Below are 72089 nucleotides of genomic sequence, written 5' to 3'. Positions count from 1 at the left end.
CGTCTCTTGCCTCAAAAATGGAATTTTGAAAACGATACATATATTACTTTAAAGCAATACACGAGTTCATTTTATATTTCGGTTGCTAAGACAATAAATGCTTCGTGACATGGGATCCGAAGAGAGGTTTTTCACAAAGACTTCACTGTAACAAGATGAAATCTAAAACAAAACTGCCCACAAAGACTAAAGGTATAGATAGATGAAAATTAATATATTTCGCGTGGGTAAGTTATACTCGGTGAATGATGTTTGCACCAAAACAAAATGAAAACTACTTTAGTTTTTATCAACGTCAACAAAATAAATCTCTATAATGTTATATTTTATCATTCATTGTCAAATAAACGAACTTTGGCAAATCTAGCCTGTTTTGAGAATTGTTAAATTAGATTGCACTGAGTATAACTTCCTGTTTTGATTAAGTTATTCTAGATCCTATCATTGAAAATATATTGTGCCTTTTCCAATTATTCTGTATATCGTCAATAAAAATCTTGTTATCTCACTTATGACAATATCATCTCTAAACCAATTTTAGACACACAAAACAAAATCAGTATAGTTTTTGCTATTTAGCAGTATCTTATGTGCGTGTAATGAAGCTGTCTCAGAAGCCTGGGAATATTTCACAACTAGTTTTATATATGCAAAGTTCCACTAATCCATTAACAGTTTCAATGACAGCATGAAAGTCATCCCAACACTGATTGATGTACATAAGTGTCAGAATTACTTCTGAGGGGGTAACGATAATTTGTTCTCACCAGAACGATACAGTGTTGAATGTAAATGACACTTCACAAGGCTTTCGTTATGTTTACTATTTTGTAAATTAGTTTGTTTATTAATATTGCACAGTTAGAATGAGAGCCATTTCTAGTTTTGTATTTCAAGAACAGCGTTCGCCGCCAAATATGATTCATTTACGGTATAACTTTAGCCATTAAGAACCTGGGAAAGAGCTTTTTTTTATTAACTTAGAGATTAGGTCCTTAACGAGATACCATTAGATATTATCCTTAAGGATATTGCATTAACATGATCCGTATTTTTGACTGTGAGAGCGTTATAACTGTCAGAGTCAATTCTCTCAAGAGTAGAATCATAGGCAGCGAGGAACAACGACTGGTCACCTTTCTTCTGGTTAAGGACCAAGCACTGAAGTGGTTAGGGTGCCTCTACTGTATATCCAAGATTTCCGTTCCTCAATTTAAAACCGTGGGTACACTATAACAGGTGACAATGAAATTCCACTATTTCTTCCAACAAGTGTAGCTCTGGAGTTATTGACTGTGTGTGCTTATTGACAATGTTTGCTGTAGCTCTGGAGTTATTGGATGTGTATGCTGTTTCCTAATCGCTTTCATTCTAGTTTATCTAACTCAAATTACATACGGCTTACTATTTAAACAAATAAACCCTTCTGTCAACAGTTCTACATTAAGTATAGCTATTTCTGAATGTACGGGTCTCAGACCTGGTATTTAGCTAGTAGTTGTAATAAATATAGGACAGGTTTAAAGTATCAATATCAAAATTATATTTTTAAGATTTTTTAATAACCATTAAAAATTGTGATGACTAAAGACCAAAATTTCACTATCTGCAGTGGTTTTTTATTGATGGCATGATTTCAGTCAAATTACCTTCTACCTTTAATAAATGGCAGCCATCATTTTGTTATTGTTGTCTCTAACTTTTTCTATTTATATATAGTTATGTGCACATTTATCAGGTCCTTTACTTTTGAGTGAAATAAAACCACTGTAGTTTAAAATATTGGATAAAGGGTCAAAATAGGCTAATACTTGATTGACTCACTTTATCTACAACTTAAATAGGTGCACCTTTAATCAGTTTAAAATTTTAGTTTGTTTGCGGTACAAAGTGTATAGAGATGTGTGTTTGAGGGAGCAAATGTTTCCTGTTTTCCGCTTCGTTGTAGCATTTGTATTTGGTTTATTTTTCTGTTTTTTAATTGCGCGCAAAACTATGTGAGGACTGTAATATTTCCAGACAAGCTTGATAAATATATTTTTTAAAATATAGAGGTTGCTAATGTTATGTAGGTATTTTATACGGATGAATTTGGGGAGCCTTAGCGCTAATCTGATTCAGGAGGATTGTTTCTTCAAATTGTATTTTATAGGACAGTGTAACGAGGCAGTGGTTAAGAGCTTCTTCGTTTTAATTGTTTATAAGAAAATATGTGAAAATGGAAAACTCTTATTGAATAAGGCCTGGCATGGCCAAGTGGGTTAAGGCGTTCGACTCATAATCTGAGGGTCGAGGGTTCAAATCTCCCGTCGCACCAAATATGCTCGCCCTTTCAGCTGTGGGGGCGTTATAATGCTCGGTCAATCCCATTATTTGTTGGTAAATGAGTAACCCAAACTTTGGCGGTAGGTAGTAATGACTAACTGCCTTCCCTCTAGTCTTACACTGCTAAATTAGAGACGGCTAGTGCAGATAGCCCTTGAGTAGCTTTGCGCGAAATTCCAAACAAACCAAACGTTTCACCTGAACAATTTTCTTTACCCTTAATTAAAGAAATATTTATGCATTTAGCACAAAGATATTGTAAGAAAGACAAAAACACCAACTTTTTAGAATGAACTAGGATGAAAACTAATTTTAGAAGATTCAATAAATATAATTCTTCTTTTAATTTAAATTGCTATAAATTTCAAATGTAAGTTTTAATGCATATTTAAAGTTTTTAATATTTCGTGATGTTGTTTAATAATTCGGATTTTATGATGCATTTTTATCAAACCTGTGAATCTATTGTTATATGGTTTTGATTGGGAGAGGTTCTATGAACTTGGTACATCAATCTTCTATGATAAGAAGTGTAGAGGATAAAATGACGTCATCATCATCTCGTTGGTATGTTTTATAGGTTTTAATTATTTTACTTTTTCAGCCTTACTCCTTCCAATTTATCGTTTGAAAGTGCAGTTGAATGCGTTCCTGGTTAAGAGATCTTTAGTTTTACTAGTCTGTTACATTTATAGGCATATACAGACTCTACTCACAAACTGTATATTTAAAATGTTTGTGAAAATTATAAGTAATAGCTTATTTAATTTGATTTTAGAAAAAAATTAACTACAAAACCCACACTAGTACACTATCAGTAGATAATGTAAAAACTTTTCATAAATTATGGCATTATGTACAAATATACAAATTCATATAAGATTTTAAATTGGCATACTCATTTATAAAATGGACATATAGTTTTATTTAAAATAGACATAATATAATTAGTCATGAAGTAGCTTTTTATCAGAAGCTGGTATTCCACAATGAACTGTATTTGATCCTCTGTTTTACAGTTTATACACTAATCATATATCATGTTTTTAAACAAATAAAGGATTTATTAATATTGCACAATATGCAGATGATATTACCTTTAGGGCTACAAATCATTTTGTAAAAGTAATAATTAAAAACTTACAATTAGCAATTACTGACTTGGGATTATGGTTAAATTATAGAGGATACACATTTATAAAAAAAAAATAATATATTAAAACAAAATATTGCAGACATTAAGGAAGCCAAGTTAAAATATATGACACAAATATTGAATTAGTAGAGAGTGCAAAATATTTAGAAGTTATTTCTGATAGAAAGTTAACATAGCAGAACTATGTTAATATTTTGGGTGTTGTAATAGTCAGAGAATAATTAGGATTTATCAAATATTTATGAGACTACTTTTATAATGTGATGCTAATTTTTCGCCAGATATAAATTTGTCTGACCTAAAACTTTTACAAACATCGCAAAATACTGTATTACATATAGCCACAAATTGCCCAATAAATACAGCTGTAAATTTTTATACCAACTGTTTTCCATTCCATCTTCATATAAAATATTAAAATACCTCACTCAAAGATACTCTGAGAAAAAAAATAGTTTTTATTTATTAAAATAAATAAAAAACAAAACTACATTCAGAAGATACAATAAATATAATTCTCCTTTTAGTCTGTATTGTTGTGATTAAGGAAGCTTAAATGTTTTAAAGGATGTTTTCAAATTTCAGTTTTAGAAATCCATATAACTGCAAAACACAAAATATGAATCCGCAAATTTGCATGTATCTCTGCATGGACCCAAGACATCTTCATGTCCATCTAGTGTATACACATCAACATGGACAAAGTGCTGGTAAAAAACTCAAAAACGCTCATAAAAGCAGCCAAGAACATAATGCAAACCTGAAAATATGTCACCCATGAACCCGGTGAACCGCTACAGCAAAGTTCTATACGTAGTAGGTGAGGTAATGATAATAAATGCCCACAAAGACATTAAAACCCAAAATTTGTATGTACTCCGCATGAACAAAATAAACATCCGTACCAGTTTTGGAGAAGATCCATCTAAAACCCTGCGAAATAATTACATGGACATACAACAGACACTATTATTATGTTTATATACTATATTGATTGACATTTAAGTTGTACAGTAATAAAATAATTGTAAAATTTAATATCGACATGTATATATCTTAATTTGTAAACATTTTAAATATAATTTATTTAATTAATTTATAAATGGTAAATATGTCTCTATCGTTTAAATATAAATACATATACATTTAAAAAAGAAAGAAAGCAAACATTTATGTCAGTCTGTCTGATGTATAAAATTCGATAAAATTTATGTTTCTGGAGGAGGAAGTTCTGTGAACGTTAAACACCGATCCTCGAGGAAAAGAGAAGATAAATCTATCATCCTCGTAATCTATTAAATTAATTTCGTTATACTCCGTTATTGCTTTATACGTCCTGTGTTTGATGTCTTCAATTTGTTATTGTACTTTAGGCTTTATACTTTTATGTATATTTGTTGTTTGTATTTATTTGAAACCTTTTTTGCTTAACTAAAATTCCAGTTTTAATTTTTATGTTAATGTTTCCACTTTGTGTTAAATTTTGTTTTATTTATCTGGCATGTATCCTTCAGTTTATTGTTTAATTTTCTGTTTTACTTGTCTTCTCTATTTCTTGAATTTAATGAAGCTTAATTGTGTTAGTGTTGATGAACGTTAAATGACCTGCAACATAATTTGTTATGAAAAAAAATCGTCCCCCACATTGGTTAGAATTTGAGATTGAAGGTTGGAATTGGTTTGTTTGTTTCGAATTTCGCATAAAGCTACACGAGAGCTATTTGCGCTAGCCGTCCCTAATTTAGCAGTGTAAGACCAGAGGGAAGGCAGCTAGTCATCACCACCCACCGCCAACTTTTAGGCTACTTTTTTACCAACGAATAGTGGGATTGAGCGTCACGTTATTACGCCCCCAAGGCTTAAAGTACGAGCATGTTTGGTGCGACGGGGGGGAAAGATGAAGGTCTAGAATGTTTTGAAATTGAATAATTTCTCTTCGCTTCGTCCACCGCTGGGTCCGCGGTTAGGCTTCGGATTTACAACGCTAAAATCAGGGGTTCGATTCCCTTCAGGACACAGCAGATACCCTAATGTTTTGGCTTTGCTATAAAAAAACACATACACACACTCTTTCCCCTCCTCCTCTTTTGTGAAAGATTTAGGTAGAGTGCAGGGGAAAATTTATATCGAATAATCCAAATTGAAAAACGTTCGGAGACTGATAGATACAATATTTAATAACTGGATATTAAGGTAGAGTGCAGGGGAAAATTTATATCGAATAATCCAAATTGAAAAACGTTCGGAGACTGATAGATACAATATTTAATAACTGGATATTAAGGTAGAGTGCCCTGGAAAAAATCCAAATTGACTAGTCAGGCGCCGAATATTATTTTCCGCTAGTGCCCGAACTGAAACCTAAGCTCGAAATAAATGTAGTTGGTAACTGTACACTGTTATTTGTTTAGAATGTCTAAGCGTTTCTGGTTATCGTGTAGTGTTTTTGAAATAACCTTTCCATTGCATATTACTTATATGTTGATAACTAGCATGTAATAGTAACGAATAAAAAACAACCTATAACCCGAGCGCTTTCAGGGGCAAAGGTCCATCTTTCGAAAGTGCTCGGGTTATAGGGTTTTTATTCATTTCTATCAAGACCACTTCAACCTACATGCTTCTCTAACATCATAGTGTGTAATAGTGGTAATAATAGTATTGTATTTATTGTTCTGCTGTTATAGAGAGAAAATTACTGTGTTATTGTTATACAGCTAATAATAGTGAGATAAAATATTGTTGTGTTTGAATTACTTTCACTTCTTTGTTAACCACTTTTAAATACTTTAGAGAAGATTAAAGCTATACATTAGGTTATGCGATAAAATACATATTTGTCAAGTTATCGAAGTAGTCTAGAGCCAAAATTTGAACGTAATTCTATTTTTCAACTTTTATTTCTTGAAATTTATTTTCACTGTGAAAATGGCCTTTTGGTTAGGACGTGTCAATCGCAACAAAGGGATCATTGAATCGAAACCCAACACTGAAAATGTTCGCCCTTTCAACCATAGGAGCGTTATGATGTGAAAGCCAATTGTTGGTAAAGGGTGCTTAAAAGTTGGAGGTGGGTGGTGTTAATTAGTTCCATTTATTTCAGATTATCACTTCAAAATTAGAGACGGTTAGCGCAGATAGTCCTCTGGTAGCTTTGTTTGAAATTCTATAACAAACCCTGTACAAATCGTAATTAAAGCTGAAAATATTCTTAGAACAAACATCTCCTAAATTTCGTGTGTGTACTTGGATATACAATGCTTTTAATAGGAAAATATTTTGAATCACTCATCTAAGTGTCACCTCACTTAGCGTTTGATTTATATTAATTTATTGAAATTTTAGGAGTCATACGGCCCAAAATGCATTTATTCAGATATAATAGCTCAACTACTGCAAGGGATCCGTGAAACATTGTAAGTGTAGTGAGTGTTTGTATAACAAGTCAGCAAATTCTTGGCATAGGATTTATAGATACCCGCCACCCTGAAACAGAGTCGTTTAAAACTATGTTTATATATATGCTTATTTTCCTTTTTCTTGTCAGAAATACCAAAATATTTAGTAATATAAACCTATTTCTATTTACAAGCAAATATATGTGTATGTTTGTCTAGGTGTGTGTATATATATATATATTTATATACACACACACATTATTTATATATGTATATGCGCACACGCCTGGATGTTTGACACGTTTTCTGCTCACCGACCACCGTCTGCCATGTTTCTTTTCGCCGTCCCTCCCCTCTTTGCCTCGACTGCACATTTCTCACAGTGGATGTGTAAAAAGAACAACATCCAAACTCATAGTAACCAAACAACTCCAATCTTCCATGACAAACTTGGACTGAACCTCACGAGAGGAAGGGAGGAAACATGAAAACATTCTCGAAAACCCCAATCAGCATAGAACGCTTCTAGCGCCCCCTCCTTTAAACTGAATACCTGTCGCGGTTGTTGTTTTTATTTCTTCGTATAGTAAGCCTAAAGTGAAGACGTAGTGTAGGATCACCTATCCTAGAGCCAAGCGCATAAAATTTATTATGAAAATAAAAATATCGATTAAATATTGAGCTTAAATCATTTCTGAATTAAGTTATTTTCTGTTATGTAACCCACGTTTTCCTAAAACAAAACACACCTCGTTTATCAAAAGATACTCTAAATTATTTGTTTGTATTTGAATTTTGCACAAAGCTCCTCGAGGGCTATCTGTGTTAGCCGTCCCTAATTTAGCAGTGTAAGACTAGAGGGAAGGCAGCTAGTCATCACCACCCACCGCCAACTCTCGGGCTACTCTTTTACCAAAGATTAGTAGGACTAACCGTTAAATTATAAGGCCCGCACGGCTGAAAGGGCGAGCATGTTTGACGCGATGGGAATGCGAACCCGCGACCCTCAGATTACGAGTCGCACGCCTTAACACGCTTGGTCATGCCAGGCCACTCTAAATTAAGAGATTTGTATAAATATAATAGTACTATATGTTTTCTGTCCTTGTAGCTACTTCGTAGAGTGTGAATGGACCTTTTCCAAAATTGGTATACAGGTTCATTGGATCCATGAGGAAACGTACACGAATTTTCGGTTTCTCGTTTTGTGTTTTGCATTTTTTGTGGGTGTTTTTCCGTTTTTATAATTACATATAAGAAAACTGTTTCTTTCTTTTGAATTTCGCGCAAAGGTACACGAGGGATATCTGCGCTAGCCGTCCCTAATTTTGCAGTGTAAGACGAGAAGGAAGGGAACTAGTCATCACCACCAACCGCCAACTCTTGGGCTACTCTTTCACCGACAAACAGTGGGATTGACCATCACGTTATAACGCCCCCACGGCTGGAAGTGCGAGCATGTTTAGTACGACGGGGATTCGAACCCGCATCTCATAAGAAATAACTGAAACCGGGTTAGGTAAAAAGTATACAACTTGCCGTTAATTGCGTTATAACACTTTAATAAAATCCTTATTCATGACAAGTGCATGTTTTAGTGAAAACATTTAAAAATCATTTGAAAAGTATCGTTAATGTGAAGAAATTTCCAGATTTTACTACGTCATGCGGTAAACTGTTGTTGCTCAGTGGTCACAAGAGTGTGTTTGAGTATTCATTTGTATGTGTGATGTACAACATCATTAAACGTGATTTCGTGCATATCATGGTCATATTTTCTTATTAAGCTTTCTTTATGTTCAATTGAATAAATATTTACTTCCAAAATAATCCACTGTTTCTACGTGTGCTTCTACGTCATTCATGATTCTGTTGTTTTTTTCTTAACTGAAATTACACGTTTGTCAAACATAAAAAAAAACGATTGTTAGAGTAAGAAATAAGTTACAACATTGTTAGATACTGTGTTGCGACAACAATACAGTTAGAACTTAAGCACAGTCAAGAGACATACTAATTAAACGCTGGGAATAAGATCACTGAATGTACTAGAAACAAAGCTACAATGCAACAATAACATGTTCAAAACTAATTGTTGTACTAAGATCTTCCTCACGTACAAGTAGAACCACGAAGCGTAAGGAATGTGGTATATTGACGAAACTGCCTTTGCAATAAGAAATATTTTGGTGGCACACGTAGAAAACAATACCGTTGTAACATAAGACTTTCGAATCTTGAAAAATCATACATTGGCAATCATGCTTTGGAGTTTCGTAAAGACATACTATATGCTATAAAACAACACTCACCCTGTGCTGTCAGAACCGGATAATTACTAGAAACAATTTTAGGACTTCGTAATATGATGCAAGATGGGGGAAAATAATCACAGACATAAAGAGATATTGAGCTAATACAAACAATAATTCTCTATTTTTATAAAGCGTTATTCAGTTGAGTAAACTCAATTTGTAACTATTTTACAGCCACTGTGATATTTTATTAAATATTTTTTACGTCACAGGGGATTGCACTACCTTTCATTTAATTATTGTTTAACGCATTTTCGTAGTTAAACAATATTAATTAAACGCAAATAAACACGCGATCTATATCTCCAGAATGTACATGTTGTTAGCTTAATACTTCGTTATTACAACTTCTTCAGAAGCTGTAATGGCGAAAGATTGAGCTAATTAAGTTACATTCTGGAGATCTAGGTCGTGGTTTTACTTACGTTTGTTAATATGCCTCGTATTAAACTCCAGTTTGCGTTAAATAAAGTTAAGAGTAATAATATCCAGTAAGCTTATCAGTCATATTTTTATTTTCATTAACCAATTTTGTTTAAAATATTTATTCGGCTTAACAGCCGAAAGCTTACTTGAATGATAAAGCCACGATATTTTTGTCTGAACGGTTTTAGAGTAACGTACTGCACAGGTTACGAGTCAGAAAGAATATGAATTAGAGAGCACGATTTACCGTGTGGTTTAGGTCACTTCCGTTAAACATCATGTTTGGAAAGCTGCCTTCAGGCTTTTATGTCTTTATTCGATATATCACGGTAATGAGTTGTGCAAGTCTATTTTGTGTGTTAGATATGGTATTAGGAAGTATAAAGACAACAGTGCAATAACAGGAAGTTAACGTTTCGCGACTGTTGGAGAGTGTCAACTGAAACGTGGCTTAGTCTATGTAACCCTTCTGAGCACTTTCGTATTATTCCTTCCTAAGACAAATATCTTCGAGACGAACGCTTCAAGTTACACCTCGGTGGAATACATGTATAACTGTTAAAGGGCGTCGTAGGGGCGAGATGCAGAAGAAAGAAGAAAGTGCAACATAATGGCTTAATAGTCGCGACTAGAACTTTCTCACTGCAAGGAACCATAATCGAGATCCTAACACCCAACTGATCGAATAGAATTTCACAGCAAGGAGTTTCGTGACTACGTAAGCTTCTTGATTCAATTTGTCATTTAGAACTTCCACAAACAATAGCAAATGTTTCTTTGGTCAAAACACTGGAGAAACCTCCTCCCTTACAACCTGATGATTGGTCAGCGAGGAAACGCCTGCCGCGAGCCCACGTTATTACAAGAAGACGCGGACACAAAATCATCTTGTTTGGTCGGAGTCTCTTAATCTTTATCACAAAACTGAAGTGATCTGGTATTTTTCGGTGTTCATTATTCCATTCCAAGCCTATTAGACCAAGATGATGGCATTCTCTTCAAGATTCACTATGATTATTTTCACTGCCTTGCTTACTACAAGTTTCCTTTTTGAGTTAGCACTTTCGTATCCAACCGACCAAGAACTTGACGTTGACACAACAGTATTGAAAGTAAGTTAGGATACAAAATATGATTCGTATTGTCAAACTTAACAGCCTTTTCGATAGGATAGAGTCGTTCATTCTTTTGTAATTGTTTTAAAGAAATAGATACTGATTTAGTTATTTTTTCTCAAACTACAAATATATTGATGTAAAAAAACACCAGAGAGTTTTGTAACACTTCTAGTCTTACACAGAAAAATATCTCATTTTTGTAATGTGTATTTTTTTCGTTTTGTATAATTTTTTTAAAACAACGATAATACAAGTATTTGCGATTTGATCATGATATAAGTGAAAACAAAACGTTCGTAATTTTTCACAGAAAATTATTATTTACGAATATAGCTACATGTCTGTGTTTATGAATGTGCAATTTTGTGATTATGCTTTTCGTATTAATAAACAAATATGTTTTCCTAAAAGACGTCATCTTTTTAAAAGTCTTTTTGTTGTTGTGGAGTTTAATACGTGAGTGATGTGTGCAAGATGAATGTATAATGAAGTTCATGTGTATTTAAATTATATAAGTGAAATTATCACCACACGGCAATGTGTAAATTATGTTTACACATAATATGGTTTGCTTAATAAGAAAAGTTGATCCTATCTGTAAGTTACTAGATTAAAAATAACCTAAATTAATACAATTTCATGTTTCGAGAGACAAAAACTGATTTAGATACATAATTAAAAGTAAAGTATATTATCTGGAGGAAACTAGAAGAAAATCAGATTAAAGCAAGCTAAACAGCCAAACCAAACTAGAATTTTGTCTTAAAATATTATTTTGAGTTGTTTTTTTTAATCAACTAAAGTAGCAGATATCGGTGTGCCTTTAAAAGCTTTTTTCCTAATGTCATGTCTGTTATTATTCATCTAATTAACTAAATGACACACAGCACATGGTCTATAGTACTGTTCGTGGATCGTGATAATGTTGGTTTTATTGAACAGTGAGAGAACAGATATAGTAATTGTTAGGTTATATAATAATAAATAAATGGCAATAAAATACTGTTAAATTATTTTCATTTCCCGAGAATGATACGTATAATCCAGGTTATTTTAAGAATGATACCCATAATCCAGGTTATTTTAAGAACGATACCCATCATCCAGGTTATTTTAAGAATGATACCCATAATCCAGGTTATTTTAAGAATGATAGCCATCATCCAGGTTATTTTAAGTTATTCTCAGTTTCTAACACTTAAATAATTTTATTATCTGCAGTGTTATTATCAAATTTTAACATAAAATAAACATGCATATATAAATACCTTTAAAATTCTTAGAGTTCAAATCTGTTATACAAATAGTTCCATTGAATACTTAAATTATTTCGAATGTTAAGTAATGAAAAAGTAGGTGCGCGAACCGTGAAGAAGCAAAACGTGAAATATTCTTTTTATGCAAGTAATGTATAAAGACAAACTCCAAAAATGTGTTCCATATTTCTTATACTATAACAATTACATTTAATTTGAATGCAACTAATAGCCCTTTATTTTTATATTGAGGAAGCTGGCTCTTCGCGTTTCGCTTATATTTCGTATATCTCATTCATTCGTAACAGTGCATGAAAGTACCTACAGAATTGGGTTTAAGATAGATTCGCATTCGTAAGGACTCTTTAGGGTACGCATTTAAAAATACAAATTGCCTTTCAGAATGTATTGTGACATAGAGGAGAGTAGTGTAATAAGCGATTCAAAAATAAGAAACATGCAACAAATGTTTTTTCGCGCAAAGCTATACAAAACCTATCTGCGCATAGCATCCACAGGAGACCCACCACGAAATTTTCTCTTAGGCTTCTTTTATATGACCTAATAATGACATTTCACTGTCTCTCTTGTAGTGAACGTATGACATCAAGTTATGTAGCGCAATTTTGTGGCAAATAGACGCGAATTGTTAGCTATCGGATTTACATTTCTTACGATTTATTATTCAACAGTACTTTTTACGTGTTTACAAGTTGTACGTAGTCATATTGGATAGAGTTTTAGATATATGTGATTACGTATATAATAACTAAAGATAAAATTGACAAAAATTTGAAGGGAGATGGTTGTGTTTTTTCGAATTTTTCCTTTCAGTTTTACATTAAAAGTTATTTCTACAAGAAAACAGACTTTTATTAACAGCTTCAGAACATATATCCTACACCAGTCAGTAACGATCCTATTATATTTATCTCCAGTTTATATCAAATGAATGTGTTCGAGTTCCAGAAGTAACTTATTCTGAAGAGAATTCTTCAAACTGAACTCAAACTGATAATTGTCTGATTCATTAATTTTAGTCATTAACAATCAAATAGTTTTAATTAACCAATAGAAAACAAAAAAGACGTGTAAATAAAAAACGATGTAAATTCTATTATTAGGATTTGTCTTTTAAGCTTAACTGAATGTTTGTGTTCTAATTATTTTTTAATGATAATATAAGACTGTTGGACGTTCTGAAACGTTTGTTTGAATTTCGTGCAAAGCTACTCAAGGGCTATCTGCGCTAGCCGACCCTAATTTAGCAGTGTAAGACTAGAGGGAAGGCAGCTCGTCATCACCACCCACCGCCAACTAACGAATAGTGGGAATGAACGTAACATTACAACGCCCCCACGGGTAAAAGGGCGAGCATGTATGGAGTTATGGGGATTTGAACCCGCGATCCTCGGATTACGAGTCGAACGCCTTAACTCACCTGGCCATGCGGGGAGATGTTCTGAAACGTAAGTTGAAATAAAGAAAAGTACTTCGAGCACATAACTAATTAATTATGAAAATGACAATGGTATATAATTACATAGCAGAAAGCCAACTTGTTGTAACACTCATGGGAGAAATTATTTTAAGTCATTTCCGGAAATTCCTATAAAAAAAAACCTTAAACAACTGGAGAAAGCCAAGTAGCAATTTGAGCATGTCTTGTGACCAACTGAGGTCGCTTTCGTCGTGCTGTGATGAAAGTGTATTGTCCTGTCACACACAGGGTGCGCTGCTACTGGTAGCCTGAAAAACAGCTGGGTGTCTATGGCGAGGGCGGTTAATAAATGCAAATACCAAGAACGAACGTTGAACTTGATGATTTTTGCACAAACATCTAACTCTTAATGTGCAACTGACAGCGGGTTGTCGTTATGCGTCAACACTGTTCTTCGTCTGTAAAGTTGTCGATTGACGAAGGAATAACCTGTACTCTGAGCATATGAACACGATTTTGCATTTAACGACTTTTATACATTTACTCAGTAAATTAAAATTCTTTTAACCACTGTTAAAACTACTGGTTCCTTTCGCCTTTAAGGGGATTGTGTGACTTTTTCTGTATTACATAACTATTTTTGTCGAGCTGCATTAGTCCCATACAGTAGAAATCAGTGATTTAATATTACAATAATGAGATTTTATACTTTGTGCCACAATTTTATAACTTCATCAGAATCGAATAAAGTTTCATAGATTTATCATAATCAAATAAATATTATTATGAATTCCTCTAATCTTCTGGTTTACATTAGCACAGCACATGTATTTCCTAATAGGCCAGGTGGATATGGCACTCGACTCGTAATCCAAGGGTCGCGGGTTCGAATTTGCACAAAACATGCTCACCCTTTCGGCCCGTGGAGGCGTGATAATGTGACGGTCAATCCCACTATTCTTTGGCAAAAGAGTAGCCCAAGAGTTGGCGGTGGGTGGTGATGATTTGTTGCCTTCCCTCTAGTCTTACACTGCTAAATTAGGGAAAGCTAGCGCAGATAGCTCTCGAGTAGCTTTGCACGAAATTGAAAAACCAAATATAAAAGGTGATACTCTTTAAATGTGAACTTTCGTTAATAAATAAAATCCAATTTTTATTTCAAAATATCAACAAAGAAACGACCATGCAGTATTTAAGTATTATGCTTAAATGATTTTTCTATACTTTGCACATACTTTTTTTCTAGGGATGCAAGTTCCGAGTGCCTTACAAATCGATCACTAAACTAAAACAACACAACGTCCCACCTCAAGATATTTCTTGATAAAAGAATAGTAAATGGATTATTTGCGCAAAGCTGCACAAATGAGACATAGCTAGCTCTAAATTTGGACTGATAGACTAGAGCGGAGATATTTGGTCAACAGCACTGCCAGGTCTTGGCATGACCAGGTGGTCAAGGCACTCGACTCGTAATCCAAGGGTCGCGGGTTCGAATCCCCATCACACCAAACATGCTCGCCCTTTCAGCTGTAAGTGCGTTACAAAATGATGGTCAATCCAACTATTCGTTAGTAAAAAAGTAGCCCAAGATTTGGCGGTGGGTGACGATGACTAGCTACCTTCCCTCTAGACTTACACTGCTAAATTAGGGACGGCTAGCGCAGATAGCCCTCGTGTAGCTTTGCGCGAAATTCAAAACAAACCAAACCAAAACAGCACTCATTGCTAACGTTTGGAATATCTTATCTAATGAAATATTGAAAATCAGTCGTAAGTTTCATAACGTACCTCGGGCTAAAGTGCAGAGTGCGGTATTGCGATAACGAGCTGCGAACCATAAACGCTCATTTTCATATAAGCTAAGCCTTAACTATTAATATACACCATCAATTTCAATGAAAATAATTTCTATGATATTTGGACGAAAAAAATAAAATCAAAGTTCTCTCCTTTTGGACCAGTAACGATAATAAACTAATCAACTACACAATTCAAAGAGACACGTGTGTACGTGCGTGGGAGGCTCTTTTAAACTTCATTAAACACCATCAGAAATAAAATTAAAAGTAATAAGTTACGGGCAGCGTAAAACATACGTGTAAAGAAGTGATAGGTATAGATAACATAATGACTCGCAAGGTTATTTGTGGAATGAAGCTGTCATCATTCAGAGGTCCATCTCAGACAGCAGAGTTTTTGTGTGTGAATTTCTTCACACTGTATATAGACAATTACAGTGGCGGTATTATCGCTCTGTTGAATTTTAATACTTGCTCCTGACAACTAGGTTTTGTTTATTTATTTGTTTTAAATTTCGCGCCAAACTACGCAAGCTCCTTCTGCGTTAGCCGTCCCTAATTCAGTAGTGTAAGACTAGAGGGAAGGCAGCTAGTCATCACCACCCACCGCCAACTGTTGGGCTACTCTTTTACCAACAAATAGTGGGATTAACCGTCACATTATAACACCACCACGGTGAAAGGGCAAGCATGTTTAGTACGATGGGGATTTGAACCAGCGACCCTCAGATTAGGAGTCGAGCGCTTTAACCACCTGACTACGTTCGAGATCTGATGTTCTTGCCAGATAAGAAGATAATTTGGTCATTTTTGGTCAGCTAATTTGGATTAAATTGTCTCTTAGACTAAAGTTGTTTGAAGGGTTTCTCGTGCCGTATAACACATTTAACTTCGTTGTCATCAGATTCGTTCAGAACTTTATTTACGTAACTTGATACGTGAGTAGTCTAAACAGGTCACTTAGGCCCGGCATGGCCAGGTGGGTTAAGACGTTCGACTCGTAATCCGAGGGTCGCGGGTTCGAATCCCCGTTGCACCAATCATGCTCGCCCTTTCAGCCGTGAGAGCGTTATAATGTGACAGTCAATCCCATTATTCGTTGGTAAAAGAGTAACCCAAGAGTTGGCGGTGGGTGGTGATGACTAGCTGCCTTTCCTCTAGTCTTATACTGCTAAATTAGGGACGTCTAGCGCAGATAGCTTTCCAGTAGCTTTGCGCGAAATTCAAAAAAACAAACAAACAAACTCTCCTAGTAATAACAAAATTCGTTTACATAAGGTGTTCACTTATAGTATAGCGTATTTACTATATGAAATACAATATACCAAAACGACTATCTTCCTTTAAATTCACCTATGTGCTTTGAAAATTTAAACATTATTCATCTTTGATTATCTGTTGTTGTTTGTATTTTATTTAACAAACTGTCTTATTAGGCAGTGAATTTGTAACGCTTTTGATAAAGCGTTAAAGTTCAATTCGTAACTCTGATCTGTGAGGTGAGAATAGACTCTGTAATAATATTTACCAATACCTATTTACTCGTCTCCTATTGTTACTTAATTGGCGCGTATGGAGAAATTTGTTCAATTATTTGAAACAAAATATCTCATTTCTTTCTATACGTCTACGAATTAAGAAAATAAATATGAACATTGCTTTAATAATAAATTAAAGTGGTTTTTAATTTTAGTTTGATCATATATGTAATTTTGTTCTTTTGTATTAACACGTTTCCAATGCATAACCCCCCTCCAGATGGCTCAGCGATAAGTTTGAATATTGAAACACTGGGTTTGATCCTTGTAGTAGATAGTCCGTTGTGAAGATTTGCGCTGAAACTTATTAATTTTAAAATATAATGAGTGAGAACAAAAACAATATGCAATAATATTTCAACCACACTATACCTGCCCATGCTACGACACCTTTTGTCCTACACCAGCGCCATTCTAGCCTACATGAAAACGACAGCACAGTAATGCTTTAGGCCAGTGGTCAGCAACCGCGTACCGCACAGGGACCAGAAACCACGTCTGTGAGCGGATGGAGCGCCACATTAAGTTACAAACTTGAATTATTTTTTTACAGCCACCACGGGCTGGGTGGATGTGATATTTCCTTTGGGGACTGAGAGCTGGATGATTTCGGCTGGTGGGTCGTACGCTGTCGACCCCTGCTTCAGGCGCTATTTATGTCATTATTTGTGTGAACAAAAACTGCTGTGGTAAAAGTTACTTCAAGTAAACGAAATGTAATTATAATATGTTTTGCTTAAGTAACTAAAGTATAACACGTGATTATTTGTAACCAATCAGATCATTCTGTATTTCTTGTTCGGCCTTCCTGAAAGAGCTTATCTAGATTAATATGTTTTAGACAGTAATTTAGCAATTTAGAAAAAATAAAAATGTTGCATTCAACTGAACGAGCCAACTCGTTTCGAACTACAAAACTGTCAGACTCTTACATAGTTTATGGTGAATTATATTATTAAGCAAAATTGATTATTATTCCACAGCTGTCCGTGTTGAACTTTTAAGACTTTTTTTCCATAGAAACGTTATAAAAAAGCAAAAGGTGCTAAATTACTAAATATTAAAATCACCGCCTTACTTTACTAGCGTAGAAAACATTTTCACAAAATTCAACAAAAAAAATTCCAATGTTTTTAATCCTTATACACTTTATACGAAAAGCAACACACCCTGCCGAATTTAATTTGCATTTAGATAACCATTTAAAAATGGATTGTCGGTCTATTTTGCATGCCATAATGCATTTTTCTTTGTCCAAGCGAGCTTGCTGTGAAATTTATAATTAGATTGAAATGGTTCCTCGTGCTTGTTTCACGCTCTGAGCTCACACTAAACGAATGATTAAATATCCATAAAAGTAATCCTTGTATGTTTCAGAATTTATTACTAGTGATTTAAGATCACTTTTGATAGGATTTTTGTGGTATGCAATATCGGGATTGCTCCTTTTCACCCTGTAATTCACTCTATCTAAATAAGAGATTTTCCAGTACTTTGTAATCTATCCAAATTTGTAAAGAGCCACAGAGAAGAATGTCAAACACATAATATAATCACTGCTTAGAAAATAACGATTTCCACACTGGTGAATAAAACTGGAAAAAAAAAGTGCTGTAGTGATGCAAATAAACAGTTTAATTTAAATGTTAGTAAAACAGTATAAACTGGAGAAGGTGTTGCTGCTATCAGTAGCACAAATAAACATTTAATGGATATAATTTAAGCAGCATGAACTGTAAATGCAATGTTCCTATCACAATTAATGGAAAGAAACATTTGATAACTGTTCTAGTGAAAACGATAGTCATATTAACATCAGCGTGTCGTATGTTTTCCTTTTAAAAATACAATAGGGTTGTAAGTGGCAGATCGTTCGCCATTGATTGGAATAATACAGTTTTATTTCTAAGACAATTTTAATCAAAGCATTTACCAAAAACAAACACAGATAGTATATACGTACGTAAAAGGTCTAAACAACGCTAAACCTTTCATTTTGGATGATATATTTTAAAATATCTGTCTGTTTTTCTTGGAGCAAATCCACATTAGGTTTTCTGCTGAATCAATCGAGGGAAATCGAACCCTCTGATTTTAGTGTTGTAAATCCGTAGACTTACCGTTGTACCAGCAGGGGACGTAAAATATCTCTCAAGATATTTCTTAAGTATTTAAATAGTAAAAATTTAAATACAAAACAACGTTAAACACGAAGAGAAATTTATATTCTATGATACTGTGGTTCGAAATAATTATAAATAGTTAATAAGGTGTCCTCTGTCTTCCGTTGGCTCAGTGGTAAGTCTGACAACTTATAGTATTGAAAACCGGAGTTCATGGGCAAGACAGCAGTTGACTCTTTTGTAGTTTTTGTGTTTAATAACAAAAATTAATAAATATAATTGTCTATAATAAATCTACTTTTATAAATAAATGTCCACATTTTAAAAGTTTTTCAGACCACTCCCAATAGACTCAGTTTTTTAGAATTACGACGTTAAAAATCGGTTTCGATACCAGTAGATAGAGCGTTTATGGCTCAATCAAATCTTCTTATAAATACAGATTATTTGTTTCACAATAGCACACTAGTAAATTTTAAGGCTTATAACACTAAAAACTGGGTTCTGATACCAGTGATGAATGCACATAGATAGTCCATTGTGTAGTTTTGCTTTAACTATAAAAAACTTTTTTCAGACTTGAAAAAAAAAAGTTAGAGGTTAGAATATAAAGGAATTTTCCGAATCTTATAAAACGTTTTTTTTTTATCAGAAATAAATACAATACATCAAATCGTTTATTTTTAGGTATTAAACTTCGGATATTTTAGATTAAAACGCAAGTGTTACGTCTGTAAACTCAAATCTACTATAGAACATTCAAATAGAATATTGATAATATCAGTATGTTGTTTAATAGTATAAATTCAACGTATTATAATGCAGATTTGTTAAACAACAATTTAAAGTCCACCAGTGCGGTATATCTATCTACTTACAACGCTAAATCTGACGTTCGATTCTTCGCGATGGACACAAGAGATAGTTTAATGTGTCTTTTCTTTAAAATAAATGAACAAATAAGATAATATTATATTTATTTCTGTATGTTATAATATTCATGTATTCATATGAAAACATGAGACTGTTGTGTGAAAATATAATTAAAATATACACCAAATGTACATGGATTGTAACGAATGTTTCCCTTGTACCTCGATTAAAATAATAATCTTTTGTCAACATTGTCGGTTTTATTAGATTTAAAGTTTTTATTCTTCTGCAGTTTTTAAACAAAATATAATTTGTTCGTTTATTGTTGAGAAGTACAAACTTACACAGCGGGCTATTTAATATTTGCCCAACGACGGTATCGAAGGAGGAAGAATAATTACGTTTTTATTTCAATTTCATTACAGTATTTTTAAAAACACGTTTAACTCGAAAGCTGAATATGGCATAGAGGTTAGCATATCCAAACCGTAAATCCGAGGGTTCATGGTTCACGTTATAAATATGCTCTACAGTCTGGGACCTTCGGTACGATATATTCGCTGTATGAATGAGAATTATATCCCGCTATTAATCGAATTAAAGTTTTGTTTGTTTATTCTTGAATTATGCACAAAACTACAAGAGGTCTATCTACGCTGGCCGAATCTCGATTTAGCAGTATAAGACCAGATGGAAGGCAGTTAGTCATCACAACCCACTGCCAACTCTTGGACTACTCTTTTACTAACGGATAGTGGGATTGACCATACGTTATAATGTCCCCACGGCTGAAATGGTGAGCATGTTTGGTGTCATGGGTAATCGAACCCACAACCTTCAGATTGCGAGTCGAGTGCCCTAACCATCCGTCCATGCCAGGCCCTCGAACAAGAGTAACAGAAGTATTGGAAATAGGTGTTAATAACTAGCTGCCCCCCCAGTTCAAAATTACTTTAGCGCAAAAATTCTAAAACTATTTCTCAATAATTTCGATTCAATATCGTGTTATTCACATAAAATATTGTTGTTTAAATAATTACTATACTCTTCAAAAAAAGAAACGCAAAGGCAAAATATGAGACAAATTGTTAACAAGTTTATTCCGGGTAGTTCTGTATGACATGTGTGAAACTTTGCATATTCACTGCTGAACATCCAAAGTCTGCAAAGGCGAAGTCCACGCTCACTAGGTGAAGTTTAACGTCACTCAACGTCAATAACGAGTATGCTCCCCGTGAGCATCAATAACTGCTTGGTATCTCCTGCCCATGGAAGCGATGAGATGACGAATCACATCCTGTGGAATGGCTGTCCACTCAGCCTGCAAAGCTGCTGGAAGCCGAGGTAGAGTCTGCGGTTGAGGTTGTCGCCGTCGCAGACGTCGGTCCAACTCGTCCCAAAGATGTTTGATGGGGTTTAAATCTGGTGATCTGGAGGGCAATGGAAGAACGATGATGTTGTGGTGTCTCAAGAAGACAGTGGTGAGTTGGGCTGTGTGAGGACGGGCGTTGTCATGTTGAAAACCGTCGTTGACGTTAACCATGATGGGTTGCACATGGAGCCAAAGAATCTCGTCGACGTATCGTTGAGCCGTAAGATTCCCTCGAATGTGTAAAAGGTCTGTTCTGGCATTGTGGGCGATGGCAGCCCACATCATGACGCTGCCACCACCAAATCTGTCAACATCCTGCACACAGTTTGCTGCAAAACGTTCACCTCGGCGACGGTAAACGCGGGTTCTTCCATCCTGCCTACGAAGCATAAAACGTGATTCATCGCTGAACCAAACATGCCTCCATCGTCGATGAGGCCATACCCGATGTGCCCGAGTCCACTGCAGCCGTGCTTGACGATGTTGCTGGGTGAGGATGACGCCTCTGACTGGACGTCGAGGTCGGATTCCTGCATCTCGTAGACGGTTGCGTACGGTCTGATCGGAAATCCTACGCAGCCCTGGTATGGTTGAGGCAGTAGACGTTGCAGTGGTGGTTCTATCCCGAAGGTGACGTAACCGGATGTTGCTATCTTGTGCGGGCGTGGTCACACGAGGTCTGCCAGATCGTGGACGGTCACAAGTTGATTCATGTTGTTGGTGACGATTCCATAGTCCTTGTGATGGTGCTTGGGTGGACATTCACAGCTCTGGCAACATCTGATCGAGATTCGCTTGCTTCCAAGCGACCAATGGCGTTGTTGCGTTGTGCTTCAGACAGTCTTGGCGTAACTGTATTGCGTGTCGGTGGCTTAACGCTGAGCTATGGAAACCGAAAACCCGTCACTTTTATAAGGATTTTGCACATGTTGCACTTGCAGAACATGCAGATCTCTCAAACAAATTTATTGGACACGCATGCGTTTTGGCGAAAAATCCGATGTTTTCCTCCGTTTTCAAAGTGTACAACTTTTATTGTCATTTTGGTCTGACAATCAGTGCCTTAACACGTGTAACATCACATACTCTGAGCTTGTAACGTTATTATACATATTTCTCTTTAAAATAACAAAAATATCCCTTTTGCGTTTCTTGTTTTGAAGAGTATACATTCCAAAATATTGCTTATCAAACAATAAGAGGTATTGTTCGATTCGTTAATTGCATACATGTATTTAGTTTCTGTCGTCAATGTACCGTACGGCTATTAGATTTATATAAGCTTTCACAAAACAGCAACATCAGAAGCCTAGACAAGTTATCATATGAAGAAAATAATCGAATAACGTAAATTGTTTTTGTGTCTGTTTCCACCATTGCAAGTTCTTTTATATGATAGATCTTGCCTTAAGATTCTTAATCTCATCTTATAACTTTATCCTTTCGTAAAGTTCAATCACTTGTTATCTTTTTCTTTTCTTTTTTTTCTGCTGGATCGGTGCTTTTACAGCATCAGAAAGCTAATATTCCTGTCTCTACTGGCTTGGCTACTTCTAAACGACCTTTTAGTTGGTAAAATGTCACACTCAACAAAATCACTTTGTTAAATCCATCAGGGTATCAACAATTTCGCTTGAAAAAAATGTTTTTCTTCTCGCACGTTTTTTTTTAAATTTACAATTCTCTTTATGTCTTGTTAATATTTACTCCTTGGAATATTTAACTTTAACGGTTCCTTATTCAACACATGAGCTACAGTGCCTGATAAATCAACCCTACACCGCAACTTTAACCACGAAGCGAAATTGACTCTCATGACTATATAATATCACAGCAGAAAGTTTGCACTATACGTTACAAGTTAATCATAACAATGAAATAATTTTTGAAACACTGGCGTCGTACTTTGTTTGTCTTATGAACAGATTTACATGGAGAATATTCGTTTCTGTTTTTAAGATTCAGATCTAACGTTCACACACTTAAAAACTGATATAGCAACGCAATATACATAATCCTCGATAATGTCATGGATAAAGATGTCGTTGTTGTGAAAAACCAATGTTATTTTTTATTTTTAGTGATTGATTTTGTGGAATATTTCCTATGATTGGGGGTCAGTAGGGTTTCTTTTGAAATTTGCGCAAAGCTACACGAGGGCTACCGAATTTAGCAGTGTAAGACTAGAGGGAAGGCAGATAGTCATCACCACCCACCGCCGACTATTGAGCTACTCTTTTACAAACGAATAGTGGGATTGACCGTCACATTATAACGGCCCCACAGCTGAAAGGGCGAGCATGTTTGGTGTGACAGGAACATGAACCCGCGACCCTCGGATTACGAGTCCAGTGCCGTAACCACATGGCCATGCCGGGCCCGAATTATGAATTCAGTTGTAAACTATTTTAGAAAAAAATTGATGTATTAACCCCAAACTGCTCTAGGGTTGCAACTTGTTAACCCTAAAAAACGATAATTTAACTCACTGTAGTTTAAAAATTAAATTCAGTTTCCTACAAGTTGTTGGAGTAAATAATCTAACTAATGTGTATTGTTTGTTCCTGTTTGAAATTCACAAACAACAGAAGGAATTGGAAATCTAATCATATGTAAACACTCACTGATATTTAGAAAATTAAACAAAGAAAAATTTTTTCTTCTCACAGAAAGTTATGCCTTCTAGATATACTATGGTTCTTAATCTCTTGTGTAACCTTTGCCCCAATCTGGAAGTGAACACGAACTTATTAGAAGTAATCCAACATCTATAATTTCAGATTACTGAACACATTTCTTTTGCCCCTTTTTATTCTAGAAAAAAGCCACATGTTATTATCTTCTATATCCAGCACTGGAACTCAAACCCCGGATAGTAGCGTAGTAAATCAGTAGACATACTGATGTCCCCAGATGTCCCTCGGGAGATGTTTGTGCTAATAGAAACTCTATATTTTTGAAATTATAATGCATTTATTTATTTTTTAATACCAAAGGACTCGCTTCCCAAGCGATCAACTATGTTACTGAACAAACTGATGAACGCCCTCCAAAACGCCCTGCAAGAAGACGATATAGTCAGTCATCAGATGGAGCTTCAGAGACGTGGGGATGGACGTAAATTTTGGAGGTGTTACTTTAACGCTGTCTCTTGTTTCCGGCGAAAGTAATTTCTCATTGTTTAATGTAAGTACCTTACAGATTAGTTTAATATGTATATATATACATAATTATCACTTTTCGCTGTCACTACCTGGATAGATGAATATGTTTGAAGTTGGTTCTATATTGAAGCTGCTATAGATTTGTTATATAATACAATTTACACCTTAACCTTTTTTTTACCTGTAAGTCTCACACCATAAACAAAAGCTAAGATTGTTAATTTTTCATTGAGAGTTAAGTACTTCATATTAAGACGAAGATAAACGTGCACATAACCGAGTCAACTAAAAATTATTACCAACATAAATCACAGTGGAATGACTTGTATCAGAACTGTATGTTGATATTGTTTGGAATTTTACAGATAATGGAAAACTACAGATAAGTAATTGTTCTGGGGAATGTGTAACAGCTCTTTTGGACGTAAAATATTCATAAGCTTAGACCATAAGGATGTTTTAAGATCAGTAGCTTAGGATTTCTTAAGTACATTTTAAAACTATAAAATATGAAACATCATGGGTGACAGGACCATCTAGAAAGAGAATTGCAACAAGTCGTACTCCAGCCATAATAAGCAATATGTGGCATTTTGTAACAGATAAGAATTCAAAAACGCACAGGTCAATGACGAAAGCTGTCTACGTGTCACAGACAAAAATACGTAAGGTAATCAAGAAGGTTACACATTCGGAAAAGCGACAAGTTACGTGTAGACAAGCAGCTTCCGCCACATGTCCCATCAATTACATATATATCTCAAGCAACTGGAGAATGAAGCATATATTTATACTATTTTACATGAAGAAATACCGATAAAGTCATAAATGTAACCCCTGTGAACTTCTATGCGATCAAATCATTGAAACAGGCTCTATGAAATCGTTATTCTCGCACACTAAATGGATTATGGAAAGTAGGCAGGGAAAGGTTATTTCTTACAGACATTACAGTCTTACGACAGGACCTTCTGCATTGGAAACTATGTTCCGGAGAGTAATTGTCAAAATGTACAGTTGTCAGATATAGTATGAATGGCCGTGGAAACATGGACTGTAATGACTTGGTAAATCTCCAAAACCGTTTTAATAATAACCCACTAAACCACTTTACACCTAAAACTGAAAGTTAAAATCCCAAAGCAAATTTAACAACGTTTACTACTTTTCCCACTCTCATTCAGTTTTGTATTTTTATTTATATCAAATAATGTTGAAGAAAAGAAAGTTAAATTTTTAAACATATTTTATGACTTAATATTTTTCCTTAGTTTTTCTTCCATTTGTCACATATAATTGTACTGTTTAGAATAGTAATAATTTATCCGCAAGATATGGCAATAAGTGCTGTTCACTAGTCGCCAAATTAGTACGGTTAGCTCTGTCTGTTTGTTGAATTTCGCGCAAAGCTACAAGAGTAATATCTGCGCTAGTCGTCCTTAATTTAGCAGCGTAAGACTAGATGAAAGGCAGCTACTCATTACCACCCACCGCCAACTCTTGGGCTACTATTTTACCAACAAATAGTGGGATTCATCGACCATTATAACGCCCACACGGCTGAAAGGGTGAACATGTTTAGAGTTACGGGTAATCAAACCCACGACCCACAGAATTACAAGTCGATCGCCCTAACCACCTAGTGATAGAAAGAGGTCGACGAAACCTGACCCTCCCGGGTATACAAATCCAAATACCCAAATAACCATAAGAGAGAGAGACCACCTAGTTAGCGCTGACAACGTTTCAGTAGCCTTGCGCAAAATTCAACAGAAAACTTAAAATAAATCAGTAAATTTAATACATTTATTCTCGTTAACACCTTACTTTATACATCACGCACCCCAGAGGTAAGTCTGCGGACTTACAACGCTAACAACCGGGTTTCGATACCTGTGGTGGGCAGAGCACAGATAGCCCATTGTGTAGCTTTGTGTTTAATTCAAAACAACAACAACAATTATACATCATAAAAATTCTGTCACATATTATTACCTAATGAATCGTCATGGCTCTAGGCAAACAGAAAAAAAAAAAATGTCTTCTATTATAAAATAACATAAAACTCATCTCTATTCATGTTCCCTGTTGGTTAAGTAGTAAGTTAATAGGCTTACAAAACCAAAATTCAATGTTCAGTTTCCCGCGGTACGCACGACAGATACTTCAATATAGCTTTAAATATGTAAACAGAGAAAACTATAACATTCCATTGCTACCAAACATTTTAATTAATCAAAAATTGCTATTTTGTTCTACTCAATAATTACTTAAACGTAATTTTTCATGAAAAATCTAATTTTATTCTTCATTATTTGCTTAGAAATAATAGCTTGATTTAACAAGAAATTTGGTGTAGCGTATTCAATGTTGTATTTACACGTAGCGTTCAATTTCTTAATTTATTTTCATTTATAAACCGATTCATTTGTTTAAAATATTATATACCATTTAAAAAATGTACAGTGAATAAAACACGAACTAATTTCCTCATGAAAATAAAAGATCATTCATATATTTTTATTTAAACAGAGTATCAAGAGAAATAAATATCGTTTCTTATAACTGTAGAAGTTTAAGTATCTTGTATAAAAATATTATAATTTATTTTGTAGGTTTATGATAAAATAAAAAAAAGAATTCAAGAAGTGAGGTCTACCACAAATATGTTAACCATTATAAAGAGAGTTAAGTTTTCCAATCACAATAGGCTAGTTATCTAAACTCAGGCATTCACTTATTAGATAAAATATTAACTATTAAATGTCTTATTTTCTCTATTTCTAGATAAATCTACCATTGAAGAGGATAAAAAATGTAGTCAGTTCGACGTGTACGTGAAGTCTTCTCTGTGATAAATCTTATCTTCGCCTGTTAAAGAAACAATAATAAAACTGTAATAATCAATATCAAATAGCCAATTTTCGTTTTCTTCCTTAACAGGATTTTGTTTACACCTAAGATTCTGCTTCTTTCCTGTTTATTTCCAGCAATTCAATGTTTGTGAGTTAATAGTAGATTTCAGCTTGTTTCACTCTTTGTTTCTATGCCCGTTTCAGTGATTTCTGGATTTTTAGAAGTTGCTAATACCATAAAATGGCAAAGTTCCAAAATTAAATGGAGTTTGATTCGTTTTCTTGGATTTTCACGCTCACACACTAGCTTTTTAAAATCAAACTATTATATTCTTTTTAGATTCTGGATTGTTTTTTGTTATTTAAATTTATACCTACGTAAATACGTAAATGCTGCAATCCAAACTTTTTTAAAAAAGTAAACATTATCCTGAAACCTGAATATAAGTGTTGATAGCATTCTCATTAAAAAATATATCTGCTTGAGGTTTATAATCAGTTTTTTAATTGATTAATAATCTATTAGTTTTTTGTCAAATCAATTGAATGTGTTTTTAAAAGATAACTTATATATTCAATAGAACTATAATTTGATGTGGTTTTCATTTAGAACCTTACACAGGGTGTCACAAAGTTTGTTTGTTTTGAATTTTGAACAAAGCTACACGAGTGTTATCTGCGCTAGCCGTCCCTAATTTAACAATGTGAGACTAGAGGGAAAGCAACTAGTCATCAACATCCACCTCCAACTCTTGGGCTACTCTTTTATCAATGATTAGTGGGATTGGCCGTAACATTATATGCTTAGAAATAATTGCATGATTTAATAAGGAGAGATCAAGCATTTTTGGTGTGACGGGTATTCGAACCCGTGACCCTCAAATGGTGAGTCCGCCGACGAGCTAGTCATGCCATGCCGGTGTCTCAAATATTTGATACTTTAAATGCTTATAGCCGTAGGAGCGTTATAATGTGACGTTGGTAAAAGAGTGGCCCAAGAGTTGGCATTGAGCGATGATGACTAGCTGCCTTCCTTCTAGTCTTACACTGCTAAATTAGGGATGGCTAGTGTAGATAGAACTCGAGTAGCTTTGTGCGACATTCCAAACAAACTAAACCATAGGATAACGTGGTGGGCCTGACATGTCAGCCTGATGCATAGAGTTTGACTACGGCTATCTGCGAAGCCGTAGGTTTAATGTTAAAATGTTGTTACTGAACATGTTCAGCCTTTTAGCTGGGAGAACGTTATAAAGTGACTCTAAGCCCACTTTTCGATAGTAATATGTTTGGCTGTAGTTGAACACAAAGCTACACAAATGATTTTCTGTGCTCTGACCACTTAGGTATCCACTAGTAGCCGATGAAGGATACTCGTACAGCAGGTTTGTTAAATGATGGACAGCCAAAGCGTTGCATCTCCGTTTTCCATGGAAGTGGATAACAGAAACCATTTCGGCCCGAAGCAACCTTTTCACTTGAAAGTGAAATCTGTGCTTACGAAAGAGAGCCATCTAACCCAAAAACTTATCATAATAAACCTAAAACTGGTAACAATGCGAGATTTAAGAATTTAAGATTACCAAACTTTCGTAAGTTTCCAACTGCACTACGATATTCACTGCTGTTCTCTCGAGAAAGATATCTGAGACTAGATTTACAGCCATCCCTTTTGATTACATGCTTGCTAAGCGCCAACGTAGCTCGAATGGAATAATTTGACTGCTTAAAATTTGCCTAGCAAAACCAACGTCGAAAAAGTAGAGGATTTGTTGGAAGTTTATCTTCATCTCGCCACTTTCACAGAACTTGTTACAAAAAACTTTTAGGCCTTATAAGTAAGTTATAAAATATGCTATCATATTGAGTTCGAATTAATGTTGGGGGAAGTGCTTTAAGAGACAGCACAGGGTCTTTTAAAGTTTGAGTAACCTTCATTCACTTATCCCTATTCAATCAGAATACTACACACACCATGGTTAAAAAAAGAATAGGTTTGCTTCAACGTTGTCTTCAAGATGCTACTATGAACTACGATTCATTTTAATAATCAAACTTGCAAAATATAAACCTCAGTGACGTACAAAATCTGTTCTTCATTGTACAGCAAAAAAAATACAGAATCAGAAACTACATTTAATTATATTAACGGAAACGTAAATCAAAAATGTTATTCTAAATGTATACTGAATATGGATCCACTGTCATACAAAAACTTAGAAATGAAAACTTCTGGGCTTGTGAAATCGATTATCTCAGTCAAGCTGCTTATACGTGCATAATGTTGGATCATGATAATGATATCTGGCTATATCTGATGACTGCTTTGGCACAAGTGGATAAAAATATTTTATTAGACGTGTTTCAAGATAGAGCTAAAAAGAAGGTCTCTAAAATAATGAATTATAAAAGCAAATACTATAAACTGAATGAAGTAATATGACAAATATAAATCTTAGTAATGTATCATTTGACGTGAAGACTTATTCTTTAGATGTGACTATAAATCCCACTATTTGTTAGTAAAAGAGTAGCCCAAGAGTTAGCGAGAGATGATGATAACTAGCTGTCTTTCCTCTAGTCTTACACTGCTATATTAGGAACGGTTAGCGCAGATAGCCATCGTATAGCTTTGCGTGAAAATTCAAACAAACAATCATTTTTGGTTTTATCTTTCATGTAGTAATTGAGCAAGTGACCCGGCATGGCCAAACGCGTAAGGCGCGCGACTCGTAATCCGAGGGTCGCGGGTTCGCGCCCGCGTCGCGCTAAACATGCTCGCACTCCCAGCCGTGGGGGCGTTATAATGTTTCGGTCAATCCCACTTTTCGTTGGTAAAAGAGTAGCCCAAGAGTTGGCGGTGGGTGGTGATGACTAACTGCCTTCCCTCTAGTCTTACACTGCTAAATTAGGGACGGCTAGCACAGAGAGCCCTCGAGTAGCTTTGTGCGAAATTCCAAAACAAACAATTTGAGCAAGTTTTAAATCAGTCTGTCAGATAACTTACAGATGTTTATGTATGTATGTATGTAAAACGGTGGTGTGTTGTACGGGGGACCGTATAGTATTTTGTGAATATAAATTTTTATATTTTCTGTAAATGTTCTATCTGTATGTCAGAAAAGTTTATCTATACCATGTAGGAGTATTGTATGACTGGTGTTGTGTATATAATGAGGGTAGTGTTTAGGGAAGTTACTTGATTATTACCTATCGGATACCTTTAGTATGTTTAATCAAGGTTAGTTTTGAATCGATAGTTAATCCTAAAAATTTTGTAGAAATGGAGACTTCATTGAGTGCCCCCTCTAGATATAATTGGATTTTTGTTTAGTGTGAATAATACTACTTGTGTTTTATGAGTCTTTATTTTGATCCTCCATTTGTTATAGAATCGTCCTATTTTGTTTAATTAGGATTGTATATTATACGATGCTGTTATACGGTTTTAAGGCACACTTCTAAATGGCCACATTGTCCACAAACTATGAGCAGTGTGTGAAATGTGAGTCATTTAGTGGCATCCTGTATAACTGATGAACAAGGTAATGTTAAGTATTCTTCTTTGTGAGGTTTCTGCCTCCCAGAAAGTGCCTTTCACATTTACTCTGCAGCTCCTAATCCTTCAAAATGTTTGATAATCAGCGAATAGTTTCAGTTAAGCCCTCGTTTTGGATAATTTATATCTGATATCCTTGAACCAAGTTTTGTCAAATGCTCTCTCTAAGTCAAGAAACATCCGACAGTGTAGTTTTTTTTTTATTAAAGCTGTTTATGAATTCCTCTGTTAACGTACAGTTTTTATTAAAGCTGTTTATTATTTCCTGCGACCAGCAGTTTGTCCGTATTTTCTAAAGTCGTTTTGATCTGGTAATTGTGAAGTTAATTCTAGGTAAATGAGTAATCTATTGTTTAGTATTTTTTATAACAATCATCCTATACAGCTGCTTAGACAGATAACTATGTAGTTTCCGGGTTATTTGCTGGTTTATCATCCTTCGAGAACACACGAAAAATTAATTAGCTTGTTTCCAAATAGTAGGGACTATTTGTTATATAGCTTGACTTGATATATAGCTTAAATAGTGCTTCCAGGTGCTTGTGCAACCTCGGGGTCCCTTTTTTATTAGCATTTTTATATTCTGTCCTGTTCTGGTGCTTTACTTTTGAGTGTTTTATGTTGTTCATATCGCTTCTGTAATTGTTATTAAGTTGGTTAATTGTATCCTTATATTGTGGTATGCGCCTGCGTTTGCGTTTTTGACTTTACTGTGAGTTGTGTTTGAGTTGAGGTTGGATGTGTTTACTCGTTTTGTAAGTAATTATGTACTATGTTAAGAAAGTGGTTACTCATGTTTGGTTCGTCTGTTTCTTTTTATCTTTTTGTGGCTGTTCGTTAAAAGCACTTGCTTCTTATTCATTTATGTATGCAATTTTATTATTTTGTTGGAGTGTTGGATATGACTAAGTGTTTGTTTTGTTATTCCAGTTACCTTTTTTTATGTGTTCAAAACTCTTTAGGATCTGTTTTGGTGTTTATTTGTGAACGGTAGTTGTCCCAATTTTGTGATTTTACTTGTTTCATTTTGTTTCTGATTTTGTTTCTTCTTCTTAGTTTTGTTTCGGTGATATTTTGCTATTTTATATTCACTTCTTTGTTTTAGTTTTGTGAGTTCTTGTTATAATGTATTCTCATCATAGCTTTTGTTTGGTAAACTCTTGTTATCACGTCTTCTCGTCATAGTTTTTGTTTTGTAATCTCTTGTTATCGTGTACTCTGATCGTAGTTTTTGTTTCATAATACCTTGTTATCGTGCACTCTGATCGTAGTTTTTGTTTCATAATACCTTGTTATCGTGCACTCTGATCGTAGTTTTTGTTTCATAATACCTTGTTATCGCGTATTATCGTTTTAGTTTCTGTTTTATAGTATCTTGTTATCATGTATTTTCGTCTCAGTTTCTGTTTCGTAATATCTTGTTATCACATATTATCGTCTTAGTTTCTGTTCCATGGTATCTTGTTATCTTATCATGTGTTTTCGTCTTAGTTTCTGTTTCATGGTATCTTGCTATCCCGTATTATCGTCTTAGTCTTCTCTACGTTCTTTTATTTTGTCTGTTAGTAGCCTGTGTGGTTCCACGTTCTGGTAATGGTCGTAGTTTTTAATTTTTGAAATAAAGTTTTCTGCTATGTTTATGAGGTTCTCCAAAACTGTTGAGTGGTAGCAGTTTATTTCTTGTTTGGTTTTTGCTCCTTGGAGAGGTTGATTTTGAAGAAATCCATTTAATTCATCCCGATACTTTAGCCAAATAGCTTTGTTATAATTGAATATTTCTGAGAATTTTGGTTTGTTTGGATTTGGTACCGTAAATGATCGCGGTCTTTGCTTTCATCCGCATTAAATGATATAAAAGATGGAAGAACAGTAGATAGAAGACGTTCTCATTTAGATCTATTGACTAAGATAATGTAAATTTATTTCCTTGAGAAAGATAGCTTAGTTAATATTTTAATTTTGTCATCACATGTTTGTAATTTTTCTTGAGGGAGAGTAGAAACAGATCGTTCTGCAGTTTCATACTGGTAAATATACTTTGTACAATGTTATCCAAAGTTATTGCTAGTTGTAACAATATGTGAACAGTATGAATATTTTTTTGTTCACAACCAGGAAAAAACAAGAAACACACAGATTATCTACATCTCCTTTACGTTAGGCTTATAAGATAGTATCTATTTATACTTAATACTACAATAATGAAACATTATTACCTAATTGTTCGTTGGATAAATACTGTTAAGCAAGCGTAGTGTCGCAATGATCTTCGGAAAGTTTTACCAAATATTTCATTATACAGTGATTTGTTTGGTTTGGCTTGGTTTGAATTTCGCGCAAAGCTACACGAGGGCTATCTGCGTTAGCTGTCCCTAATTTAGTAGTGTAAGACTAGAGGGAAGACAGTTTGTCATCATCACCCACCGCCAACTTTTGGGCTATTGTTTTACCAGCGAATAGTGGGATTGACCATCACATTATAATGCCTCCAATGCTGAAAGGGCGATCATGTTTGGTGTGACGGAGATTATAACCCTCAACCCTCAGATTACCACCTTAACCACCTGGCCATAACAAAGCATTGCTATTGGTTCCTCTACTGGGTTTTACACTTGTTCTTTTTTTTTTTTTCTGTCACCACTAACAGTACAAGATTGACAACCATCTATTAAACTTCAACTTTGACCTCTACTGTAGTCATATTGATGATGCTTTCCACCATATTGATCATACTCAACAATACCTTGACTTGACCATCTTAATTCACAAAACCTTCTATACACTTCATTCATGAAATTCACACAAATAACTGTATTTTCTTTCTTTACATTCTTAACACCTTTTCAACTTCTATCTCTCGTAAAAACATATTTTATCCTCTTTCAGCTCAGTTTGACAGTTTTACACCCGTCTCTTTCAAACACAATCTTATTATCTGTCTATTACATAGGACCTACAAACTTACCTCATTCTATCTAGCCTTTCAAAACAAAAGTACTTCCGTTCAATACGTCCTCTTCTCAAATGGCTGTCGTATGCATTGTTTAGAGAAAATAACTTTTTTTCCTAATTGTTTTTCAAACCACCTAAAGCACCCACTGTAATCAAACTTCCCTTATACACCTCCTTGCCATATCTCGAAGATAAAGCTCATTTATCACAAAACAGTTTTAAAAAATGTGTAACACTAGCTATCCATAAATTGACCTGAAAGTTATTATGAAACCGAATTTCAAACTCAATTTTTTTTTCCGCGACAAAGATCGTTTGCCAACTTCGCATTGTCCGCATTTCATCTTCACGAGAGGAGAGTGCAAGACCTCCTACACTGGTGAAACGAAACATCACATTTAGAAAAATTAGAAGAATAGTCACAAACTCGGCTACCTATCAGCGAAGTACCTGAACAAGACACTTGATTGACATCACCAAACATGATAGTGAACTTCTTATAAAAGAAATATCAAACAAAAAACTCTCCATCCATAAATAATACCTAGTCTTCATTAGATTTAAACTTCTTAATTTAAAGTCCCGGCATGGCCAGGTGGGTTAAGGCGTTCGACTCGTAATTTGAGGGTCGTGGGTTCGAATACCCTGTCGCACAAACCATGCTCGTTCTTTCAGCCGTGGGGGCGTTATAATGTTACAGTCAATCTCACTATTCGCTGGTAAAAGAGTAGCCCCAGAGTTGGTGGTGGGTGGTGGTGACTAGCTTCTTTCCCTCTAGTCTTACACTGTTAAATTAGGCACGGCTAGCGCAGATAGCCCTCGTGTAGCTTTGCGCGAAATTCAAAACAAACAAACCTAAAGTTATTAGTTTAAATTTCACGGTGTAATGTAATCACATTTTAATTTTATTGGTTTAATGGTTTAATGTAACTTGAAATTCGAATTTATTGATTTCACTGTTTGAATTTATCGTTTTCATTTTCACATTGTAATGTAATCAGACATCTGAAGTTTCTGTCGCCAACCACACCGCATGAGAAAATCACGTGTTAAAACTTATCGTTTACAGGTTTAATCGGTAATTATTGTAAACAGACTTTCGAATTTATTGGTTATAGTTTTACGGAGCAACAAAGCTACAATATCTGAATTTACTGTGTAATGTAACTAGATATCTGAATTTACTGTGCAATGTACCCAGATATCTGAATTTACTGTGTAATGTAACCAGATATCTGAATTTACTGTGTAATGTAACCAGATATCTGAATTTACTGTGTAATGTAACCAGATATCTGAATTTACTGTGTAATGTAACCAGATATCTGAATTTACTCTTCACAATATGTTATGACATTACTTAACACTTAATGGAAATTAGTTTTAAGAAATATGTTTATGATACTTATAAACACTGAGAAAAATTAATAATAATAATAAGTGAAGAACTGGATTACAAAACTACTCAACATTAAATTCCATTTATTTTAATTACCTTTCATGATAGAGAAATTATGTCTTTAAAATAATACGATGAGGGACTAAACATTTGTATTTGTCAGAAAGAAAAAATACATAAAATTACAAACCTCGAGTTAAACATTGACAGCTACTTCTTTAATACTAAAGTTAATTTTGTAACTTATATAATTTTTGTTTGTCTGCAAAATTCACTCTGTTTCACAAAGGTATGCTTCATTTAGACTTCAAACATTAATGTACCATTTAAAAATTTTAATCCACTTTTCAGATGAAATTTCCACGAACCAATATTACGTTCCTGTTCATTTTTCACTTGGGTTTCAAATTAATTTACTGTGAAGTTATAGAAGTATCCAACAGGTGCCGCAACATGTATAGTCAACTTTACAAAACAAACATATTTCTATGTTTTTTTTCACTTTTCTTTCTGTTACGTTTTACAATTTATCCAGGGTGACCTTCAAATTTATTATGTAACATATTATACTTTCGAGTAGCTGGAAACTGAGTTGAGTGATAATTTAAATTTAGAAGTTAAACAAATGTCCATATATATAAATATATGTGAAATTTATTACACTTGCCAACAAAATTGATACACACAGTTTCCTTTTCTAATACAAATATATTTTAATACACAAACGATAGCACAATTTACAGTAATGGTTAGTACAAAAAAATTGAGCTATGTACAAACGTTTTATAAACTTACAAACAATATTTGGTCTTCTACCAGGAGCTTTTTTGATATCTTATCGAGGGTTCACGATGAGCGAATGAATTTTGCGGTGATGTAGGTACAATTAACTTAACAAGGAGCTAGCTAACTCTGTGTTCTTATTTCTTCACGAGCTACGTGCCGAGTTATTACACCGCTGAAGTTTTGTAATATTTTCTAAAAAATACTAATGATGTCCTATGTGAAGCCACTGAAATTGAACGGTTTGTAATGTTCTGGTTAAATATATGAAGCTTCCGATTAATAAGCGTTATATCAATCACTGTTATAGCTTCCAAGGTTTATAACAAACCAATAAATTATATAATATGTATTGTTGTGTTTTTAGCGTGTCTCGTTTGTTACTTTTATAGGCAAGAAGATAGTTTCTAGAAATTTTAGCTTGCACAACTATACAGACGATAGAACAACGTTTACACGTACGCATATATTATTGATTCTCACACTAGAAAATCTTCTAGAACTTTAGTGTATAGGCGGAATTTCGCAACAACGATTTAACAGTATGTGTTACGTACATTTCTAAATATACATTTAACTTAAACAAACATCAATATTAATATAGATATATGATAGTAAATCTGTCATACCTCCATTCTTAGAGGTTTAATATTAACATTACACAAGTTTAACTAAGTTATTATATATACACATTGACAAAAAACATTAAATATGATACATCAAATAATTAAAGACCTTCAGTAATCATGACAGTATACATTACACAATCAACACAAATAACCTCATGATCATAAAATTACATTGCACATGAAAGTGCACCAGCACAAAGTTCAACGTTATACTTTTGTAATAAAAGAACTTGTCCTTTTCCTCTTTATTTTGTTTAAAAACATTTACGAGTTATGGTCAGTGTAAATGACAATAGGTTGTTGCGATGCAGTTACATAAGCATTGAAATGGTCTAAACGTAACACTAGAGCCAATATTTCTTTTTTCCCAGTAGAATAATTCTTTAAGTAACAGTTATACTTTCTAAACAAATAACAAACAGGATATCTTTCAATCTTTTGTCGCTTGATAGTAATATAGTGACACCAGCACCACAATTGCTGGCATCAACAGCTAACGCAAACGGATTATTAAAGTCAGGTACCATCACTACAAGGAAAATGCGCCGTAAACATTTGACCTTTTCAAAAGCAGATTGAGATGTTTCAGACCATTTGAAATTTTGATTTTTCTTCATTAGGTCTGTTAATGATGCAGTTATATCAGTAAAATTTCTACAAAACTTTCTGCAGTAATCACCAATTTGCAAAAAATCTCGTCAAGCTTTCCTTGTTGGTACGAGTTGGATAATTCACAATACAATCAACTTTGGCTTTAGTCTCAGAATTACTCAGTTTGATGTTGCATTCATCTCAAATACTTTCAAATTTAAAAGTATCTGAGTCAAAATGATTGTTATCAGTATCAGAAGAATGCTTAATCGCTAAAATAGTTTAGGATAAATTTTGGATGTGATAGAGTTTCAACATATATACTCGAAACAGCTGGAAAGCCTTTCAAACATCACGTGTTTTACAACATGGTCTGTATTATTAACTTTCTGAACAATCTCATAGCTTTGAGTGTATTTCTCATAGTGGACAACAATAATATCACGTCATCAGTATAGAACTTATAGTCTTCAGTCTTATGGTGATAAACATTTTTCATTCTAGTTTGCGATGGCTTCAAATTTTCAAGCCAATTCACAAGCACTTAAGAGTCTGGGATTCTTCTCAACAACATCATTGTTAGATGAAACAGTGATCGGCTCGACAACCATTTTGGGTTTGGTAACAACTTTTCTCCAGCCATATAGTTTCCCAACAATAATGGTATACCCTTAATTGGCAGAGCAGGTCTTACTTTAACTACAGCTGGTCCCTCAACTAGGTTAGATGTCAAATAAATTCTATGAAGAAGAATGTTAATAAAACCATCCTCAATACCCTGAATAATGACAGACTCACTAGTGTTAGAGCTCAAATGCAAAGGCAATATTACCTCTAACAACAATGATTGAGTCGCCCCGGTGTCACGTGGAATGCAAGTGGGTATGGTATTGGCCGTGTCATTTGTCAAAAACACAGAACCAACAGATACAAAGGATCTATATTTCTAAATCGGTTTTTCTTTGTCAATGGCCAAATCAACAAAATTAGGTTATCTGGTGAAACTAAGTCCATATGTGGACACGAACGCACTAGGTGTTGCCTTTTTTCTTTCTTCTTTTGCTGACCCCAACAATCGGACATAACATGACCAGTTTTTGTGCGTAAATAGCAGACAAGCCTTGATGACTTTGATGAAGTTTTATCCCGCCAGCCAGAATATTTCGAACTAGAGAAGCTGGAATTTTTCGAAGAATTCTCAACTTTAGTAAACTGGACATATACAGTTTTTTTACGAGATAGTAGAAATTTCTTTTTTATGAAAAGTGGTCTTATGTTTTAGAGTGTAATCACCAAAGTGTTTAACCTTTATTTTCATCAAAGTAAATTTTGAGGTCATCACATGCATAATATTTAAATTTGTAAATTTGACATAATTGTCTTAGTTTGTCGAAACTGTTGCCAATATACATGGAACTACACCATCGATCAAAATAAACCTCTTTTTCATGGGCAAATTCCATATAAGTTTGATTATCTTGCTGGCGATAAGCCTCCGGTTCTAACTCGTATGCTTTGAGAATAACTGCTTTAACTTTATCATAATTCGTACAATCGTTTAGTGAGAGAACGGCATAAGTTTCTTATTCTTTACAAGTTAAGACATTTTACAAGAATAATAATTACCATCTTTAGTGGATCATTCAATGGTTTGGGTAACCTTGTCAAAATGACGGAAATATTTATTAACTTCATTTTTATTAAATACTTTAACATATTTATTAAGTTCAAGGCTGTCATTTTGTTTTGGTTGATAAGAATTTATTCTAACTTCCATTTCTTTAGGCTTCATTTCTTTTTTGGCTTCATTATGAGCTTTTTCACCCTTAAATACTTCATTTCCTCCTTTAGCTTTTATATGAACTTGTGCTTTCTATGTTTTGGCTTTAAAAAGAGTTCGTTCAAACTCGATTTGTTTAAGTTTTACCTGGATCTCTAGTATATTTTTATCACTAAACTCCAATTGCCTGGTGGGGACACTAAAATATTCCTGTATTGCTTCCTCAAACAACATATCATCATTGACTGATGTATCGGTTTTAGTTCGTTTTTTCTCATTGATTTTTTTAACTTCTAGTTCTAAAACTTTGGCAATTTCAAGCAGTATCTTGTATCTTTCTAGTTGTTCGAAGGAGGGTGATTAAAAAAACCCTGATAATCAGGCATAATTAAATCTTGTTAGCACTGATAAATATAAATTGAATTATGATTTAAGGTTTAAATTAGATGAGCCTTGTCTCTTATTCAGGTCTCGAGCATAAGCCCCTGTTACGTATTATCATTTCAAATACCTGAAATTGAGTTAAATGATTAATTAAATTTAGAAGTTAAATAAATTTCGATGTAAATCCAATTTATAATATCTTCCGATAAGATTGAGAAACACAATTTTCTCTTTTTGATAAAAACAAATTTTAATTTACAAGTAAAAACACAATTTACAATAAAATGTTTTACAAATAATAATAATCTATATATAAGTTTTACAAAGTTACAAACAATATTGAATCTTCTATCTGGACTGGAACTTCTTTGATATCGGCCCGGCATGGCCAGGTGGTTAAGGCACTCGACTCGTAATCTGTTGGTCGCGGGTTCGAGTCCCCATCACACCAAACGTGCTTTCCTTTCAGCCGTGGGGATGTTATAATATGACGGTCAATCCAACTATTCGTTAGTAAAACAGTAGCCCAAGAGTTTGTGGTGGGCGGTGATATCCTAGCTGCCTTTCCTTTAGCCTTTCACTGCTAAAGTAGGGAAGGCTAGAGCATATAGCCCTCCTGTAGCTTTGCGCAAAATTCAAAACAAACCAATCTTCCATATCTTATAGAGGGTTCACGGTGAACTAATTAATTTTAAACTCATAAAATAGGGAGCGAACTAGCTTTTCGCTGATCACACGTGAGTTTTTACAGTTCAAATCGTACAAAGTCTTCGTAAAAATACAAATGTCTGAAGTTCATCTACTGAAATTAAATGGTTTTAATGTTTCAAATCTGTAAATGTTCTTGGTCGAATATCTGAAGTTCTTGGTTAATAAGCGTTAATCACAGTTATAACCTTCGAGGTTTATAGTTTACCAACTTTAGCAAACTGGTAATATATACTGTCTCTTTGCGCGTTGTGTTGATTAGTTTTATAAACATGAGGCGAGTATCTGGAATTTTCAGCTTGCACAACAATACTAAGGATCACTAGCATTTACCTACACACATATAGTACATTGTTGAATCTCACCTTCGAGGATCTTCAACAACTTTAGTAAATAGGCGGAACTTTCGTAATACAAATATAATTGTGTAAGTTATGTGCATTTCTAAATATAAATTTAACTTAAACATCAATGTTAGAATAGAATCACTATAGTAAATCCGTTATAATTCATATTTTATTTAGACCTCTGCGAGAAACGTTACCTGTGGAAACGATTCAGAAATAAAAGTACCACTTAGTACCACTATTCTCATTATCTTGTATTCCTCTGACTTATGTTTTTGTTATTTTATGAAGATACTCAGTTTTATTGAGGATAAATGTTTTCAGTTTCGTTCTCTACAGGTATTTCCATTAATTACTGAAGCGTTAAGTGAACAATGATTTCAAGCTATAAATGAGATTTCTTACGTGTATGATCAACTTGAACCAAGTGACGACGTTGGAAGACTGCACGATTTTGAACATCTATAAACATGGTGAAGTACGCGGTAATCTGCAACACTCTGAATTTACAGAGATTACTTTATACGAGTGAAAACAAACAGAAGGATACGGTACAGAAAAAAAATAACTTTTAGCCACATTTTAGTAGTGAGACTGTACAGTTTCAAGTATAAAATAATTATTTTGCTGTTGACAATCGTCGGTCTGAGGTGAAACACCTACAGAGGAATATATCATACAATGTGCAGACCAATAAAACGTGTAATTATTGATTGTTTCTTACGCATATTGTCTGAGGACATATTTGAGGGAATTAAATAAGTTACATTGTTTTTAAACAAAGTGGAACCAGACTCTGAAATAGATATATATGTCACAAACATATAGTACAGTAGAGTAGTCGTAATGTTATCTTCGTTAATCTATAACTCCTTAAACATACACTATCTCCTCATTGATTAGTCATGTGGTTTCCATTCATAAAAATGTTACTTTTTGTGTAAAACATTTTTTTTACAAAAATAAACAAATAACTATGAACAATTTGGTTCGTTTTTCGTTGTTACGAATGGACTATCTGTTTTTGTGGCCACTGGGAGGATCGACCCTATAATGTTAGCATTAGTTATCCCCAAACTTACCCCTGAACTGTAAGAGTCAATTATGAACAAAATTTTAGTTCGGAGAATGTTTAAGTTATGTTTATAAGTACGGAACGTTTGACACAAGCAATAGTAAGAAAATACTAACTGGATTATAATAAAATTGAACGAATATTATAGAAAACAACAAATCGACTTAACTCATCTAATCGTACATGATAGGCAAAGAAGTTAGCAGGTACTGACGTAAGAAATCATAAGTAAGGGGTGGCTAGTGAATATTACATTGATAGATAGCAGTGTAATTTATATACGTAGCTCATTCCATGAGAAAAATGCCACATGTTTCTATTTCTATAGGTCGCATGGGTAGTTTGTGATAAAGATAAAAAAACAACATTGTCACTAAATAATGCTAGGCATAAGAACATAGACTGGGTAGAGCGAACTCAGAGTAAGTAATTTAACGTTAAATTTTACATTGGATAAAAATGCTATAAACTGATCGATAAATAGATAAGATTCGATTACTTAGTTCGCTATTTCTGTGTACAAACTACCCAAAGTATTCATTGTTGCGTTTTGTTGTTGTTATCATCAATGTCAATAATTATTCAATCACTCAGTACGTGTGTGTTTTTAACACATAAAATATCAGATTCAATGTACGGTTTTTGCTGCTAAAGTAAGACCGTTCTTTTCACTCCTTCTGCACGTACTTTTTCTAAATAGTGCATTTCTTTTCCGACGCAGTTTCGTATCAGTTATTAATTTTTTTATCTATCTTCTTCCGTTATGTTATGATAGTATATTCATTTTTCTCTATTATTTAAGCTATGAAGAGGTACCTTGCTTTTGTTACTTGCTGTTTTTGTCTTGGTTTCCTAACAGAAACCATGGAAACAGCGTCTATGAGCGTTTGTCCTTCTTGGAAAGAAGTAGAACCTTGCTTCTGTGACATTGGGTTTAAAGGGTTAAAAATATATTGTCCTAATATATCTTCGTCTCTGGAAATCGAGCACCTGCGACGGAATATTCCACGGTATGGACCAATAGAAGAACTTGTCATTGCTGAATCTTCCCTACCCAGATTGCCTAAGGACATCTTTGAAGGAATTAATATAAGTTACCTCGCTTTAGACAAAGTGGAACTGGATCCTGTATCGGAAGAAGACATCCCTTTCTTAGAAAGCAACTCCAACACTTTGGAAGAAATTTATGTTTATAAAAGCTTCCAGAAAGACGCTGGAAAAATATCATTTTCTCACCTGGAGAATTTGAAACTTCTTCAAGTGGTCTATAATACTATAGATACGGTTGATGGGTGGTTCGAAGGTGGTCCGTATTTATTAAATGAGGTGGAGTTAGTAAATAATGCCATCATGAGAATTGGTGAGACGACTTTCTCTGAACTTGTAAACCTAAGAATCTTAAGCCTTCAAAGAAATTATATTTCGTTGGTGTCACGAAAAATGTTTCCTAACAATATCAACACTCTGGACTTAAGGTAGTATTATCATTTTGTTGTTGTTAAAATAAGATAACTACTATAAATAATAGTGTTGTTCTTAACGACTGTTTATATGTTTTTGCTTACGATTACAGGCGATTTCGATATTATTGATATTTTTCCGAGAAAGTGAAAAATAGGAATTATACAGTGGGACAAACATCCATTTATTTTTATTAATCACTTACTATGTAAGTTCATTAATTAAACATGCGACCACCATCATCGACCATTCGCGTGATAGCCCTTAAAAATTGTTACGTTGTTTTTTATACAAATATGTATTATCTCAAACTGTACCAAGAAAAGGGTTAACTAATTAATGGGTATACTTACACATCAACTTAAAATCTTATGCTCTTTCAAACCACAGTAAGGTTACGTAGTTTTTTAATACTTAAATATGTCCTTTCTCTAAAGTCGTTTCCTGTTTTCTAGCCAGAACACGTAGGACCATCTTCTAGACGTTTATTTGTTTAATTCAAAGAACACTTGGATGTCAAAAGTAAACGAAAATTATTAAAATTAAATAAACTATGTAAGAAAAAGCAAACAAGTGAATCCAATCAGCAGTAACATTATTCTTAACATTCCAAATCTTTTTGTTTTAACTTATGACCTAAGTTAATGTTACATGCGAAACTGAAACTAAGTTGTTTTAAAAGCTAATGAAATACTATACTACTGTTTTGAATAGCATCAACAACCGCACAAAATAATTAGAAATCGATCGCACAAGCAACAAGTCAACAGCAAACAACTGTCGAATTAATAAATATCTATTGCTTCTATAAAATAGAATGCCTAAAAGTATTTTTTGATTATAAACCTTATATGATAAACTGCAGCACGACTGAGAAACATGTTATATTCTTTGATACTACTTTTGAAAAAAAAATTAAAATCTTCTGTGTGATGAAAGTTATATAAATAATATTAGAATTCTCTAGTCACATGGTTAAAAATCTATCAAAGTGAAATTGTTTTCAATGGCTGTTTTTATTACAACACATAAGAAAATAAAAGATGATAAAGTGCACAAAGAGCGATATATATATATATATACACATCTGTATGTATTAGTCCATTTATAAGAAACCAACATTTATACAGATACAAAAATCGATATCCTCGATATTGCGTATTAGTATAAATACAATAAAAACAATACTCACTCTATTGTGTATTAGTCCACGTACAATAAACCGATACTCACTGTATCATGTATTAGTCCATATACAAGAAACCAATACTCACTGTATTGTGTATTGTTCTAGATGTAAGAAACAGAGGGAAAACGCACGGTGTGGTGATTAGAATGGTGGACTTGAAATTTGCGGAACGCTGGATTTAAACTCGTTGTCGAACATCCTCGTTTTTTTTTTCAAACATGGATACGTTATAATGGACGTTTAATTCCTCTATTCGTTGATAAAAAGTAGTCAAAACGTTGACAGTGTATGGCATTGACAAACTGTCTTCCCTCTAGTCTCTTACACCCTTGTGCAAATTAATCGAAACAAGACGGAAAACTACGATTTTTTCAATTTTTTGCATTTTATTTCCGAGAATCCATAAATTACTTACAAATTAATACATGATATGACCGCCTTTATTTTTAAGAAGATCATTAATCCGCTTTGGCATCGAGTTCACGAGATGACTGCAATCTTTACTAATTTTTGGATCGCGGTACCACACCTCAATTATGGTCTCAATTAGCTTATCTTTCGTAGTGCAGTCTTTTCCCCGAAGTCTTTATTTACAAATCGCCCAAAGATTTTCAATAGGATTTAAGTCCGGAGAGTTTTCAGGCATCTTTATTCCAGCATCTTTATCGCGCCCGTGTCGCGCTAAACATGTCCCAGTCATAACGGTCAATCCCACTATTCGTTGGTTAGCCCAAGAGTTTGATGACTAGCTGGTAGGAACGGCTAGCACAGATCTCGATGAGAAATCCAAACAAACCAGATCCATCTGGAAGATCCATCTGGAAATCTCTTTTTTAATTCTGAAACGACTCTTCTCTGTAAAACTTCGATGTACTGTGGTCCTCGCATCATACCTTCTACGATATATAAGCCTCCGACGCCATAGTAGCTGAAAAAGCCCCAAAATATCTTCTTCAAGGGATGTTTTACGAACTGATTGATAGGAGATTCTCAAAGTTTCTTACCTGGAGATCTGCGAACATGCAGACTTCTTTGACCCTGTACAAAGAAATGAGTCTCGTCACTGAATAACACCTTCCTCCATTGTTCTTGCGTCCAGTTCTTGTATTTCAGACCCCATTGATAACGTTTTGTCTTCATTGAGTTGGTAAGAAGTTATTTTTTGACTGGTCTCCTTGCCCTTCTAATGCAATTTCGAATGACGTAATATTCCTCAACATTTCGTCATATATCCCAAAAATAGATCGACCGTACTACAAAACACAACTAATGACGCCGTCTGTGTGAAAAAATGACTATTAAAGGAAATCAGCGGGTCCAGCGAGCCTACACCGGCGCCATGCTGAAAATATTGTAAAACGACCATTTGTTTCAATTAATTTGCACAAGGGTGTACTTCAAAATTAAGGTTGACTAGCGCAGATGGCCCTCGTGTAGCTTTCCGTGTCAATTCAACAAGCACGAAACAGATATACACGTTATTAATACTAAACATATCATGTATAATAAAACGTTGATTGTAGTTAACATATTTTACTTGTAATCAGTATTACAATGTCAACCAAAATAATTTTAAAACATTACAATTAGATAATAAGTAATAAGTATAGGCTTATTTTACTTTTAACGTGTAACACCATCAGATGTTTCAGTCTATACTTTACTATCACTTCAATTCGCTCATTTTTACAGCATTATTGTCAACAGCCTCAGAAGTTTCCATTGCATTAATGTGGTGTTACATGTCATAACGTTTACACCATCAGATTTTACTTTCTTTATCAACTACCTCTCATAAAATTAGGAATGTCCACGTCTCGGATGAAATGAAACGTTATGAAACTGCTCCTTCCTCATAGCGTCATTACCTTTACAATAATGCTCACTGTTTCAGAGGAAAAAAAATATTTCCATAATATTAAAGACCCACCACAACATTTTGCTGTTTAACTTATAAACTCTTCTCGTATTTCTTATCGTCAGATTACAACACGGAAACTTTCTTGGAATTTTCAGAAAGCTCAGTCTTTGTTTTGCCAGTTCATTGCACATTGTTTCGTATGTACTTCCAGTTAGAGCACGCTCACATTTAAATATCGGATTACAACTCTTCCTTGACACAATTTTCTTTTATCGTTCTTTTGTTGAGATAATATTTCCATAACAGATAATTCTGCACATATTTTTCGAGCGTTTAAAAATAAGTTAATATTGACTTTCTCCTTCAGGTTGTTTTATTGGATGACTTTTTTACTAATTTCATTTTCAGCTGAATCTTCTAGAAAAACGCTCTAATGTTCTTTGAGGCTTATATTTTGAAACAATAAGTTCCGTTAGGGATGTAATGATAATGTTAACTTCTTTCTATTGGATAATATTTATAATTCTTACTTGTTTCTACTGGCTAAAACTAAACCGATTTCTTTGAGAGATTGTTCAGGCAAAGTATTCATGATGAAACTTTGTAGAATGGACGTCAACTGGCTGTTGTGGAGACGAAAGGCGGAAGACGTCGTCCTCTACACTTGTATCTCCACAACAGGCAGTTGACGTCCATTCTACAAAGTTTCATTAAACAGATTTCTTCTTCTTTTTGTCCTTTTCTTTAAATTAAAACTTTGATTGGTGTCGATACTTTACTGGTCTATACTACAAAGACTTCTGTTAAAACAAATATATCAGTAGCTGCTGATCTCCATGTAAGTTGCTATAATATATAAGAATTAAACAGCACTCTTATGTAATGTAATAAAAACATACTATAGTTTTTTTTCTCGCTAGGTCAAATCTATGTTATAAAAACTTCAAATTCGTTACTCTTCTTACAGATAGCCTTATGTTATGCATACTAGAAAATCATTATTCTTCCTACAGATAGCCTTATGTTATATATACTAAAAAATCATTACTCTTTCTAATGTTAAAATTTTATTGGAATTTGAGCCGGGCACCATTTTATAAATTAAATATTGTGAATGTTGTGTTTTTAACTATACTTCATTCAGTGTTATGTATGTAGACATGATTAATACAAACTTACGTTCGTTATAGTAACAATTATAACTGACACAATCAATATATTTGAGCATCGCAAAGTCGGTGTGACTTCTCATGAACTTGTGTATATTTTCAATGTTCAGCGACAATCAAATCAGTGTACTTCCTACTAACTTCTTTACTACCATGCTGAGTTTAAAGGAGATCTATATCACCAATAACAACATCATGAGTTTAGAGGAAACAACTTGGAAGCCAGTGTGGAAGCAGTTGGTTACTGTGTGGGTGGAAGGTACGAACATAAAAATAGTTTTCATTTATTTCTCAAACTCCAGAAAACAGTTTTTTTCTTTTACTCTGTAAATTCAGATGATTTAATAATGGAATTTTGTGTATATGTTTTTATGTTAGAGAGTATGAAGTTATGGATAAGAAAATAGGTTTAATAACTGGTTTAATACAGATACAGAAATAATGGATGTTTTGGATTAGATTTTCAGGATTAGTAATAGTAAGATTATTCGTTTCATTTTTTGAGCAACGTTTAAGATGTCAGACATGTTCTGGAAGAATAAAAGTTTTAAATAAGGAAAGTTTTATACAACTAATTGAAACTGCTAAAAGTAATTAATCGGTGATTGTTCACTTTAAAATCAGCAGTAAGTCTTCGGGTTTACAACGCTAAAATTAGAGGCTCGATTCCCCTCGGTGGACTCAGCAGATAATCTAATGTGGCTTTGCTATAAGAAAAAAACTTTAAAAGACGGCATATTTTGCAAAAAAATAAAACTTAAAACTGCATAAAACGTTAAACATTACACAGTTATAATAATATTTTAATAATTTAATATTTTAACATGAATCTTTACTAAACTAGATTCTTATTCATTATTCACCTCAAAAATGTCTGGTTCTTACTGTTGTGCCTGATATGGCCTGGTGGTTAGGGCATTCGACTCATAATCTTGGAGTCGCGGAATTTAAATCTGGCGCCGAAAATACTCACACTTCCGGTCGTAGGAACGTTGTAATGATACGGTCAGTAGAGACTCGTTTGTAAAGTGTAGACCAAGAGTTAACGGTGGGTGTTGCGAGTAAGTTGCCTTTCTTATGGTCAGCAGTTCAAAATTAGGGACAGTAGCAGGCAGGCACAGTAGCAGACAGTTTTAGTGGCTTTACCTTAAAACAACAATTTATTTCTGTTGTTACCTTTTATATTTCCTCAGAAAAAAAATTGACTTTTTAGTTTAAAAAAAAGATTCACTACGTTCGCATATGAATATTAGCTTCTGTTATTTAGAAAACATAAAACCAAAGTCAGAGTCATTGATATTCTATTACTAAAATTTATGAATTAATAATATACTTATAGGGCCCGGCATGGCCAGGTGGGTTAAGGCGTTTGACTCGTAATCTGAGGATCGCGGGCTCAAATCTCCGTCACACCAAACATGCTCGCCCTTTCAGCCATAGGGGCGTTATAATGTTACAGTCAATCCTACTATTCGTCGGTAAAAGAGCAGCCCAAGAGTTAGCAGTGATGATTAGCTGCCTTCCCTCTAGTCTTACACTACTAAATTAAGGACGGCTAGCGCAGATAGCTCTCGAGTAGCTTTGAGCGAAATTCAAAAACAAACAAACAAATTTAATTATAACTCATCAAACTTCATCATATTACCACGTTATGTTCTTTAAGTTTCATATAATTCAAACTTTCCACGAATTTTTTTTTTTTTACGTTTCAGACAATCCCTTGGCATGTGACAAAAAGTTGTTATGGATGTTGGACTTAGATTTCCCCAAAAACTTTTGGGGATTCTGCATGACTCCTGAACACTTACGTTGGAAAGATTTGGTAGACCTGAAGCCAGAAGATTTGAATATATGAAATAAATTACTTTATAAGAACATGTGTAATATTATAATAATTAATGCGACTTCATTGGCTTTGTAAACTTTAGTAAAGTCTATGCTATAATATAATCTTTTTTTGTTCTATTTTTGTAATTCTAAACTTATTTTGAATGAAAAGCTAATGTTGGTACCACAATATAATATTAATGTATTATTAATGTAATATTAATGTTAAAATTATTCCAAACTATAGGAAGAGTGATAAAGCATTTTAACTTGGCTGTTACATTTAAACAGCTTTATTGTTGCATTTAATCTAGTAGCTGAGCAACACCAGTCAAAGTCACACATACGCCATTTACCAATATTTTTCTGTGACTGAGCGAAACTCTCTAAAAGTAATGCACTTCGGTATACTTTTCCAAAACTGCTGAGGAATGTTTCTTTTAATGCAACAAGTTAACTGGGCCCAGCATGGCCAGGTGGGTTAAGGCGTTCGACTCGTAATCTGCTCGCCCTTTCAACCGGGAGGGCGTTATAATGTGACTGTTAATCCTACTATTTCTTGGTAAAAGAGTAGCCCTAGAGTCGGCAGTGGATGGTGATGACTATCTGCTTTCACTCTAGTCTTACACTAGTAAATTAGAGACGGTTAGCGCAGATAGCCCTCGTTTAGCCTTGCGAGAAATTCAAAAAAAGTTAACTGAATCATTACCGTTTTTGTTTGCTTTTTGTTGAATTTTGCACAGAGTTATATGAGAATTATCAGCACTACCTGGTCCTATCTTGAAGTTACAACTCATAACACAATGATGGCTGAAAGAGACAAAATGGTTGAAAAGAGGAATTTGTTCCTGAGGCCCGCAAACTCCGAATTGAACATTTTAACAAGTAGGCCATGCTAGGCCCAAACATCATAATATGACTGGAAATATTCTAAAAATTCATCTGATTCTTGACGTATTGAAAATGGATAACGCTTTTAATTATATATGTGTGTGTGTTTGTGTGTTTCTTATAGCATAGCCACATCAGGTTATTTGCTGTGTCCACCAAAAGATACGAAACCCCTGATTTTAGTGTTGTAAATCCGTAGACTTGCCACTGTCTTAGGAGCTTTTAAAGCTAAACTTTAGAGTTCAAATTCCACGGTGGACACTGTATATATAACGTTGTTCTACTTTGCCCTAAAAATCATTTTTGAAGCTCGAGTTTTCTTCGTGTTGACGAGAAAACGAAATAAAAGCTACTTATGAAATTGTACAAACACAAACTACAATTTTACAGCAACTTACTTTGCGAACTTATAGCGATACAATATGAATCATTTTCATTGAAATCAGGTCAGATTTTTTACGCTTCAAATGTTGACAACTACTAGCTGTAGATTTCTCTAGATCAATCGCGATTTGTTTATTGTAACTTTCATCTAAATAACAGTTTTTTTCTAGTTTGTAAAGAATCCTTACGTGATAGAAAAAAACGAATATTATTTTCTGAATCCGCGTAACTGAATTATAGAAAAAAATATGTTTATTAAAACTAAGAAAAACTAAAAACCTTTTTATGAAGTTTAATTTCGCAAGCACTTATAATATGGATTATGTATAAAACAATGTGTTTATTAATTCATAATTCATCAATTCATTACTGACATTCTTGATATAAATAAATCAGCATTGGTTTTAAAACAAATGAATGTGAAACACCTTATATATAAATACTCTTTATTGTATTCAAAAACAACTCTTATTTTAAACTGGGTGTTCTGAAACTAGGGTTGAAATTCCAAGGGAAATCGCGAAGGAGTAGTAAAAGTGTAACAAATTTCTTTCAATAGTTTTTTTATATACATACTAAATAATATGTGATAATTACTTCGTGTTCTCAGAATCTTTATTGTTTAGTTGTATTAAAAAGGATATATTTTCTCTTTTGTCTTTTTCATTTACATGTGTCTTAGCTCTTACAGATTTAAGAGAAAAGCTACACTAGCCATCCCTAATTTTAAACTGATATACAGGGTGGGAGGCATCTAATCTGTAGTACCCACCGCCAATTGTTGACTTGCTGTTTTTCTGTCCAAACAGTAGGATACGTCATCACTGTTATAATGCACTTGAAGTCTTGAAGTGTAAAAAAGGCGAAACGATGTAGTTACTAGGTTTAACATTCGTGATACAAATCACATATTACTGTTTCTGCACAGTTAAATAGGTTATATTAAAAGAATTTTGAATATCCAGATAAGCAAGTCACATAACAACCACTAATATATATCGTCTTATATCAGATCTGTATTTTAGCATTATTTGTTGTTACGTCGGTAGTGTTATAATGCCGAAAAGTAATACATTTTTGAGAAAGGTGTTTAACATCTCTCTCCGATTCAAAATATTTGCAAACTCAAGAATTTAGAAGTTTCAAGACGATGGTTCCTCTTACACATAATGGTATTCAAAAAGAAAAGAAAAATAGAATAACTTAAGGGTCCAGAACGAACCACCGAAAGTCATGTAAGAAGTTGATTGCCAACCGTGGTAAACAAGATAAGATGTTTCAAAATATATGATAATTATAAACACGGAGTTTGCTGGTAAAAACCATGCTACCTACCCCAAGCATAGTGCGTAACATAAGAATTTCTGTATATGAAAACTAGGCCAGCGTGGTAGGGCTTACAATCATACCTCCGTTCAATTGCTGCATACTTCAAGCAACTCGAGAATGAAATAGATATTGATACTATTCCATACGAAGATATATCGTTCAATTCACGAGACTCAGCATTTATGAATTTCTCGATGACGAGAAATCCACTTGAAATAAAAATGTATCTCAGAACGATTGGTATGAGAATTAACACTTTTATTGATAAGGAGAGAACAACAGCCGTTCTGAGATATACTTATGAATTTCTGTGTGCTCAGGCTGTCGATACGGATTGTAGGAAACCACAGTCTTTGTACAATATATGGTTTATGAAGAATGCAAAGAGTGGTGTGTTTTGGAAATGACAGTCTTATGATGTAGGAATATTGTCCAGATGTACGGCTGTTCGACAGAGCAGGACGGGACGTAGCGATATGGTTACAACTGTGATGCAGCTTCAAAACTGTTCTAATCAACTGGAGGTTTATTGGGTAGCATTTTAGAACCATTTTCCAACATTTTAATAGCAAGGTTATTTTCCGTAGCCTTATAAATTACGTTAAATAACCAAAACAAAAAAGAAAGTATAGAATATGGAAGAAAATTTGAGTTAAGTATTGATTAAAGAGATTCATAAAAATATATAAAAAGTGTTTTTAAAGTTTCGCTAATAAAGTTTCCATCGTATATAATTTAACTTACATTACGATCTCGTAAGGATAACTTGTTGGTTCTGGTACTGTTTGAGAAATTATTTAAAATTGGGATTTTTTTTTTTCTGTGATGTAATGTAAGTATCCAGTATCTTTCGTTACAACCATGTCGTAAGTATCCAGTATCTTTCGTTACAACCATGTCGTAAGTATCCAGTATATTTCGTTACAATCATGTCGTAAGTATCCAGTATCTTTCGTTACAACCATGTCGTAAGTATCCAGTATATTTCGTTACAATCATGTCGTAAGTATCCAGTATCTTTCGTTACAACCATGTCGTAAGTATCCAGTATATTTCGTTACAACCATGCCTTTTATTGAGTAGTAAATCTAAAAGTATATTAGCTTAGTTCTTTTATTTTGTTCCTATTGGTTGATTTGTGGTTGATTTAAAACTGTATGCCTCCAGTTACTGGAAACGGTTTGTACTCATATAAGCACACTGCTTGGCAGAATGAACGTCTCGATCTGCACTTTTTTCATACTTTAATTTATCAGGAAGCGGTAATACAAATGTATAGGTGATCACAGTTTGGAGCCGTCCTATTTATTTACATGATTTGGATTTTCTTTACTTAAACTTTCAGTATAAGTAAAGGTGCAAACCATATGTTATTCCTTTTAATATATGGATATGTGCATGCATACACTGGTTTTAATAAGATAATATACTGTATTATTGGATACACCCGGAAAACAAAAAAAACAACAACACGTAAATATTTAAAGCATACAGTGAGTTAAATAATAACCAGTTGAGTGTTAACCTACCATAAAAACTTTATTTGTTCCACTGGGTTGAATAGCTGGGTTGAATATTATAAAATAATATAAAATGTATTCTTAACTCCACTAATTATGCTAAAAGATCCCCGCAATGGAAACCCTTGAATGATGTTAAAAAATAAATTCCTTTGGTTATTTTTATTTTACTGATGAAAATACAAACAATACGCAGTTCGAACATTGTTTTCTAATAAATACGTATTTATTTTTTGTTAGAGTGAGTAGCCTACGAACAATACATAGATTATTTGTAGTCAAGGCAAGAAAGATTTAATGTGTTTGTCCTCTAATGACAAATCAAAATGCTGAACAAAATGTCGATTTGTTTGAAAAAGTATTTGATTCCATACTCTTGTCCCAACCTGATACAGGTGACAGGTGTTTGTTCCCTAGAATTTTTTATTACTACAAGGGCTGGAAGTGCAGGTGAACATATTAAGAGAGTTCAACTGTTTGGATATTTACTAAAAAACGGTGATACTTAACAATAGAGGTTGTCGATTTCTTTTATGAGTGGCTATTTAACCGAATGTGTTATTGAATATTATACTTGCAATTCGTACTTTCCGTAGTAATATAATTTGCACAGCTGAAGTCAAAATAGTGTTATTAAATTTCTAGATTCCAAACATCTCAAAAGTTTTATATTTGCACATGTGTTGATCCCTTGCAGAACTTTAATCTTTTCACAAGTGAGATCGACGTTTCTAAATTGAATACCTAATAATTAGGAAGTTTATAATTATTATAATGTTTTTATTTGAACCAACTTAATCTACTACATAGCAACACATAACTATGATAAGTTTATTATCATAATGTTGTTTTTTTTAAAACGCTACCTTAAACATACTTTAATTAAATATCCATTGAACTATGTGTTAGTTTACACTTACAACAATATTTTAATATTAGGTCAACAGACTCTCTGAAGTGTAAAACGAAAGAATTTGTTTTACAAACATTTTTAACAACATGGTACTGTTTACTTTAGTTAACGTGACATATACTGATATAACTTTAAACTTTCAAGCCAATATTCATTCATAATCAGAACTTATTTGCGTTTTCGAAAGCAGGAAATTGGATTGAAGTAACATTGGTTGTACCGCATCTGGCGCTTTCTCTCCACAAATCCGTTGTCGTACAGTTCCTTGTGTTGCCATGGTAGCTCTCCGGCCAATAGCAGAGCAACCTTGTTGGCAAAGTCTACTGGTAGCCTCGAAGTGTACTATAAAAAACAAACTTCATCATTTACTGAAGAAAAACTAACTTGAAATGTTACAAAATAATTGAAATCAGTTCAAGTAAATATTTTCTATTGTACTTTAAGTTCTTTATTCAAATAAACAATTCGTGTTTTTACTTTATATAAATTCTAATCAAAATTGTGTAACCACACGTTAAAATTAATTTTAGCAACATTATAATTTCACTGAGAATACGTACTTGAAAAAATAATAACTAAACTTAGTTTAATTTAAGCAGTTTTGAAGAACCCATTAGTGGCACAGCGGGAAGTCTGCGGAGTGAAAACCGGGTGGGCCCGGCATGGCCAAGCGTGTTAAGGCGTGCGACTCGTAATCTGAGGGTCGCGGGTTCGCATCCTCGTCGTGCCAAACATGCTCGCTCTTTCAGCCGTGGGGGAGTTATAATGTGACGGTCAATCCCATTAATTCGTTCGTAAAAGAGTAGCCCAAGAGTTGGCGGTGGGTGGTGATGACTAGTTGCCTTCCCTCTAGTCTTACACTGCTAAATTAGACACAACTAGCGCAGATAGCCCTCGAGTAGCTTTGCGCGAATTTAAAAAAAAAACAAGCAAACAAACAAAAACCGGGTTTCGATACCCCAGGTGAGCACAGCACGGATAACCCATAATGTAGCTATACATTAATAAACAAACAAAATTTCATAGACAGTTCATATCATAGAAGCCTTTATGTTATTATATCAAAGATACATTTATGTTATTGTGTTATATTTTATGTCAGAAATACCTTTATGTTATTGTTTTATATTTTTAAGCATCTGTTTGCTCTCTCATGTATTGAATTATGTTTTTACATCGCTACTATTTGTTTAAAATTGTTTGTTTATTGAGTATTTTATATATTCTGGTAAACCTACACAAGACCTACCTTAAATTCTCAGTAATAGACAAGGTAGAAGACATAGGTCAACAATACCTACCGATAAATTCTTAGGCTACGCTATTCGAGTGACTTGACCGACACTCTTGCAACACATCCATAATCACAAAGTGCGGAAAGTGATTTTATAACGACGGTGCTTGAGCCATGGACCTTCAGATTTCCAGTCCAATACACTAATCGCTAGGCCACATCGAGCTGGTTCAAAACTAATGTGAAATATTGTCGTCAATGGTGGAAGATAAAATTATTAAAAAGATAATTCATTTTTGATATCTAAGAAGAGGAACTGATTCCTTTCTCTTTTTGAGAGTCATTATCAAAATTTATGGCCGGGCATGGATAGGTGGTAAAGGCACTCGAATCGTAATCTGAGAGTCGCGGGTTCGAATCCCCGTCACACCAAACATGCTCGCCCTTTCAGCCGTCGGTGCGTTATAAAGTGACGGTCAATCCTACTATTCGTAGGTAAAAGAGTAGCCCAAGAGTTGATGGTGGGTGATGATGACTAATTGCCTTCCCTGCAGTCTTACCCTGCTAAATTAGAGACGGCTAGCGCAGATAGCCCTCGTGTAGCTTTGTGCGAAATTTAAAACAAATCAAACCAATCATCATCCTTCAAAGGAATTTTAAAACTATTTACTTTGTTTAAATATAAATATGACAGGAATTATGTGGGTGAGGATATTTTCCCTTGTGTTGCCGTGATAACCCTCCCGCCAGTAGCATAGCAACTTTGTTGACAAAATTTACTGGTAGCCTCGAACTATGAAAAATTCAAGGTTAGTCATTCACTGAAGAAAATGTAACTTGAAAATATTTTTATCTCAGCTTTAGAAACGAATCTCTGCAGATACTTCATTTCTCTAATTACAGAAAATTAATTATGTTTACCAGTAAGTCTAGACATTTACAAATATTACAAAGAACTTGAGAGTAAGTTGTCAATAATTAACATTAAATTAAAATCGAGCCATAGAGTTTATAGTCTGTTGTTTCTTTCTTGTTAAGCATAAAACTATACAATTTGCTACCTGTGCTGTACCCACAGCAGGTATCGAATACTGAGTTTTAGTGTAATAAGTCATTAAACTTACCGCTGAGCAACCGGGGACCGAAGACAGTGAACTTGTTGAAGATATGTAACTTGAACTGTTGTTGTTTGTTGTTGTTGTTTTGAATTAAGCACAAAGCTACACAGTGGGCTATCTGTGGTCTGCCCACCATGGGTATAGAAACCCGGTTTTTATCGTTGTAAGTCCGCAGACATACCGCTGAGCCACTAGGGGGCAACTTGAACTGATTCGTAATGTATGACAAATTTAGGTTAAAGAGAAAGACAAGTCAAAATAGATACTTATAAGATTAATGAACTGCAAAAGAACTTCGTAAAATTCATTCTAACAATAATTGTGGGTAATTAACTTTTCTTATATCCAAACAAAAAAAGCATTAATTTTAACTGTTAGTCAGGTTTAATCTGAAGTCAAACATCCGTTTATACAATAAGTGATGTAACAGTCTAAAGATACCGTCAGAAACATCTTGGCTGATTGTTCTTTTGGTAATTCATATCGTGCACAAAAACCTAAAACTACCTATTTTATAAGACACATCTTCTCATTGTGTGGTTTCCACGCTACTCCAGAGGAATAACAAACCATTAATGTGTATATTAATTAATTAATGTTTCATGAAATATAGATTAGTTATTTTATTTTTCTTTAAGTTGGATGAGAAGTTTGAACCCTTGTCATAATACAAGGATACATAACCATTTATACATATAGTTGTTTTTACTTCTAAGTCTTTCAGCCCATGTTAGACAATAATAAAGAACAGTATCAGTCAGTTATAGGTTATTTACTCGTTTTATATACGTAGCATACTGTTTTTCTCATTCATGTACTCTATATTAAAGAGCTCGTGTTTTCTGGAACTCTTTGAAAAATTATGTTCTCTAATAATCACTGGATGATGTGCTCTTTTAGGATCTTAAAATACAGTAATGCAAACCTTTTCCTCTTATGCTGCCTTGTACAAGGTACTTACAGATATCTATTTAGTCATTTCTTTCTAAGGCCGTTTACATTATGTCTCAGGAATGTAGTCTCAAAAGTTGTCTGATGACAAACACGTATCAGGTAAAACTTGTTTTCAGTTCTTCCATGTATCGTGTACTTTCAACATGGCGAACATTTTTCTGTCATAGACTTTAAACAAATAAAAGCTAGTTATTTTTGTTTTATTGTTTAATACTCTGGCTTGAGGGGAAAAAGATTACCCCACTTGTTCTAGCAACAGACTGTAATACTAAATCGATTATACCAAAAGTGGCGTTTTTCCATGGGTAATAAGTATTATTGATTATATGATCAAAAACCTTTTCAAAGGTTTGACTCATTTGTTAATCTGAACGAAATTCAAGTTATTTTGTGATTTGCAACATTTCTTAATTAAGAATCTGTAGTGAGTGTGACAGTCATAAATATATTAATACATAAGTAGGAGTGTATTTATCTGTGTGTTTCATATCTAGTTTAAAAACGCTTTATTTTTTATGTATTCTGAAGTTGTCTTTCTCTGATTATTTTATTAAATTAAACATTCCAAAGCATTGAAAGTTAATGTCTCTAAAGCATCATATGTTTCAAAAATAAACACTAAGCAAGAATATATGGGGCTTAGTTTGACACTTTATGTTCTTTAACTCAGTTTTCAGATCGATGGGTCCATAAGGGTAGAATAATCTATTTTTTTCATCACGACACTTCAATGTATAATTTGTCTTCGTACTTTTAACTCAAAGTTTGTAAAGTTTTAATTTTACAAAAATGCTTATTTGCTCCAATTGGTAGCCTTATTTTAAAAATCGTTTTTGTGCCTTCTAGTTTATCAACCAGATTTAAGTATAAAGCTAACTAACTAGTTAGGATAATTCATTGGTTAGAAACACAAGAACATTACAGAGAACTGTAATGATAACTTGGCACCTCCAAAAGTTGTACTTCTTCATGGGGTCCTGATGTCATGTTAGCAATGTTTTGGTCACGTGAATCAACAGCAATAAATTCAGAGCTATTTCGCAAAGAAAAGCATCATAATGCGTGGATCCTGACCACAAATTTATCAGAATCAGTAAATAGGTAAAAGACAAAATGAGCCCATACATAAACATATCTTGTCTCTATGTAGGACTTCATCTACAGGTCATCCTGAGTTAGGTGTTAGTTAACATTAGATGAGACAGTGATCAAGCTTGCTGATGAACAAGGTCACATCATTAACTATGACGAAGTTTTTTTTCCAAAGAACAAGAATACACTGTGTGTCTATCAGTATGATCCAATGTACAAAATGGCTACACAGTCGGGAACAAACACGTGTTTCGTATTTCGAATCGCTCATGCTAACACTGAATATGATTCCACTCCGCCTTTTAGTGACACGGAAGAGCAAAAATGGCTGAAGACATCACATGCATGCTCAGAACTGACCAAGAGTTTGAAACGTCTTGAGAACAACACAAATTAGGTAAATGAAGAGATAGAGATTATATCTTCTTCTACCATACATTGGTGTATTTGGTAATTGGTGTATTTAACGTACTGTAAAAAAAAAATAAGCATCTCTGAATATTAAGCACTCTGAATTCTTAGCTAAAACGAACAAAAAAGTGAGAAATTGTACCAACGATGGATTCATTCATTCAGCCCTTTAAACGTGTGAATTACCAGTCATACATATGAAGTCAGGCAGTAGTTTTGTATTTTCATATATATATATATATATATATATGCGGCTAACGAGTATTAGTTTATCGATTTAGTGATTGAAGAGTATTTTTGGCATATTATTTCGTGACGGAAAAGTATTATTTAATATATTACCCTGCGACAGAGAAAAGTCATTTAGTGATTGAAAATTATTTTTGGCATATTATTTCGTGACGGAAAAGTATTTAGTATATTACCCTGCGACAAAGAAATTCATTTTGGATTGAAAAGTATTTTTGGCATATTATTTCGTGACGGAAAAGTATTTAATATATTACCCTGCGACAAATAAAAGTAATTTTCTGAGTGCCGAATACCTGTCAAATAGTTATTTCACAATTGAAGAAAACATAAGTTGTTTTTTAAAGCATACATTCTGCGGCCTTTTCAGCCTGCCGAACCTGTTTTTATTGACATCTATATTTGGACACAAGCAATTTGAAAACTAATATGTAATCAGTCAGTTAATTTACCGTAACTACAACCATACCAGAGGCTTGTTAAGAAGGTGTCACCAGCGAAGCATGATTACGGGAATTTTACACGTCTTAGTGCATTCGTTTTTATGTATAAAATCATTACGTACGAATATGTGGAAGCCAACGTGAAATTAAGTTCAACATTAGAGTTGGCTTTAAAAATGTCTTACTTTTTATGCTAGAAGGTTTTCTATTTATATCTATTTTCTTGTGGCTTAGAGCCTCATATATTGATTATGTACGCTAATACATTTTACATAAAAAATTCTCATAGGTTTTTACATATGCCAGAAATATTAAAAAGTACTAATAAAATTATATCCGTTAGTAGTAATACTTTGTAGCAAAACTGTTCCTTATCTGTAGCAATACATTTTAACAAAAATGATTCTGGTTTGTTTTGAAATTCGCGCAAAGCTACACGAGGGTTTTCTGCGCTAGCCGTCTCTAATTTAGCAGTGTAAGACTAGAGGAAAAGCAGCTAGTCATCACCACCCACCGCCAACTCTTGAGCTACACTTTTACCAATGAGTAGAGAGATTAACCGTCACATAATAACGCTCTCCCCCACCCGGCTGAAAGGACGAGCATGTTTGGTGTCACAGAGATTCGAACCGACGAATCTCAGATTACGAGTCGAGTGCCTTAACCACCTGTCCATGGCGGGCTTTTAACAAGACTCTCTATTATCTATGATGAAACATTATAACAAAACTGTTCACTATCTGTAATAATACGTTATAAAAAAAAAAACTATCCATTATGTGATTCAGTCTGTCGTAATACTTTATATCAAAACTGTCCATTATCTTATTTACTTTTGTAGTAATATATGATGTGGGGAAATGTCGGAGGTAGCTTTTAAAATGTCTTCAGACAAACGAAATACCTCTTTCATGAAGATATGCATTTTCCAGGTAGCATCACAAGTATTTTTAGCAAATATTTGTGGAACTGTCCCCTGGGTCGAGTTTGGTCTCTCCGAAGTGTTAGAAGTACCCGGAGGTAGCTTTTAAAAAGGCATCTCGTTTGTCTTAAAACAAACTTTTTCCAATTACTCCAATACGTTATAAAAACTACAAGTATCTGCTTCAGTCTAATTTATTAATGCAATTTCGGTACATCAAAGCTTTTGAAGTATGGTATATTTCCTGATTTAACAAATAATTTTATTATTTTTAATTTATTGACTATAGATCTTTTAGGGTAAAAATAACTCCCAGTTTATCCAATTCATTTTAATATTACTTCTCTTTAATTACTAACAATTATAACATTATCAATGATGGTTAATTAACAAATATGCTTAGTTGTCAGTATTACTTCAACAAACATTAACGTTAAACTTTTAATATTAGTCATCTATAATGTCCAGCTATTGATACACGTGTGTTATTTGTTATAGAAAATAGAAGGTGAAGATAGTAATGGAGCTGTTAGTCATCTCTAATGTCCAGCTATTGATCACGTGTGTTATTTGTTAGAGAAAATAGAAGGTGAAGATAGTAATGGAGCTGTTAGTCATCTCTAATGTTCATCTATTGATCACGTGTGTTATTTGTTAGAGAAAATAGAAGGTGAAGATAGTAATGGAGCTGTTAGTCATCTGTAATGCCCAGCTATTGATATACGTGTGCTATTTGTTATAGAAAATAGCAGGTGATGATAGTAATAGAACTAATAGTTTAACTTGGAAAATCGTCAATTATGAAAAATATAAACTTTACATATACTCAATCGTTTTTATTTTACTAGTTTTGAAGACTTCTTAGAATAATGATTTTGCTTAGGATCTTACACAATTTTCTATATCTTCCCTTAATTTATGGTTAAACATTCTTGCATGAATCTTACTAACCACCGTCAAAGCGCTTTACCCACTGAATGAATAACCGTAACGTTATTTTATATGTTTATTTAGGCTTAGTGCTTGCCTTAAAATATATATATATATATAGAGAGAGATATACATACCTAAACATATCAATATCATAGTATATCGTATTAAACTTTAGCAAAGTATATTTCTAAGCTTCATTTTTATACACCAACAGTTCTTAGGTTCATGATGTTAACATTCATACAACATACAGCGAAAGTAGTTCATGAAATTATTATTTATACGGCGTACCATGTAATTCGTGACATGAGCATCAATAAAACTTACTATAAAAGTAATTTATGACGTACAGATCCCTAAGATGTTTTATGTAAGTAATTCATAATTGCAACACCTATACGACATACTATTCTAGTAATCTATAATTAGAACATCCACACAACTTACTCCATAATTCATCATTTGAAAATCCATATAACGTACAATGTAAGTAATTCATCATGTAAAAATCCGTACAACGTACTATTTAAGTAATTCGTAATATTAATCTCCACATGACGTACTACGTAAGTAATTTCGGTTGTCAAGTCGATGGTTTAATATGAGGTGGTTGTTACTTTTTACACGTTTTTGCTGAATATGCGATATGTTTGTTTTAATACAGCAAAAATAAAAGTTAACATTAGCGACAGAAACTTAAAAACTCTGCTTCAAAGGTGTCGTTTAAAAAAAATATTTTTTGTTCCTTATCACATAATAAATGTGAATACAACAGCAGTTTACGATACATTTTAATAAAGTTTTAAACTTCTGCCACTAACGTGAACGTGAATTTTTCTCTTCAGTGCGGATGGTAGATTGGGTTATAATTACGATTTATATAGAAAGACGAAGCTCTTTCCAGCTTATTATATGACTTCAGTTATTGCTGTGTACGTTAATCAATGACATGACTTTAGTTTCGTAACGTCTCAATAACGAACATTTCCGCTTTCTTTCTTATTTATTTACGTCAAAAACTTTCTAAAACTAGCTTGAATTGAAAATAACGACCAATTTGTGTAGACCCTTGTTATCTTTTGGAGCTCTGGTCTGTTAAAAAAAACAACAGGATTTTTAGCAATTTATAAAGAAGAAGAGCATTTAGCGTTCTGTAACGAACTAGATAATCAAAACAGAAAGTTAATACATGCAAGTAAAAACAGAACCCTGTGTTTCCTAAGCTAAGCCTTTGTTGATTGAAAATAAAAAATAAGAATGGGTTTTATTCAGATGATCGTAATATATTAATGAATGAACTGTAATAACTGTATTTGATTGTGTCGTATTGTATATTGTTACACGTTAATATTCAACGTAAGGGTTCAATGTGGGATGGAAGCTCACGTAAACACTTGATGTCAGATGGAAACTAGGTTCACTTTTTTTTCAGGCTCGGATATGTTCCTTAGGCCTAAAGCATGTACTTATAATATATGAAAAACCTTCATTTTCACATATTCTTAAAGTACGCTAATTTCAAAAAGCAGTGAAGATTACATTATTTTAATACAGAACCTCACGCAGACCACCCCTTTCTGACTGATTCATCTAATACTCAGAATATTTTAGATTTATTAATAAAAAGCTATATATAGTTGTCTTCATACCTACAGGGCGTTCGGAAAATCACTGTGCAGTTTTGTAATCATATTGTATTCAGTCTATTTCAAGCCAGCAACTGATAGCGGTGTTTAGAAACAAAATAAGAAGGATCCAGTCCTGTATTGATGCCAACGGGAGTCACATTCAACATTGTTTATAATTGTCATTCATATTTATCTCCTGTATTCTATATTGAAACATGTCTGTTAATAAATATATAAGTGCACAGTGACTTTCCGAACACCCTGTATAATAGCTGCTTAACCTCAATCCCGAATGAATTTTGTACAATGTGTACGTAACAAAACAGTAATTGTTCAGTGTTACTAAGAAAGCTTTAATAAAAATATTCTATCTCTTGTTTGCGAAACGTTTTTGTGTGAACAAAAAACGCTTATTTATATTATTATTAGTCATACTGAATCATTAGGGAATAATTATATCTTTATTTTTATTCAGGTCAAAAAACTACTAACCAAAGGACAGGCAGCCATTCAGTAGTAAACTACCATCCATACTAAGAGACTGACTGTCATTCCTATGATGTACATATAGCTGACGTAAGCTAAACACAAAATACAGGGCTAATCCTTGCCCTAAAGAATAACTCTTCACGTGTATATTTTAATACAAGGTTTATAATTCATTTAATAAGTTTTTAATGAAATAACCTATTCAGTCTGTTCGCTACAGTCATGAAATTTCTCTACATCTGAATTGACCACATAAGCACAATGAAAACAGCTTATAAAGTACGTTAGATTTGTAGTTAATTAAAACTTTATTCTTGTAAATATTACTACTATAAACAGCTCAGTTAATATGCGTATATAACTCTACTATGGCTTTCAGATCTTAGCTGTTGTTGTTATCTGTTGCTATCTGTGTTATGCCTAACACGAATATCGAAACACTGGGTTTTTGAAATTTCAAACTTATAATACAAATATCAAAACAAAAGAATATGATTAAGTATACATAGAAAACAAGTTAAGAAATTCATTAGAATGTAAAATTTTAAACAAGTTACATGTAACGTTTGCCAAGTTTTGTTTATATTCAGAACTTCAAGTAAAGCTGTAAAAGGGTTATATGCGTATAACAGTCCGTAATTTTTTTTAACAAGAAGGTAACAATTTAACACTTAAACTGCTTTTTTTTCGATCAAAAAATGGGATTTCACAGTTATTCTCATAGCATACCCACAGCCCTAATGTGCGTAATGCTATTTTATGACAACGGGTCGTGAACCATGAATTATCTGAATTTACAGTTAAGCCATGCTAATCATCAAACCTTGACTGACATCTTTTGTCAACTGGTGTAAGCTTTTCGACAATTAACTTTCGAAAACCAGTTAAAGTACACTTTTTTTTTCTTTTTTGTACTCTTAAAATATTGTATTTTAAAATGGTTACTTTTTTATTTTCTAATATCAGTTCTGGAGCTTTCAGACAAAACATAATTAAACTTAATAGGGTTTTACAGCCTCAAACATAAAGATACAATACAAGGGACTAATTGAGAAACAAATGTTCACTGTTCAAAGCACTCTGTTTATAGAGCATCGTACCGTTATATTAAACAGATTTCTCGAATCTACGTATTTTTCTTGGTTTGGTTTGGTTTGAATTTTGCACAAAGCTAAACGAGGACTTTCTGCGCAAGCCATCCCTAATTTAGTAGTGTAAGACTAGATGGAAGGCAGCTAGTCATCACCATCCATCCGCAAACTCTTGGGTTACTCTTTTATCAACGAATAGTGGGATTCACCATTACATTATAATGCCCTCGCGGCTGAAAGGGCAAGCATGTTTGGTGTGACAGGGATTCTAACCCGCGACCTTGGAATTACGAGCCGAGTGCCTTAACCACCTGGCCATGCCGGGCCGCGTATGTTTTAACATCATGAAATTTTCCTCTAAGCCTAAGTATTACTAAACACTATTTAATAAACAATATTTTATTTCGCAATTATAGTATTTATAAAATACGCAGAACACCCTCAGAATATTATATCAAATCCGTAAGAGCTGGTTATAATGAGAATAAGAAATTATTCATGAAGTAAAAATGTATGGTAGAGACGGATGGTATGGGTACTAACACTTTAATTAAAATAAATACAGAACAGCTTTTCGACCTTGTTAGATCATCTTCAGGTTAATAATAAATTATTGGTAAGACTGATATTAGCGTCTGAAATCTTGCTCTTCTTGAACAACGTTTGTACAAATATGAATAAAAATTGTATTTATAGTAACTCTGATTTGAAGTTTTACTATACAAAGTGCGAAATATCGCATTTCTGGATTTTGACAGAAAAAATAATAATTTAAATATTTTGGGGGAGCACAACTGTGTAGTGATATAAAAATATTACTTGTTGGATCTTCCTATACACATTATTAAAAAAAAAAAGTTAATTTTCGCAGCGCCTCCAGTAACAGGGAGTAAAGCTTTAATTTGTGCAGCGCCTCAAGTGATGAAAAATAGAGTGAGAATATTGTATATTGAATTTTTTTTTAATTGCTTGATTCGGTCATGAAAAGCTTGATAAAATGTTGAAATTATTCAAGGATTTTAAATTATAACAAAAAAGAAATTTTAATATAATCAAATGTATTTAGTTCTAAGAATTTTTAATATCTTAATGTAAAACAAGTTCGGACACTGAAATTCGCAAGAAATCACGGTACATTTTACTGTTTGCTAAAAATACATTGAGAGTAGCCTTAGAGCAAAACGAAAGCTTGTCCTACACATTTTTGACATTAATTCATTATATCGTATTAACACCCGTATATAATGTTTGGATAAAGTTTTTAGTTCACAAGTTTTATTATTAATATTATTTTATAATTTAAAGTTATTCTGTCATTGCACTGATGTTATAGGGGTTAAATGTTACTTTACGTCAAAAACATCTCTCCGTCAGATTGACAACCCACATGCAAAGGACAATTAGAAAGATAACGGCTATATACGATTGTGTACGTCAATACCTTCTAAATCTCCCGCATTATATATTAATCTCTGGAGAATAGCTAGCCTGGAAATGTCAAAATTTTCTTATAACTCTACATAAGAGATTACGTTTCGAGATCAAAAGGAAGTAGCCGGATAGACGTATTATTTCCGGATTTCTGAATCAGAAAGACTTTTGCGATACTTCCTGTTGTAACTTCCTATGTCCATATAATATTCATACCTACTTATTCTCGCAGTGAAAGGAAGATCGAGTCATTTATCTAAGCTCAATATAGAATCTCAGTAGAAAATAATAACTCCATTAGGTGAATTATAATGAATAACACGTGTTACAGCAAGTAAGTATGCCAAATTGATGTAGTGATTTTACGTGAGGAGTTTCGCGTAAGGCTTTCTGAGGGTAGGGCCTGGCATGGCCTAGCGCCTTAAGGCGTGCGCTTCGTAATCTGAGGGTCGCGGGTTCGCGCCCGATTCGCGCCAAACATGCTCGCCCTCCCAGCCGTGGGGGCGTTATAATGTGACGGTCAATCCCACTTTTCGTTAGTAAAAGAGTAGCCCAAGAGTTGGCGGTGGGTGGTGATGACTAGCTGCCTTCCCTCTTGTCTTACACTGCTAAATTAGGGACGGCTAGCACAGATAGCCCTCGAGTAGCTTTGTGCGAAATTCCAAAACAAACAAACAAACAAACAAAGCTTTCTGAGGGCTGTATAGACAAGCCGTTCTTAACTTTGATATAATAATGTAGAAGGCAGATAGCCAATAATATCCGCTACTAATGTTTTTTTTAAATCTTTACCAACGAATAGTGGGATTGATCATGACATTATATATCGGTCTCATAACTGAAAGGGTTGATATTTTCGGCAACAAGTTTCGATTTGACAGATACAACAAATCGCCCGATGTGACTTTGCTATAAGAAAAAACATACACACACCCATTGTCAGTGTTCAATATTCCAGTAAAGAATCTAACTATGTTAATTATCCCTGTTTTAAAATAATCTTATTTGTCGCCCATTTTAGCATCATCTTTCTTCAATAAGTGCTAACTAACTAGATTTTATACATTAGATTATGATGCTTTACATATTTAAATATTTTCATAGAAAATTACTTTTAGAGTAAATGCATATGATTGACTTTCAATTCAAAAGTATTGATTAATTGAAACGGTTTGTCACTAGATTAAGTTGTGTCTTCTTCTTAATTTCGCGCTAAGCAACACGAGGACTATCTGCACTAGCCGTCCCTAATTTTGCAGTGTAAGTCTAGAGGGAAGGCAGCTAGTCATCATCACCTACCGCCAACTCTTGGGCTACTCTTTTACCAACGAATAGTAAGATTGACCGTCCCATTATAACGCCCCACCTGGCCATGCCGAGACTTATTAATGTTTCGAAGTATATCGTATGAGATATTAGATTAAATGTAAAGGAATAATAATTTATATTCAAACTAATGTATAATCAGTGTGTTTTTATGAACATGAAATTTCAAAAGTAAAAATTAAACTTGTAAAATGTCAGCTTTTCTCATACGAATATAAATAATTATTGAATTATTCGATTCAATTCTTAAATTTGGGAAAAAATAAGCAAGGAGAGGATATTCGTTAACAGACGTTTTTCAAGAGTTTAAGATTTCTTGGATTGTTTCGTAAAATATGTCAATCCACAATTACACCCATTCAACGGCCTGGCATGGGCGAGCGCGTAAGGCGTGCGACTCGTAATCCGAAGGTCGCGGGTTCGCGCCCGCGTCGCCCTAAACATGCTCGCCCTCCCATCCGTTTTTGTTCTAAAACAAACAAACAAATACGCCCATTCAAACTATTAGCAAACGTTTCTGTCAGACTGTGTATGAAGTAACTCGATATGGACGCTTGTGTATGTCGTCCCCTAGTGACCCCTGTAACTGCTTATTCCCAGACAATTCTATGGTTTTATAAGTTCATTTACTTCAAGAATTTACTTATGTCTTTACTTTCTGTCTTACTAGACTCTTCTCTGATAAGAACGATTTATTCAGAGTTTTTGAAACGAGTTAACTTGGATTCTCAGTCAAATAATGGTAGGAGGGTAACTCGAAATAAATTGTTAGTGGAATTAATTGTTTGAAATATTTATAGCCAGGTGGTTTGGATGCGCGACTCGCAATATGAGGGTTGCAGGTTCGAATTCCCATCATACCAAACATGCTCTCCCTTTCAGTCGTAGAAGCGTTATAATGTGACGGCCAATCCCACTGTTCATTGGTAAAAGAGTAGTCCAAGAACCGGTGGTTGGTGGTGATGACTAGCTGCCTTCCCTCTAGTTTTTCTTACACTGCTAAATTGAGGACGGCTAGTGCAGATAATCCTCGTATAGTTGTGCGCGAAATTATAAACAAACAAACAACTTCTGTGTAGATGAAGGAGCTGGTAAAATAATTTCGCTTTCATAAATCAATATATATTAAGTTTGCAAAATTGTAAAGCTCATAATTAAGATAAATCAAACAAACAGCATTCAGATTTTCCTTCAGAATCCTTAAAATGTGAATGTATTTTTATCAGGTATAAATAAATCCAGGTGTTAAGACACTTGCTTTGTCCTCTCACCATTTAAAAAACATGTGGTAATTTATGTATTTTTGAATGCTCACGTTTTCTCTCTCAAGGATGGATTCGAAACACTTTGTATATTATAATGAATTTAAACAGTGGCGCTTAATCACTGATTAAACTTTGATAACAGTAATTGCTTTTTTCAGATAAATAAACACGAGATAAACCCGATAGACCATTAGTAATTTTAGGGACTTACAAAGTTAAAATCCATGGTTCAATTTCCTGTGGTGTACACAGTGAAAATAGCCATTAATGTAGCTTTGCGCTAAGAACAACAAAGATAATATGGCCACGTATTTTTAAATGGATATTTGAATAAATTTTGTTTATACATTTATTGGTTTTACTGGCCCGATTCTCTCCTATTTTTCTCTTCTTTATTCTTGTTAAAACTCGGATAATTACTATCCTGACAATGATGTTCCTCAGAAACGTTACGAATTTTTCGAATTTTAACGGATAATATGATTGTTTTTAATAATACAATTTATGTTTTTTATTATCTTAATAGCTTTTGTTGCACTTTTTAAGCCTAAAATGACAATCGACGAAGAAGTTTTGGACGTTTTGGTTTTGTTTCGGATATTTACGCAAAACTATCCAAAGGTTACTTGGACGAACCATTCTTATTTTTGAAGTAACAGACAAGAAATAATACAAGTTGGTTAAGAGCACACCACATGGCAACTGTTAAGCTACTTTAATCGAATAATGGAGCTTTACTTTCACTCTTATAAAGCATCTATAGCCCAAGTTTTGCGGCATCGGGAAGCGAAATGTGCACTTCAGATTTTCAGTTCGACATGCTAATCACGACCGGCTCATTTCAACAGGGGTTTTCTCTCAGATAAATTTGTCATCCTGACTAAAAGAATGCTGTTATTACAACAGAAGTCAATGTAAAACACAACTTGATAACATTTCTTTTTGAAACCAACACAGCATTTCGAATACCATACCCAGAACTTGTGAGTAAAAACAAGGAATAATATGAGAACCACGCTATTTCAATAACGACCTAGTTTTAGAGAAATAGTAACGTTAAGAAAACTGTATATACAACTTTTTTAACTTTAAGCCTCGTCGTCAGTAAGTTTCAATGATCTTTATTTAAAAATAATTCACTAAGCAAGCTAAAGACATTACTTCATTTTAAATACAGGATTATATTTTATAACGTTTTTTTTTTTGCTGACATTTAAATCAGTTAGAAATATTATTTTAATTTAAAACGATGCTTATGCGCAAAACAATTTTAGGCCTAATTTTGTCAATTTTAACCAATCGGCATTCTCCTGTAGTATAACAACTTGTTTATTCAGAGCTACTTGTGATGCATTACCACATATTGTAACACATCAGCTGATATTCTTAGCCAAACCTTAAAAAGGAAAAGTAGTGAGGAACCTACGATAATTCAAAGAAATTTCAGAAAAAAATATTAAATATATAAAGGTACAAAAATACCATTAAATGTTTAATAAATATACACGCTAGCTTTTATGTTGCTAACGGATAAACAAAAATTAATACACTTTTATCACACCTAAGACTAGATTACAGATTATAAAATTGCTTACGTTAACTGGCAACACCTATCGAGACAAAATCGAGATTGTTGAAGATGACCGATTCCTGTTGACTGAAATGTCACAGTTTTATAGTGGAAATGTTTTTAAGCAAGTAAAACTGTGACATTTCAGTCAACAGGAATCGGTCATCTTCAACAACCTCGAGTTAATGTCAAGTTAATTATGTGTAAGTATGTGAATAGAACTGTGTTAAATAATTACTGAATGTTAGAGTAATTTGACTTACTTCATAATTGGTTAATTATGTTTAAGCTGAAACAGAAACACAACAGCTAGCTCGTCATTGTATGATGCTTATTTGAACTTTAACTATCTGACTATAATGTTATGAACTGACCTGGGGACTCTTCTCTTTACCGTTAAGAAACGAGAGATAACTGGCGGATTTCCAGAACTCAGGATAAGCCTCTACGTCTTTAGTTGCATACCTACACGTCAAAATTAAAGTGAATATTACGAAAATCGTCTCTCTGGCCAGCATATCTTTCTTTCTGTTAAATATTTTTTTATTTAATTGTTCAAGGAAAACCTGTATACTGCTGTTTTAGAAATAAAGGAAGTGGGCTATTAAAATAATAAGGGTTTTAAGCATTACTTATGGTTTCTAAAGTGATTTAAGGTTTTCTAGTATCAAACCACTTTCACGGTAATGGGTGCAACAGGCTTCGATGGTTGAACGTGACACGAAGATCACGTGCTATATAAAGCCTCACGAATAAATAGAAAGAACACGCCTGCGCACGAGGTCGTTAATTGTGGAGCGGTTTACCTGTTTCGCACTTTATTAGCAATAACAAGTCATAAAAAGTTACGTGTATGTGAAATAACGTGGGTGTGTTTGTCAGTAAAAAGAAGCAGCAGAGCATTCCAGCCAATAAGCGGACGCGAAATAGTTGATTGGTTGGCATGGGAGGAGCCCAAACTTTATAAAAGCAACACTGCTGTTACTCTAATATGTTTGTACTATAAGCCGTGCCTTCCTAACTTCAGATTTTGATCAAACGATGATTTAAAATTCACTGTATTTCTTGTCCTTTATCTCACGATACAGTTTTAATGTTTTTCAAGCTTTACTGTAAGGCTTGTCACCTCTAAAGCTGATGCCAACGTAGGCATTTTCTATCTCCAAATCCATGATATTTGCTACGGTCTTAGCTTGTCCTCCGGTAACTCAGGACAGAATCAGCTGGCCATCTTACGTCCGAGTACTATACGACAAATAACAGATAAACAAAATTATACACACAGTTCTTTTCAAACACAACTCAACAATTTAACAGCTACCATCAGTACACATGCCTCCACATCTATGATAAAGTGTTTAATTAAAGCTACAACTTTTAAGAAACTAGGTTTTTATTAACATTCCTTCCTCTAAAATGTCCCACTATTCGTTGGTAAACGAGTAGCTCAAGAGTTGACGGTGGGTGGTGATGACGAGCTGCCTTCCCTCTAGTCTTACACTACTAAATTAGGGACGGCTAGCGCAGATAGCCCTCGTGTAGCTATGCACGAAATTAAAAAAAATTAGATGATATAAAAAAAAAATTAAAACAGACAATTCCATTCGATTAGCCCCAAGTAGTTTTGAGAGAAACTCAAAACAAGCCGAACCAATCCTCTACAATGTAGTGACAACTCTTGCTGGAATCAGTATTAGTAAATGAATAGAAGAAAGAATTAAGTTTCTATCATAAGAATACTGAAACCGTAAGTCACGTAAACAACTCTTCTGATAAATAAATTACTAAGATACTTTATTCTTCTATAAGATTACGAAGAAAATTCCTGATGTTGTCGCTTTTTTGTTTGTTGGAAGTAAGGGAGATGTAAAAATGTTTTTGAAACACAATTGAATATTCCGTGTGCTATAATATTCCGTGTGCTATAATATTCCGCGTACTATAATATTCCGTGTGCTATAATATTCCGCGTGCTATAATATTCCGCGTACTATAATATTCCGTGTACTATAATATTCCG

General features: G+C 33.9%; 3 protein-coding genes across 3 annotated transcripts; 2 read left to right on the top strand and 1 right to left on the bottom strand.

Moving 5' to 3' along the window:
* The first annotated feature begins 10432 nt into the window (after nucleotides 1-10432).
* AstCC (Allatostatin double C) lies at nucleotides 10433-27410 on the top strand. The gene is made up of 3 exons (XM_076459446.1): nucleotides 10433-10732; nucleotides 24140-24329; nucleotides 27095-27410. Exons 1-2 carry the CDS (start codon nucleotides 10604-10606, stop codon nucleotides 24311-24313), a joined length of 303 nt encoding a protein of 100 aa, XP_076315561.1. The 5' UTR covers nucleotides 10433-10603; the 3' UTR covers nucleotides 24314-24329; nucleotides 27095-27410.
* Nucleotides 27411-37585: 10175 nt separating this feature from the next.
* On the top strand, nucleotides 37586-49081 carry LOC143228386 (leucine-rich repeat transmembrane protein FLRT1-like). Its single transcript, XM_076459650.1, has 5 exons — nucleotides 37586-37696; nucleotides 41698-41791; nucleotides 42172-42844; nucleotides 47160-47308; nucleotides 48762-49081. The coding sequence occupies exons 1-5, from the start codon at nucleotides 37586-37588 to the stop codon at nucleotides 48902-48904; spliced, it is 1170 nt and encodes a 389-aa protein (XP_076315765.1). The 3' UTR covers nucleotides 48905-49081.
* A 4678-nt stretch (nucleotides 49082-53759) lies between these two features.
* Nucleotides 53760-70845, bottom strand: LOC143229668 (uncharacterized). Its single transcript, XM_076462311.1, has 2 exons — nucleotides 70444-70845; nucleotides 53760-54255 (listed from the first exon to the last, which is right to left on the bottom strand). Exons 1-2 carry the CDS (start codon nucleotides 70585-70587, stop codon nucleotides 54082-54084), a joined length of 318 nt encoding a protein of 105 aa, XP_076318426.1. The 5' UTR covers nucleotides 70588-70845; the 3' UTR covers nucleotides 53760-54081.
* Between the last annotated feature and the right edge of the window lie 1244 nt (nucleotides 70846-72089).

Source organism: Tachypleus tridentatus, chromosome 10 (assembly GCF_004210375.1).
Source record: "Tachypleus tridentatus isolate NWPU-2018 chromosome 10, ASM421037v1, whole genome shotgun sequence".
NCBI classification, from domain to species: domain Eukaryota; kingdom Metazoa; phylum Arthropoda; class Merostomata; order Xiphosura; family Limulidae; genus Tachypleus; species Tachypleus tridentatus.
This window is presented reverse-complemented; position numbering and strand designations above follow the sequence as displayed.

Coding starts and splice junctions, on each gene's coding strand:
- LOC143228386 (XM_076459650.1), top strand. CDS start 37,586: ATGGCTTCAAATTTTCAAGCCAATTCACAAGCACTTAAGAGTCTGGGA. Junction 37,697..41,697: donor CGACAACCATTTTGGGTTTG/GTAACAACTTTT, acceptor CTATTTCTATAG/GTCGCATGGGTAGTTTGTGA. Junction 41,792..42,171: donor CTGGGTAGAGCGAACTCAGA/GTAAGTAATTTA, acceptor CTATTATTTAAG/CTATGAAGAGGTACCTTGCT.
- AstCC (XM_076459446.1), top strand. CDS start 10,604: ATGATGGCATTCTCTTCAAGATTCACTATGATTATTTTCACTGCCTTG. Junction 10,733..24,139: donor TTGACACAACAGTATTGAAA/GTAAGTTAGGAT, acceptor TTAATACCAAAG/GACTCGCTTCCCAAGCGATC.
- LOC143229668 (XM_076462311.1), bottom strand. CDS start 70,587: ATGCTGGCCAGAGAGACGATTTTCGTAATATTCACTTTAATTTTGACG. Junction 54,256..70,443: donor GTAAAGAGAAGAGTCCCCAG/GTCAGTTCATAA, acceptor TGTTTTTTATAG/TACACTTCGAGGCTACCAGT.